This window comes from Mangifera indica, chromosome 19 (assembly GCF_011075055.1).
Source record: "Mangifera indica cultivar Alphonso chromosome 19, CATAS_Mindica_2.1, whole genome shotgun sequence".
NCBI lineage: Eukaryota > Viridiplantae > Streptophyta > Magnoliopsida > Sapindales > Anacardiaceae > Mangifera > Mangifera indica.
Window position 1 is genome coordinate 4919424 of NC_058155.1, and position 72089 is coordinate 4991512.

General features: G+C 31.9%; 3 protein-coding genes and 1 pseudogene across 3 annotated transcripts in view; 2 read left to right on the plus strand and 2 right to left on the minus strand.

Moving 5' to 3' along the window:
• The first annotated feature begins 12658 nt into the window (after positions 1-12658).
• LOC123202630 lies at positions 12659-23676 on the plus strand. The gene is made up of 10 exons (XM_044618598.1): positions 12659-15576; positions 15664-16167; positions 16347-16865; positions 17273-18031; positions 18179-18835; positions 19050-19568; positions 19971-20729; positions 20877-21530; positions 21755-22273; positions 22402-23676. Exons 1-10 carry the CDS (start codon positions 12841-12843, stop codon positions 23173-23175), a joined length of 8400 nt encoding a protein of 2799 aa, XP_044474533.1. The 5' UTR covers positions 12659-12840; the 3' UTR covers positions 23176-23676.
• A 1928-nt stretch (positions 23677-25604) lies between these two features.
• LOC123203486 lies at positions 25605-28209 on the minus strand (annotated as a pseudogene).
• An 18705-nt stretch (positions 28210-46914) lies between these two features.
• On the plus strand, positions 46915-52126 carry LOC123202571 (glucan endo-1,3-beta-glucosidase, basic isoform-like). The gene is made up of 3 exons (XM_044618507.1): positions 46915-46966; positions 51058-51078; positions 51177-52126. The coding sequence occupies exons 1-3, from the start codon at positions 46960-46962 to the stop codon at positions 52124-52126; spliced, it is 978 nt and encodes a 325-aa protein (XP_044474442.1). The 5' UTR covers positions 46915-46959.
• Positions 52127-69776: 17650 nt separating this feature from the next.
• The window catches only part of LOC123203035 (protein DETOXIFICATION 54-like), a 3150-nt gene continuing 837 nt past the window's right edge, over positions 69777-72089 (minus strand). Inside the window, exons 2-3 of the mRNA XM_044619191.1 lie at positions 71477-72089; positions 69777-70605 (exon numbers count right to left, since the gene is read on the minus strand). The exon at positions 71477-72089 is cut by the window's right edge and continues 260 nt beyond it. Coding sequence (XP_044475126.1) covers positions 70060-70605; positions 71477-72089 — 1159 coding nt within the window. The 3' untranslated portion in view covers positions 69777-70059. The remainder of the gene's footprint in view (positions 70606-71476) is intronic.

Here is a 72089-nt window from a genome sequence, read left to right on the forward strand (position 1 = left end):
AGTGTCAACAATAGACGATAATCTATCAATAATATGGTTTTCATGCAATTTGATCATATCATTATTTGATGTCTTTTCATGGCTAAGGCTAGGGGTGGATACAAATTGAGTTAAACTTGAGTGAGCTAAACTTGAACACCCTTTAGCTCAAGTTTAACTCGAATAAAAAATAGTTTGGTTTGAGTTTGTCAAAATGAAATTAAAGGTGGTTCGAGTTTAGCTTAAGTAAAAATTATTCAACTCAAGTTTGGTTCGAACTTAGCTCGAGTTAATAGTTTGAATTTGTGGCTCAAATTTGTGACTTATTAACAAAACAATGTCATTTTATCTATAATAGAAAAAATAATGTTGTTTTAACAGTTGCTTAATATAATTTGAATCGAGCCACCAACCAAGTTCAAATTGAATTGAGCTATCCATTTAGCTCAAGAGCAAAATCGAGATAAACTCTCTCTAACTCAAGCTTGGCTTGATTTAAAAAACAAGTCAAACCTCATAGCTTGAACTTAATTTGATTTCAAGTTAAACAAATTAGAGTTGAGTTGAATTGAGCCGAGCCGGGTTTTGAGCCGAGCCGGGTTTTGAGCCGAGCTGGGTTTTGAGCCCAAGGTAGCTTGATTCGGGTCTAACTCTAAGCACAAAATAACATCTACCTTAGATTATCCTCGATTTGCATTAGCTAACTTTTCTAATAATGACCTAATGGTGTTGGATTGAGTGACAACTCAATCCCACCATGTCATTGATTTAAGTGGTCATAGGCATCTGTTAATAGGTCTAACAAAGATATCTACTCTCTTACACTAAAGTGATGAATCTGTTATTAATCTACCATAATTTTCACACATCTTTCAATATGGTCAGTTATCACTATTCTAATAATCATTTCTTAAGGACTAAGTTGAGCTGGTGTCAAACCATATTAATCTATGTACAGGATAATCTAATGACCTCAAGTCAAAGAATCACATATATCGTCGTTTGTCAAAAGATGTGTTCTATAAATATTGGAGTTACCATTTATATAAAATCATCTTAGTTGGGGTCCATGTTGTTGTCCATATAGTCAAACACACCCATAATAGTTTCCATCACCAATTGCCTTCGTTAGAGCCATATCATTTGTTTTCCTCACATTTATCCCTTGTAGGGGTAAAATAGTCATTTTCATGCCTCTAATTGAACTTAGAAAATCTAATCTATCTTTACTTAATTCCTATGTCCTTATCTCCAAATTCTCCAATTATACATAAGGGTGTATCCTCTACACACATGGTGTATAAGTTTCCATAAGTGAACATACATATATATGCATCTATCACACATAGGGTGTAATCTAGGGTAGCATACACGATTGTTGTCCCATACCACACAAGCATGTATCTCTTCCTAAATTGACACTTTCGTGGCAAAATCCTAATGGGGAGAATTTTCCTCAATTATACACAATCATGTATGCAGACATATACTGGTTTGTAGGACTCCTTTTCCAAATTTTGTTTTTGACTTTTGCATCAATATTTGGTTTTTCTACTATAAACTACCCTTATCTGACCATGCCTACTAAGTCTTAGATCTCTATCACATGCCATAACATGACAACAATAGAAACAATTACTAGGTTATTTAAGAAGATTATGCAAAATCTCTTAATCTCCAATAATACAACTTTCCAACCAGCCTATGAAAATAATTCATCATCATTCAAATCATATTACCAAATCTCACTTTACAGATTCCAAAAACGTGCATCTAACAATCACTTCAATCAATACCAATCATATTCTCAATGCAAACGTCAAACTTCAATGGTTCTCCATACATAAATGTTCATATGAGCATAATACATCAACAAATCAATATAATTAATTCTACTATCGATCCATACGTTACTACCATTCATAAAATCATTGTGTAGGTTGAGATCTCATAACAATTAGACATATAAGCTGGGGGATTTTTATGCTACTTACCTTCCATTCAACATAGCGATTGATCTTCTTGCAGCAAGATAACTTCAACGACAATCCCTTGTACTCCTAAACTTCAAGGCAATTAATTCTCTCTCAATTTTCTCCAATGAACTCTAAGAAGTATGAACAATCATTAGCCAAACATGTTTGCAATTATTTTTATTTTCCAAAAATAATGTTATGTAGAGGTGTGTATTATTCATACATGGGCTTGCATGTTGTTACATAATAATGGTAGTTTTTGAAATCCTCGTGAAACACATCTTTGTCAAAAATTCAAATGTGTTGATCATGCACGGGCATGTACACCACCATACATGGGTATGCATCTTGACCACAATTAGCTAATTTTCATGCATCAAACTAGAAAAGACTATTTTCCCCTTGCCTTTACATATACAAGCGTGTGGCTTTCCCATACGATCGTGCATCTCAAATTCCACATATACATTACTAATTAAGCATAAATACACGAGCAAAGCCAAAAGACAAAAATGACCTTGGACGTATGTGCAGGTGTTACAACACTATTGTGCGAGTCTTGGTTCAACATGACCAATAGGTACGATGGGCAGCATTGAAGTCGACTCGACACAATACACTTTCGTGCCTAGTAGAGGGGCTTTCTACGGAGCTAGTAGTCCAGCATAGAATGTTAAGAAATGAGTAAGGGCATTTTGTGTTATTATGTATTTTGAGTTATTTGTTCATTTGTTTGTGGAGACTATGTAATTACATATACAATATTTGTATTTGGGTTTAGTTTCATACACTATGGTTGTATGGATGATATTATTATTTTATAGGATGATGTTATTGACTTCTACTAATTTAAAACATTTTTGCACACTTTAGACTTTTGAGTTTAAATATCATGCTTATAATTCTATTGTGTTTGAATAGAAGTTTACAATAGCACATCTCTTTGGGTTTATATTCATCCTAGGAATATGCATTTGGAAAGGGGTGTTACATATTGAATTAAATTATTTCAACGTTACAAGAACATATGAAGTGTCATGCATTTTGGACCTGTAAAATTCCTAAAATTTCTAGTATTGAAGTAAGTATACAAAACATATGTCTTGAGAAGGACTTAATTTTGGACAAGGGTCTTGAAAAGGATAGTTGTAAATTTATGAGTCATTGCCTTTTTTAAGATAATGCTTATGCTATGTTTTGATGAAGATGGGGAGTATGTATCCTACCTTTGTTAATCTATTTGATTGCTTTTTCTCTTCATGATCATTCTCATTTATAGGATGATGGAAGAAGATTACAATTTTATTGGTTATATTTTAAATTCAAATTTAATAATTATCTTCCTAATATGTTATATTAGCAAATAAGATAAAGATCGTACCCTGTTATAATGGGAAATTATTGTTTTCCATCATGGACAAATGTTAAGGATAGAATGCAAAAGAAAAGGTTACTTACTTTAAGTTGGTATGTCTTTCTACATATTGAAATGCATAGTGCCAAGTGTCATAGGGATGTTCTCTCAACGCTCCAATGGTAGTAAAACAACACACGCCTTCAGTGGCAAACCTAGAATTTTTAATGAGGTAGGCCTTCGTGACTTTATTATAGTTCGTTAATAAACTAGAGAAAACTTTTAAAAAATAACATAATCTTGAACAAGGAAAATAATACAATATCAAGAAACTGAAAGAAAAAAAAAATATGATAACATAATTAATTTTTACATGGTAAAACATCTTCAATGTGAAAGGTGGAAAAAAAAAAACGATAAATCAATATAATTACAATTGTGTGCAGTAACCACAATCCACACAATATTTCATGCAAATTCAGAGATCAATCACAATTCTAATACAAGTGAAATATGTAAAGATTTATAAAGAGGTTATTAAAAGCACCATTAAAGCACTCCAACTTCAGGTTGTCTATTTCAAATCCAATTGTTAAAAGGCCAAACGACTATTTCCCACCCAAGGTTTAGCGTTTTCTCAAATGTCCCCCTTTTAACTATGGAAACACCAAACACCCACCCATGACCAGTTAGATTTAATCAAACCCTAACGGTGGTAGGGGTAAAATCGTCATTTTTGCTATAATATTAAAAATAAACTAAAATAGAATCTATTTTGCCCCCCTAAACTTTAAAAACTAAAATTTTTCCCCAGCCTAAGTTTTAAAAAATTTTCCCACTGGGAAGACGATCGTCTTCCCAGACGAAGACGACGGCTTCGTCTTCGTCTGGGGAGACGAAGAACTTCATCTTCCCCGATGAAGTTCTTCGTCTCTTTTCCCGTTTTCGACGCCGATCGAGCCTCCAAATGGGAGGAAAGCATTCGCCGGAAGGAGAAGCTGCTTCGGGAGGGAGAGACCATCGGCAACGGAGCCGGAACGGTCGCCGGAGATTTCAAAACCAAACCCTAGGATGAAACTGTGATTTTTTAAAACTTAGGCTGGGGGAAAATTTTAGTTTTTAAAGTTTAGGGGGGCAAAAAGAGATAAAATTTTTAGGCGTTAGGGTTTGGTTAAATCTAACCAGTCATAGGTGGGTGTTTGGTATTTCCATAGTTAAAGGGGGGACATTTGAGAAAACGCTAAACCTTGGGTGGGAAATAGTCGTTTGGCCTTGTTAAAATCAAAACTCAATTGTCTGGATCAATTGTCCAATTTAAAGATCAACATGACTTTTTTGTACTGATTAAAAAATTAATAAAACTATGTGTACAAATAATGTGTAAAATTTTATGCAAAAACAAAACATATTACTATATGACTGAATTTTGTTTTTTCTCTAATTTAAAACTATCCAAACACATGTTGATGTGTCATTGTTTGTACACAAAATTATGCATATTATCTGTGTACATAACATTACTCCTAAAAAATTAGTTAGAATTTTATACTTGAAAAATCTGTATATTTGAATATTGATTATTTAAAGGTAAAGCAAGCCAGAATAGTACACCTCTTCAATTTAACATGATTTTCCACTTTGATATATTCCAAAAACACTAATTGATATTTTTATTGTGAATTGTATTAAAACTTAGGTGTTTTGATGTGTCCAAAATGTTAATTCTTATTTTTAAATATAATTCGGGTATTTTTGTGAAAACCACATATGTGTTTTTTATGTGAAAATATGTATCTAAAATCTTAATTTTTATTTTGGATATAATTTAGGAAATTTAAAAAAAAATAGTCAAAGAGATAAAAGTGCAAACAACTTATACAAATTAGATAATCAAAATATACATATATTTATAACATTTAATAAAAAATAAGAAAATAAATAAATAAAGACATTAAATAATGTATTAATTACTTACTATTTTATAAATCAAATGCATAAATTTTATGATAAAAAAAAATGTTTATAAAGCAAAACAATAACAAAACAAAGGGTTTGATATTTTTCACTTTGAAAATAAGCCTTAACAAAAAAGATTGAAAATTTGGAAACCACAAGCTAAGGAGTTTAGAAAAATTAGAGTGCATATGTTTGATTTGCATTACATATTAAATGAAATTACCAAAAAGAAAAAAATATGTTTTTTAAAATCATGGTGGCTTGATCTGCCCATTTTCAAACTTTGTAATTTTGAGGGTAGGTCTGTGCCCACCCTCACACTATGACAGATCGCCCCTGCCTGCCTTTGGATTTTAGCGGTGTGACACCAAACTTGTGAGTAATCGCTTCTTTAGAAGTTGCTCGATAAGTTAGAGTTTTATAGTAAAACAATTTAAATGAAAATTTTATAGAAATCTAAGGCACATGTTGAGGGAAAAAAAAAAAAAAAATCAAGTTTAGTTAAGAATTACTAAAGCTTTTCTTTTAATTACAAAAATAAAGCTTATTTTCTTGTGTACATTTTACGGTTTGTGATTAATTATAAATTAACTTAATATATTTATAATATTTACGATTCAATACAATTTGTGGTGATTAAATATAAATAAAATAAAATCATTATTATTTCTAATACAGGATTAACTTAACACAATTTGGCTTGTAAAAGAGGACGGCAGACATCCATATAGATAATTAATTCTGCCATGCTATTCCATTACCAGTGGTTAGGGGGTAAATGTCCTATTTACTCTTAATTTAAATTTTGACTTCCCAATTTATTCCTAAATTTATTAATTTAATTTTTATTATCATTAATATATCAATAGTTAAATTATATAATAGTATTAATTCATTTATTTATTAGTGTTGAATTTTTATTATTTTATTTTCATAAAAAAAAATTTAAAATTAGAATTAGCCATACTTACCTGGCAATGACCGTCCATTATATTTTCCATGTCCTGACCTGAACAACGGGTAGACAACAAGTTGAGAATATAAAGCTTTAATAGGGGTCTTTCTATAAGAAAATACAATTTGGTTGGTTGAAAAGATATTTCCACTTGCCAAGTTTATTGTTAATGGAAAACTATACTTCGACAGCTTCACAGAATGAGTGTTTTTAAAATATTAATTTTAAAAATATACTATTACATAATTGGATATAATTTTTTAATTTAAAATTATCTAATAATTTGATAATTTATTATCATTAATATTTAAATTAGTACGTAATATAATTGCATAAAGTATTAATCTTACAAAATATATATTACACAGGTAATATCACTTATATTCCAAGATACAAACAAATCATATTTCCTTCATGAATTTAGGAATTATCAGCTTAGACCTTAATTTTAAATTTAAAAAAAGAACTAAAAAAGAAAAAAAATTAAATGACTGATGCAATGTTGACTAGGTATGATCTTGGCTAAATTGTACTTCCAATAGTGTATAAATTGGCTTGAATTGCATTGTTCTAAAATATGATTTTAATCAAATTTTATCTGTCATATGGTAACAATATATATATATATATTAAAATGTCATATTAATAATGAACAGAGTAAAACATATAAGAATGAAACTGCATTGCCATATGATATGTATTAATAAAACCAGTTGATAAACGATTAATTAACCACACTATTTTAGCATAACAGCTTAGAAGAAGGCGCACTTTGGGTCAATGCCCAAGTCTTTTTATACAAATAATGAGGATTGATTTAATGCCATTTGATTTATAAAAGTGGATGACAGATGGAACTGATAATGATCACTATATTAAAACATTTTATATTCTAAAAGAACAAGAGTAGGTTAATCATGAATATAAGAAACCATCCGACAAGAAGGACAAACATTCACCTAACTCAGCTGGCAGTCTCCCCACTTATCATTATAAAAAGGAAAATTAGATGAAAGGGAGACAAAAACCTAAAAAGAATCAAGATATGATACTGAATTCGTATTTAATATATAAATCTATATATTACATTTCAATAGCATAAATGAAGATAGTACAATTTAACACCAACTTATCGAAATCTATGGCAACCTGTCAAGGATGAAAAAAATGTATAAGTTTAGAATTATTATAGCTTTTTTCTTAATCACTTATTTTAAGTTGTAATTTAAAATGAAATTAATAAATTAATTTCAAAATGATTGTATTAAAATTAATGATTTATTTTATTTTCTTTCGCAAAAGTATCAAATTGATCACAAAAGTAAAGTTCTAATTTTTATTTTCTTTCGCAAATTTTTGTGTTTGAGGGATATAATCTTAATTAGGACAGCGTATTTATAATATTTATATATTATATATTATTATTAGCTACCTAATACAGTATTATTTTAAAAAAAATTTGGCTTGTAAAAGTGGGAGACTGATATCCCTCTATATAATTGACAATGACCCACTTGCCATTAGAGTAAAATTTTAATCAAAATCTGAGAGGCATGCAAATGCTATCCGACACCCTCCGGCCACCCGGAATTCTTTATCTAAAAGCATCTCTTCGGATATCCAAATCGTCAACACCAGCCACTAGAAATTACTTCAGCTTATTCCTATCCAACATTAATCTAGCAAAGGATATGTGTAGATTTTCCAATTTGACACGGCGAGAGGACATCTATTTAGCAAAGAATTTTTCACAATTTTTTTTACAAGTATTTTACTGTTTTTTTTCGTTTTCAATGGCAAAGTTGAAGTTATTTTTACATTCTTAATTAGAATCTATTGTAAATATTTTCTTTTGGCTCAATAAGGACTTAAATAAATTTTTATAATCTTGCTTAAATTAAAAATCTCTTGATTATCTTAATTTAAATGTAATTTCGTTTTTACAATTGTATGGATTTAAACGACTATTCAGGTGAGAAGTGGGAAAAAAAGAAAAAACTAGAGATAAAATGCATCCATGTTCATAGTATTCATTCTCAGACATTATACATCTCAACACTAAGAACAATAGCATTTCAACCATTTGTCCGAACCACATTAAAAATTATGTGTCTAATTCTTCTTACATTTTATTTGTTCTTTGCATTCATATTAAATAATTAGAGTCTACTCAAAATTTAAATAGATGCTGCTTTAACCTAATTGTGCAAGGCTTGAAAATGTTATATCGGTTGATACCAAAAAATTACATCGACAATTTTATGTTAGAAGGAGGCTCATCATTCCATTCTCAGACATAATTAAAAATTTGATCAATGGCTTGAGGAAGGTGGCATAGAAAATCAATCATCTAGATTTTCATATAATAGCCCATAACCACCAAGTTTTATGTAATATGATAGCTAGCATCCTACAACTAGGTCATGATACGGTTCCTAAACTAAAACTAATTGAAAGTGACTTACCTAGCATTGTCGAAAAGACACACTATGCTACTCAGTAGCATGTGCCTCACCAAAAAGAATCTAACTCTAAGAAGGAATAGCTGCAGAAACATCTACACCTTCTCAATAGTCTACTCACTCTCATCAACGATAAAAACAATGGAACAATGACCGAAGGATCCCAAATCCTCATTAGCACACCTTACACTATGAACTTGTTAGCTCCCAACAAAACCTTCCAATAAGGAAAAGTTCAAAATACTCTAAAGCATCAAGCTCCACATTTTTCCTTATTGAGGTGACATTCAAGGCGAACAACCATATTTCATATGACTCATAGACACAATAGTGGTTCGACCTTCACTATAGATGTGATAAGTAGCCTAAGCTACCCAATCTCAAGGCCACTAGTGCATAATCACCTGAATGCTCATCAGACTTCTTAAGAGATGTAGTTAATTGTACCCCAATAGTTAACACTTCTCGACTAGTGAAACTAACTTCTTGCCAAGTGAAACGTGCTTATTAGTCAATATCACAAATAGGCTTGTTCTTTGCTTGCAATAGGCAACTTAATCCATGCTATCAAGTGCAAGGTACAAAACAACAATCAATGGATAGCCTAAATAGTGGTCACTAAAGTGGGTATATCAATTCCCTTAGATTCAGTTCAAATATCGACAACCTAAGATTGAGAAAGAGATAACCTAGGTTTGTAAAAGAAAGAGATAGATTTTGAATAAGAAATGTAGGATAGATCATTCCTCCTTACTATGTATTTTACACTCGTTCTCTTTATTTGCATTTTTCAAGTGATAGGATTAGAGGTGATAGAGGTGAGGCAGTGGATTAGTGATAAAGTGACATGCGAGCGATGAACTCATAGAAATAGAATAAATAACCTCAGATTATGATATGATGTTTTGGGACTTAATTTTATTTTCTAGTATATGATTGTGGATTTGAGATATTTTATTGGCATGTTTGGTGTTGTTGGAGATATTAGTTTTTATTATAATCAATAAAAACTTTTGAGGTTTTATTCAAATATGAAATGTGAATTATACATGTTAGATTACGGATTTTATTTATGATTATATTGCATGCATATTAGATATTACTAGCATTTTATCTTGAAGGATAGGATATTTTGAATGGAGTGCTACAGGGAACCAAAACCAGATAGCATGAAACACCACCTTCACTTTGAGACTTTTAACATGCTTTGTCTTAGACCAAAGAGATACATACAAATAAGGCTTCTTAGTTTGAAGATTATCTGGCTCCTTTTAATTCTTTTGCAATCGTTATTAATAGAAGGCCAGGTTTGTTGATAATGATGCCTTTTCGATCTTGAGACATCTTATCAATATCTTTGACCTCTCATCTATCTTTATTAGTTCCCTCCTTATGGTAGATGATTGGTCCCTCAGTTGGCTCAAGTCATAAAGATAGTCATTGCCTTGCATAAGAGCAAGCCATGCCTAATTATACAAGAAGGGCGACATGCTCAGGACCTATAAAATATATAAGATTATGACAACATCCAAGAAAAACCTTGTACACCAATAAGCAGCATAAGCAATAACTTAATATTATCCTTGAATGTTTCTTTAGTTTGAAAGGTGTCGTCTATAAGGTTTTGTGGCTTTGAGTAGCAGAATTGACATTTGAAAATTTTTAAAATTAATAAAGACCACAAACCCCACTTAAATCTCCCTTGTAGGATGTCGAATACACAATATGTATAAACACACATAGATTGTTTATAGAGATTATATCTGTATTGGTGGCACATTCATCTTTCACAGTCACTAGAAGGCATTGAAGTTGCTCTCAAACTAAGTGTAGGCTTACACCTTGATATCTTCATGAAGCACGAACGAAATAGAGGCTGGAACAATGCACAACAATCTATAAGGATGTGATGCACGAGAACGGTGTTTGGTTTTATGAGTGTGACACTATATATATGAATAGTGAAATTGCAAAAGTGAAAAATCATACCTACATATATAGAAACCATGTACGACCGTACATCATGGATGCACAGGCATGCATCTTTGAATCATTATCCCGCACAATTCGTGATTTATTTGCATTATTGAGCATGAATAAGGATAATGAATCTTCCTTATCTATCTACCATGTACAAGCATACATTGGGCATGTACGGTTGTGCATGGTCAAGGAAAAGTCAAAATCAAGTTTTTCATTAACCATTTGGATAAACTTAATCCAACATAATTTCACATACACCCAAACACTCTGAGACTATTATACTTTGTTTTCTAGGTGCTATAAAACATACTTAGAGTCTAAAAACCTTTTTGAGACTTGAAATTGTCCATTTGAGTTTTGAATTGAATGTAGTTTGAATAATCTAATGCCTTTAGAGTTCAATCAACTTCTTCTGTATGTAACATATAAACTCTTCGTTTGATTGTCAGAACATATTACATATAGATTCATGGTAATAACAATTTGATATGATTAATGTTTTTTTAATTAGATTAAAAAATATTTTATATGAATTATTGGACTTTGAAGATCAATATAACTATTTCTTCTCATTTAACATTGAAATTCTCATCTCAAATTTACCACATAAACTTATGCAAAAAATTTTGTCCCCAATTCACAACAGAATTATGGGCAAAAAAAATTGTCCCAATTTACTTCACAATCAAGGACAAAAAATTTTGTTTCCAATTTATTATACAATTAAAGACAAAAAACATTGTCCTTAATTCATCACACAATTAAAGGCAAAAATTTGTCCCCAATTCATTATATAACCAAGGTTGAAAATTTTTGTTTCTAATCCATTACACAATCAAGGACGGAGAAGATTGTCTTTAATTTATTGTACAATCAAAGACGAAAATATTTACCTCTAATTCACTATACAATTAAAGACGAAAAAGTTTGTTCACAATTCACCAAACAAACAAATAGGAAAAATTTTGTCCTTGGTTCTTTTGCATAAACAAGGACGGAAATTTTGTTCTTAAATGTGTTTTTTTTAATTAAAATAGTGTTATTTGGGATAAAATATAATTTGTTTATAAACAAAAAATTTCGTTCCAAAATGTATATCTTTTTATGATGAAACATTATTTCGTTTATAATGACTAGTTATTAAGAATGATTTCCTTTTTTATGGGCATTACCCTTTGATAACACATTTTTTGTGATGATTTGATCTTTTATCTCGATTAACTTTTAAGATGAATATTTGAATTTCTAAGATAAAAATTTTCATTACTTTTTATGAAATTTATTGTAATAATATACTTGTAGGTGTAACATGGATATTAACAACCACTTAAATATATGGTTTCAATAGAATTGAATTGTTGACATAGACCTAAGTCAATGCACATCAAAGATACCCTTGTGGTAGAGACTAATTATTTGTTCATTTGCAATCAAACACTTTCAATAATTGCTGGTTCAATCTTACTCACGCAGAAGAAAAGTCATTACAGTTTTCTGGTTCTTCAATACAAGTCTCGGAAAGATAGTGATTCAGGTGCACTTGTTCTAAAAGCTTCCATAATCATTTCCTGTTTTCTTTTTCAGTCTCTCAATGTTCTACTGTTTCAATATTTTTAATTTTCTGGTGTTTTATTAGCTTTGCTAGACTATTATTCCTTATATTTCTAGCACTCATCTGTTTGCTTGAAGCTAGATCTTTTATCATTTAGTTTTCTTTTTTTTTTTCTTAAAGCATCAGCATTCAGTTTTTTCTCTTGTATATTTGCTTAGCTAGAGTTACTTCCTTAAAAAAAGAAAAAAAAAGAGTTTTTTCCCCTTGTTTTAATTGTCAAAAAACTAGTGTCCTGCAGTTCTTTGTTGTCTGTATTTTCCCTTTTTCTTTTCTGTTTCTCTAAGGCTTTTCTCTTATATATTCAGTTTTAAACAGAATAAAAAAAATCCAAAAACAAAAAAAAGCCCTTTTCTATCTTATTTTTTAAACCCAAAAAAAAAAAAAAACTTTCTTAATCATGTTTTAATCTTATTGTTTCTCACATTCCTAGTTTTAATTATCCAAGAATTACTCTCCTGTAGTTCTCTGGTCATTAGATTTTGTTCATTGAGAATTTGTCAGTGGCTTTACTTCTTTAAACCTAAAAGAAGGCAAAGATTACAGTAAATTGCTAGAAATACGTAATGGCTGAACTGGCTGCTGCTACTGCTGCTGCTTCCAAAGCTGCAGAGAAAGTTACAGAGACAGTTTGTGAATTCGGTTGTCAGCAAGTTAACTATGTGTTTAAGTACCAGAGCTACATGAAGAAGCTGAAGGAGCGAGTTAAGGAGCTCAGAAGTAGAAGAGAAGATGTGGAAGAAGATGTAAAAGTGGCTGAAAGACAAGGTGAAGAGATTTATAATGAAGTTACTGAGTGGCTGAAGGGTGTGGAAGAGTTCGTGGAACGGGTAGCAAAGCTCGTTGATGATGAAGATAAAACAAAGATGCGCTGTTTCAAAGGCTTGTGTCCTCATTTGATTAAACGTTTCAGGCTCAGCAAAGAAGCAGAGAAGGTGGCGGAGGACGGTGCAGATCTATTGGAACAAGGAAAATTCAGTAGAGTTTCCCACCCCCACTTTCTACAGAGGACGGAATCCATATTTTTGGATGAGGGATATGAACACTTCCTGTCTAGAGAGTCAAATTTCCAGGATATCATGGACACATTGAAGGATTCTAGTGTTAATATGATTGGAGTATACGGTATGGGTGGTGTGGGCAAAACCACACTGGTCAAAAAAGTTGCTTGGAAAGCCAAGGAAGATAAGTTATTTGATGAGGTGGTGATTGCTGAGGTAACAGAAACTCCCGATCTTAAACAAATTCAAGCCGACATTGCTGGTCAATTGGGCATGGTATTTAAGGACCAGGAGAGTCTTTATGGAAGAGCTGAACAATTACGTTACAGGTTGAAGAAATACAAGAAAATTCTTGTAATAGTAGATAATATCTGGGAGAAGCTTAACCTGAAGGTTGTTGGAATTCCAATTTGCCGTGATGAGAAACTGCAATGCACAATATTGTTAACAGCTAGAACACTAGTTGTATTAAATCAAATGAAGACCCAGAAGAATATATCGGTTGAGCCATTAGCTAGTGATGATGCAAGGAATTTGTTTGGGAGCATTGTTGGTAATTTATCAGAAAAAGGCCATATAGCAGCTGAACTAGTCGAAAAATGTGCAGGTTTACCACTTGCAGTTACAACAATTGCAAATGCTTTGAAAGGTAAAAGTGATTCTGTCTGGAAGGATGCCTTACTTCAGTTAAAAAGTTATAATCCTATATGCGTTCCAGAGATGGATAACACTTTATACTCAACTATTGAATTGAGTTACAGATTGTTGAACAGTGAAGAAGCGAAGTTACTACTTCTACTTTGTGCTCTATTTAATGATAGACATGTCTCTTTCTTCTTGTTCAGCGCAATGGGGTTGGGCTTGTTTGAAAATGTTCATACAATTAATGATGCAAGAAATAGATTAAAGTCGCTGATTGATTATCTCCAAGCTTCGTGTTTGTTGTTGAAAAGTAATAATAACGAGAGGGTCAAAATGCATGATGTCGTTCATACTGTTGTTCTATCAATTGCAAAAGAGAAATGTATATTTGATATTCCAGATGTCGAGGGCATTAAGGAAGTGCTAATGAAGAGAATGTACAGACATTCAATTGCAATGTCTTTGTTCTATAGACATACTGATGGTGATGGACTTCCCGAAAGGGTAGAGTTTCCACAACTTAACTTGTTTACTTTGTGTATTGAAGAAGAACTTTCTTTACAAATCCCAGAACACTTTTTCGAAGGAATGAAGGAACTCAAAGTACTAGAATTGGGAGGAGTTCAATTATTACCACCACCACCATCATTTGGTTGCTTAGCAAACCTTAAAAGATTGTATCTCCGTGATTGCTACTTGGGAGATATAACAATGATAGGAGAGCTAAGGAAATTAGAGACTCTTACATTCATAAGTTGTGATTTTGAAAAATTGCCTGAAAGTTTCAAACAGCTGACAGAACTTAAGCTATTACAGTTGAGCCATTGTCCAAAGCTTAAAGTAATCCCACCAAATGTCATAGCCAGCTTGTCTCGATTAGAAGAGCTATATATATATAACAGCTTTGATCGATGGGAAGTTGAAGGACAAAATAACGCTAGTCTCGCAGAGTTGAAGGAATTGTCTCAATTGAACACTTTATGCATACATATCCTGACGGTGCAGATCATACAGCAAGATTTTATTCCAGTGAACTTAGAAAAGTATAAAGTACATATTGGAGATGTATGGGACTGGTCTTATGAATATGAAACCTCGAGAACGTTGAGACTAAAGTTCAACGGAAGCCTTCATGTGAGGTATGGAATTGAAATTTTAATGGAGAAAGCAAAATATCTCTATCTAGATCAGCTGGATGGCGTTAAGGATATGCTTTGGGAACTTGACAGAGAAGGTTTCCCAGGATTAAAGCATCTCTCTGTACAAAATAGTTCTGAAATTTTGTCTATTGTCAACTCAATGGAGTGCATTCATTCTAATGATGCCTTTCCAATCTTAGAATCAATGTTTCTTATTAATCTAAGTAATATGGAGCAGATATGTTGCGGTCTAGATAGTGCAAAGTCTTTCAGCCAATTAAGAATCATAGAAGTAGCTAAATGTGACAAGTTGAGGTATCTCTTCTCATCCTCCATGGCCAAAAACTTATTGCTGCTTGAAAAAATTGATGTAACTAATTGCGAGATGCTAAAGGAGATTTTTGGTGAAGAAAGCAAAGACCATGTTGATGAAAACAAAAAGGATTGTAAGATTGAGTTTAAACAGTTGCACTCCCTAGTGCTACAAGGCCTACCCCAGTTCATAAGTTTTGGCTTGGAGGTATGTATCTCTTTGTCTTTTTCTTCATTTATTTACTTTTAATATGTAAGTTGATTATGGAGGAATGTTTTTTTTTTGTGTCTATAGGTTGTTTTAACAAGATTGGAGAACTTGAAGCTGTCCTCAATCAATACTGAGAATATATGGGTTAATCTATTCCAGCCCATGTCTTCATATATTCGATGCTTAAAAAGCTTAACCGTGGAAGAGTGTAACAGTTTGAAGTTTCTGTTTTCATCTTCTGTGGTCAAAAGTTTAGTGCAACTCCAAAAGCTTGTGATATGCAACTGTAAGTCAATGGAAGCAGTAATATTTGACTCAGAAGGACTAGAAGGAGCAGATAAGATAATTGAAATGACTTTTCCTAAACTATTCTGCTTGAAGCTACAAGGGCTTCCAAAACTCACAAGATTTGGTATTGGAAATTCACTTCAATTCCCTACCTTGAATGAACTTCACATTGAGAGTTGCTCTAGTTTAAGGACATTCTTCCCCAATTCATCTAGTGTAGACGCACTAAGAATAGAATCAGGAGAAGAGAGCTTGGAGAACATTCTTACTACTAATATAGAGCCCCTGTTTGACAACAAGGTGAACTTATTTCTTATTGAAATTTTCGTGGCCTGTCAGCCTCAAACTTTTAACATTCTTTATAGCTATTAGTAATACTATTAGATGCATTTAATTACCAATAATGGTCTTAAAACTATTATTGTAATTATCATTATCAGTATAATTATTATTAGATTCATTGTTTTATTTTTTTGTAGGTTGATTTGCCTGGCTTGGAGAAGTTGACGCTCTTACACTTGGATAACTTGCAGTTGATGTGGCACATTCAACTTTGTGAAGACTCCTTTTGCAAATTAAAAGAAGTGAGAGTTCAGTTTTGTAAAAAATTGATGACTATTGTTCCATCTGATAGTACTCAAGGACTTCTTACCTTTCAAAATCTAGAAACATTAACTGTTGAGAACTGTTGGAATTTAAAAAGTCTGTTTCCAATTTCCATAGCTACAAGTCTTTTGCAACTCAAAAAACTCAGGCTAGTCTGTTGCGGTTTGGGGGAAATTGTTGCCAAGGGGGAAGTAGCTGGGGCACCGATATTTTTGTTTCCTCAATTAAGCTATCTCAAACTAAATAATTTACCACAGCTCAAACATTTCTACTTGGGGTCCTATACAACAGAGTGGTCAATGCTTAAACAATTGGAGGTGTTCGATTGTAATAAAATAAAATTATATGCTTTCAACGGAGAGAGCCAACCTGCCCTATTTTCGTTTGAAAAGGTATGACTTCTCCTATTGCTACTAAAAACTGTGGCATAGCCATTCAGTTTAATTTGTTTCAATTTTTTCTTTTCTCTTTAAATCAGTTGAGTGGAAATTTGTCATGTTTCAATGAAAAATCATTTGTCTTAGTTAATTAATAATGGAGTGGCAATTTGTAATGTTTACAATCAAATTGCAAAATTATATTTATTTAAAGCATATATATAATTAATTGGAAATAGATAAGTGGTTAAAAGTTTCACCTTTCTTCTTTAAAAGTAGATAGGATATTATGCCCAGTATTTTTTAAATTTCATAGCATCTCAAATTGTTAATTTCAATCGCTTATGATTTCATATAAAGTAATTAATGAAACAGACTGTTGCTTTTTGGTCACTTGTACTTACTTGTTTATCGAATTTCAGGTCATACCCAATTTGGAAATATTGGGTTTAAATGCCGATAACGTAACATCCTCATGTCTCGACCCTATTCCAGCTAGGAGTTTTGGGAAACTTAAATTTCTTGGACTGGATAGCTTTGATGATTACTCAGTAGGGTTTCAGTTTGGTCTTCTTCAAAAAACGCACAATTTGGAAGCACTCTGTCTGTATGATTGTACATTCCAAGAACTACTTCCATATAAAGGATATTCAAGGAAACAAAATTCCAATATGGAAACATTTCTTCAAAATCTTCAAACTCTGGAAGTTTGGAGATGTCATCGTTTGACATATTTGATGTCATCCTCAGTCATCTGCTTAAAAAACATTAAGAGTTTGAAAGTCTACCGTTGTAATGGATTGAAAAATATATTGTCATGCTCTGCAGCAACAGCTCTTGTCCATCTCACAACAATCTCAGTAAAAGAATGTGAGTCAGTGAGAATGGTTGTAGCGACTGAGGTAAGTACAACAGAAGAAGAGATTGTTTTTAGCCAGCTAAAAAAGTTGAAGCTTCAGTGTTTGAAAAACCTCACATGCTTCTGCTCTGCCAATTATGCATTCCAATTCCCATGCTTAGAACATGTAATTGTGAGTCAATGCCCTAGTATGAAGACTTTTTCTCAAGGAGGTTTAAGCACACAAAAATTAGACAAGGTGCAACTAACTAAAAAGATCAAGACAGAGTCTTTTTGGAAGGATGATCTTAATTCCACAATCCAACACATGTTTACAAATATGGTATTTATTCACAAATTCTTTTTACTGATATTTAAAATTTCAGGGACTTCGATATTAATTCATATCTTTAAGCTTAATTTTTTGTTTTAATTTTTCACTTTGGTCTCTTTTGACACGTGCTAACTTAATATTTTTTGTGTTTGATAGGTCGGTTTCAGCAACATAGAGGATCTGAAACTCTCTGAATTCCCAGAATTAAAAGAAAAGATTTGGCAATCTGAAGTTCCGGATGACTTATTTTATAATTTAAAGTCACTAGTTTTGGATGCATTTTTGGAATCATCAAGTGCAATTCCATCTCATGTATTAAGCGGCTTAAAAAATCTGGAAACACTGGAAGTAAGAAATTGTGATTCGCTGAAACAAATGTTTGATACAGAAAGAACACTAAATGTTGATGGACATACTTCAAAGAGAAGCCATCAAGATGTTTTAAACTTGAAGAATTTGAAGTCTCTTAAAGTGCACAAATGTAATGGATTGAGGTATATATTTACACCGTCTGTCATCCTTAGCCTTGCTCAACTTCAAGATATAGAAGTAAACAACTGTGCTTTGATAGAAGAAATCATCAGGAAAGAAGGAGAAAATGATGCAGAGATTGATAAAATTTATATCCCCCAACTCAACTCCATTAGTCTTGAGGCATTGCCAAACTTGGCAAGATTCTGTTCAGGAATTAGAAGTTTGGCTTGTCCATCCTTGAAAAGTATTAGAGTAGCCAGATGTCCAAAGATTGAAACATTCGTTTTTGCTGATATGAAGCACCAATCAGAGCGTATTGCACCTTTCTTCTGTGAAAAGGTTTGTTTATTTGAAACTCTGTTTCTCACATTACATTTTTTTTTCCAATTTATTAACCTTTGTATTTACTATATTTTTACTGTTATCTACGCTAATTAGAAATTCACTTGTTATGTATGCATAGTTGAAAGTGACATGCTTTTTTGTTTATTTTAATTTATTTTTCTTAAGTGGTTTTTCATAAGGCAAAATAATGTTTAATTTTAATTTTCAGGTTGCTTTTCCAAACTTGGAGGAGATGCAACTCGTGCGCTTGGGTAACTTGAATTTGATATGGCACAACCAACTCGATGGAGATTCTTTTTGCAAATTAAAAGAAGTGAGAGTTGAATTCTGTGAAAATTTGGTGACCATGGTTCCATCTGATAGTACTCAAGGTGTTCTTGCCTTTCACAATCTAGAAACATTAATTGTTGAGAACTGTTGGAATATAAAATGTCTGTTTCCAGTTTCCATAGCTACCAGTCTTTTGCAACTCAAAAAACTCATGCTATTCTCTTGCGGTTTGGAGGAAATTGTTGCCAAGGGAGAAGTAGGTGGGGCACCTATATTTTTGTTTCCTCAATTAACGTGGCTCAGACTAAATAATTTACCAAAGCTCAAACATTTCTACTTGGGGTCCTATACAGCGGAGTGGTCAATGCTTAAGCAATTGGAGGTGTACGATTGTAATAAAATAAAAATATATGCTTTAGATGGGGAGAGCCAACCTACCCTATTTTCGTTTGAAAAGGTATGACTTCTCCTACTGCTACTAAAAACTGCAGCATAGTCATTCAGTTTAATTTGTTTCAGTTTTTTCTTTTCTCTCTAAATCAGTCAAGTGGAAATTCGTCATGTTTCAATGAAAAATAATTTGTCTTAATTAATAATGGAGTGGCAATTTGTCATGTTTACAATCAAATTACAAAATTATATTTATTTAAAGCATACATATAATTAATTGGAAAAAGATATGTGGTTAAAAGTTTCACCTTTCTTCTTTAAAAGTAGATAGGATATTATGCATAGTATTTTTTCATTTCATAGCATCTCAAATTGTTATTTTTACTCGCTTATGATTTCATATAAAGTAACTAACAAAACAGACTATTGTTTGTTGGTCACTTGTATTTACTTGTTCATCGAATTTCAGGTCATACCCAATTTGGAAACATTGGGTTTAAATGCTGATAACGTAACATCCTCATGTCTCGACCCTATTCCAGCTAAGAGTTTTGGGAAACTTAAATTTCTTGGACTGGATAGCTTTGATGATTACTCAGTAGGATTTCAGTTTGGTCTCCTTCAAAAATTGCACAATTTGGAAACACTTGGTCTATATGATTGTACATTTCAAGAACTACTCCCATATGAAGGATATGCAAGGAAACAAAATTTCAGAATGGAAACATTTCTCCAAAATCTTCAAACTCTGAAAGTATGGAGATGTCATTGTTTGACATATTTGATGTCATCCTCAGTCATCTGCTTCAAAAACATTAAGAATTTGAACGTCTACAGTTGTAATAGATTGAAATATATCTTGTCATGTTCCGCAGCAACAGCTCTTGTCCATCTCACAACAATCTCAGTAAGTGAATGTGAGTCATTGAGAATGGTTGTAGCGACTGAGATAAATACAACAGAAGAAGAGGTTGTTTTTAGCCAACTGAGAAAGCTAAAGTTTCATTGTTTAAAAAGTCTCACATGCTTCTGCTCTGCGAATTATGCATTCCGATTCCCATGCTTAGAACAAGTAATTGTGAGTCAATGCCCTAATATGAAGACTTTTTCTCAGGGAAGTTTAAGCACACAAAAATTAGACAAGGTGCAACTAACTAAAAAGATCAAGGCAGAGTCTTTTTGGAAGGATGACCTTAATTCCACAATCCAACACATGTTTACAAATATGGTATTTATTCACAAATTCTTTTTACTAATATTTAAAATTTCAGGGACCTTGATATTAATTCATATCTTTAAGCACAAAATACTTTTTTTTTTATTTTACCCTATGCTCTTTTTGACACGTGCTAACCCAATATTTTGTGTTTGGTAGGTTGGTTTCCGCAACATAGAGGATCTGAAACTCTCTGAATTCTCGGAATTAAAAGAAAAAATTTGGAAATCTGAAGTTTTGGATGACTTATTTTATAATTTAAAGTCACTAGTTTTGGACGCATTTTTGGAATCATCAAGTGCAATTCCATCGCATGTGTTAAGCGGCTTTGAAAATCTGGAAACACTGGAAGTAAGAAATTGTGATTCGCTGAAACAATTGTTTGATACAGAAAGAACACTAAATGTTGATGGACATACTTCAAAGAGAAGCCATCAAGATTTTTTAAACTTGAAGAATTTGAAGTCTCTTAAAGTGCACAAATGCAATGGATTGAGATATATATTTACACCAGCCATCATCCTAGGCCTTGCTCAACTCCAAGATATAGAAGTAAAAAACTGTGCTTTGATAGATGAAATCATCAGGAAAGGAGAAAATGATGCAGAGATTGATAAAATTTATATCCCCCAACTCAACTCCATTAGTCTTGAGTCATTGCCAAACTTGGCAAGATTCTGTTCAGGAATTAGAAGTTTGGCTTGTCCGTCCTTGAAAAGTATTAGAGTAGCCAGATGTCCAAAGATTGAGACATTTGTTTTCGCTGATATGAAGCACCAATCAGAGCATATTGCACCTCTCTTCTGTGAAAAGGTTTGTTTATTTGAAACTCTATTTCTCACAATACAATTTTTTTTTCCAATTTATTAACCTTTGTATTTACTATATTTTTACTTTTATCTACTCTAATTAGAAATTCACTTGTTATGTATGCATAGTTGAATGTGATATACTTTTTTTTTTTTTTAATTTATTTTAATTTATTTTTCTTAAGTGGTTTTTATTAAGGCAAAATAATGTTTAATTTTAATTTGCAGGTTGCTTTTCCAAACTTGGAGGAGATGCAACTCGTGCACTTGGGTAACTTGCAGTTGATATGGCACAACCAACTCTATGGAGATTCTTTTTGCAAATTAAAAGAAGTGAGAGTTGAATTCTGTGAAAATTTGGTGACTATTGTTCCATCTGATAGTACTCAAGAACTTCTTACCTTTCAGAATCTAGAAACATTAACTGTTGAGAACTGTTGGAATATAAAAAATCTGTTTCCAGTTTCCATAGCTACTAGTCTTTTGCAAATCAAAAAACTCACGCTATTCTCTTGCGGTTTGGGGGAAATTGTCGCCGGGCAGGAAGTAGATGAGGCTCCAAGATCTTTGTTTCCTCAATTAACTATGCTCAAACTAGATAATTTACCAGAGCTCAAACATTTCTACTTGGGGTTGCATACAGCAGAGTGGCCAATGCTAAAGGAGTTGTATGTGTATGATTGTAACAAGATCAAAGTATATACTTTATATGGAGAGAGCCCACCGGCCCTCTTTTCGTTTGAAAAGGTATGAATTCTCCTATTACCGCTAAAAACTGTAGCATAGACATAAAGCTTAGTACGTCATATAAAGTATTTAATGAAACTGATTGTTGCTTGTTGGTCACATCTATTTATTTGTTCATTGTTTTTCAGGTCATACCCAATTTGGAATCATTGGGTTTAAATGCAGATAATGTAAAATCCATATGCATGAATCGTAATCTAGCAGGTAGCTTTGGAAACCTTAAATTTCTTCGTGTGGTTGGCATTGATGAGGATTCATTAGCATTTCAGTTTGGTCTCCTTCAAAAATTGTACAATCTGGAAGCACTGGATTTGTATAATTGTACTTTCCAAGAACTACTCCCATATGAAAGATATGCAAGGAAACAAGATTCCCAAGTGGAAACATTTTTCCAAAATCTTCAAACTTTGAGAGTATGGAGTTGTCATTGTTTGACATATTTGATGCCATCCTCATACATTTGCTTCAAAAATATAAAGCATTTGGAAGTCTACAGTTGTAATGGATTGGCAAAAATATTAGCATGCTCAGTGGTGAGAACTCTTGTTCAAATCACAACAATCAAAATCAGAGAATGCGAGTTAGTGACAGAGGTTATAGCAACTGAGATAGAGTCAATGGAAGATGAGATTGTTTTCAGCCAATTAAAAACATTGGAGCTTCATTGTTTGAAAAGTCTTGTATGTTTTTGCTCTGCCAATTACACTTTCCAATTCCCATGCTTAGAACAAGTGATTGTGAGTCAATGCCCCAATTTCAAGATTTTTTCTCATGGAGGTTTAAGCACACCAAAACTAAAGAAGGTACAATTAACAGAAAATATTGATGTTGAATATTTATGGAAGGGTGACCTTAATTCCACTATCCAGCACGTGTGGGATTTGTGTGTCTTAAACTTTTAGTTGAAGGGCATAATTGTGATTCATTAAAGTTGGGGTTAATATGTCATTTCTTGGTATGGTCAAACTAGTCATCTATTGGTTTGGATATTTTACTAACCTTGAGTTTAAAAAACCAAGGTTATTTCAATCGGCGAAATTTGATATGTTCAATGTGTGTCTCAAACAGTTTTGTAATATTGCGAATAAGTCATGGGCATTTTGTTAATTCATGAGTTATGATATTTTTCACCAAGGATATAAAAGCAGTGTTTTACCTTGGTTATTTTGCTTTTTCTACATTTGATTAGTTCTTCTCTTTTAAGTCCAATCGTCTTTCTCTCATTGTTGTTATGGTTTTGTCTAGTTTCTCGATTTGTTGATTTTGGTCAGTTGGGTGAGAAATTTGTGGGTTCTCTTTGTTGGATCTTTCTTTGTTAGGTTAATAGTTTATTAATCTTGTTGGTTTGGATGAACTATTGTATAAATTTTGTACTTGGACAATATATTAATGGATTGACTAGAAAAATACCTTTGTCTTAGATGTAGGATTTCATTTACAAAATCCGAACCAGGTAAATATTGTTGTATTTTTATTTTTGTTATTATTTTGTTAATACTATTTCATTCGGCAAATTTTGGGCTAAAATTTCAATAAGATAGAATTCTATCACTTATTCACTTATTTTTCTCTTCTAGGGTTTGTTGTATTGTGAGAAAAAGTTTTTTCTTGCACTATAAATTGTAATATTTTGATTTTCTAGTAAATTTAACTAGAAGATCTCCTCTGTCTTGAATATAGGACTTTGTTTAAGAAATCTAAACCAAGTAAATATCCTTTGTGCAATATTTCTTTATGCTTTTAATAATTTCTTGCATGTTATAGTTACTGGAATCCGAATATATCCATCTTCAAGGAAACCAAAAGATAGTATTACAACCAGTTTGGATATTTCTTCTTTCTGATATTATGTTATTTCTTGTTTTCTTTGCTGCCTTGGTTTCTAATATATTGTAACGATTAAAACAATGGGTCAAACAAGAATTAATATTGAAACATTTGTTGGGAAAGGTGATTTTTATATGTGAAAGAAAATTCATGTTGTCTTGGTTCACCAAAAGTGTGCCAGGGCTCTCTATGGTAAAGAGGCTCTTCCAAATGATATGTCTTGTTTTGAGAAGATTGGGAGATTTGAAGCTGCCTACTTAGTGTTTCCTCTCTCATATATTCTTTTATGTTATTTTGTAAGTAAAAGATGAGTGATCCAGTGTAACAACTCTGGTCCAATAACCTGACCCACTGTTAAAATATTGTCCACTTTGGACACACAGTCTATCATGGGTTTGCTTCTGGGCTTTGCAACCCAAAACGTATCTTAACAGTTGAGGAGCTCACAGGCTATTTAACCAACCAAATTCTCCCACCACTAACCAATGTGGGATACATAGACAGACCCAGCATCTCTCCCGTGTTTTATCGATGTGGGATTCGTCTAAGGGTATCACATACACCCCCCCTTACGGGACTCAACATCCTCACTGAGGTTTGCCCCACCATTGTTCAAGAGAACACACGGAGCTGCTCTGATACCATTTGTAACAAGCCTGGTCCAATAACCCAACCCACTGTTAAGATATTGTCCACTTTGGCACACAGTTCATCATGGGTTTGCTTCTGGGCTTTGTAACCCAAAACGCGTCTTAACAGGTAAGGAGCTCATAAGCTATTTTACCAACCAAATTCTCCATCACTAACCAATGTGGGATACATAGACAGACCCAGCATCTTTCTCGTGCTTTGTCGATGTGGGATTCGCCTAAGGGTATCACATGCGGGTTTGTCAACTAGGACTATGCATGAAAGGGGACTATTGATTGTCATGTTTTAATTTATGTTATGTAAATCAATTTCAGACCATGTTATGTATTTTCATATTTTGCACATTTTTATGATGGTATGGATTTCATTATATTATACTTATATATAACATTTAAATAAAAGAATTCAAACAAACATTACATTTAATTATCAAAATAATTAAAAATTAAACACGATACATATTTTGACATGAATATACCTATATAGATACAGGAAAAAACATGAGTAATAATAAATAAATAAATAAAATCAGATATTCATATTCTTGGAGAATTTTACATTTGCCTGAATATGTAGACACATGCAAATAAAATCAAATATTCATAAAATTAAGATAGTTTTGGTAATATTTTAATACAAATGAAGGTGACAATGAAAAATTACCAAAATATTTTATCCCCTGGTAAATCAAATAAAATAATATTAGTACTAAAAAATAAATTAATCTTTAAATACTTAATCAAACTGTCCCTTAAGAAGTTGGTAAAAAGGGGTTTAACAAAGTAGCCACGAAATTCAGTGAAAAGATATTGAAAGAAGTGGCATAATATTCAAGAATCTTCTATAGTTCTAACTAACCGTGGTATGGACATTGAATGCGACCCTCATTTACTGAACCAAAGTGAAGAGGGCATGCTTTATGTGCACAAGTATCCTGGACACATCCAGGTTTCCCATCTTTGCCACGAAAGATAACCCATGGTTCCTCAAAGCATTCAGTTGGAATCTGAAACAGAAATGGTATGATACATGTAAGGATATCTGCAGGTAAAAGTTTTGGACAATACATCACAACCACCATGATCCCACTCTAAAGCATACATTGTTGGGAAGAAAAGCAATTAAACTAGAAATACCAAAATCAAACTCTCTCGACTGAACTATATGACAGTAAACAATCAATCAAAATATGATTTTATCACACTAAACAATAAAAAACAAATATAGTAGAAAAAACACCACAATTTAACGTGAAAACCTATCTAATATAAAAAGTAAAACCATATGGTCTTGTCTAAATAAACCAATCCACTATATTAAAAAAAAAAAGTACAGTGTTTTCAGCCTACGTGCAAACATAACTCGTCAAAGCAACAAAGCAAAGAAATAACAAGAATATAGAAAAAAAATGAATATCACAACAAACTCAAAAACCTATATCTCATGTTACATATACAAAAAAAAAATCTCCACCATCCAAAATATGACACCAGATGTATATAAAATGCTATAAAAATTTGAGAATAATCTAATAGTAGAAAAAAAGAGAAAGAGACGTTAATAGAACTGCATAACACAACCAGTAATGTTTCAGCACAGATAGCTGCTTACCTAAAAATCAAATAGCGATCTCACCGTTCATAATGAAGAATGACGAGACTTCTACCAGCATTCCAAATATTAGAGCGATCCAACGGTGAAGTTGAGAGAACAAGAAAATCTCCCATAGACAACACACTAAAAACCCAAAACAACGTTTTTGTCTCTTCTTTTCTCTTCTTTTTATTATGACTTTAGTGTGTTATTTAAAAGTATATGTTAAACTCTTATTTTTATCTAATTTATGAATATGGGCTTTTTCATTAAATAAATTTGAGTTTCTCCACATAAGAAGAGACCCAAAAGCCCAACATATATAAAATTTGCTAAAGCACATCAATATATTTGATAGCGAAGTATCATCCTTGAGATTGGAGGTGAAAGCAACTGGATACGAGAAGTTTTTCAATCAGGGATGATAAGATTGAACTGAACTGAAGACCTTCAAGCTTTTCCGGGGCAACTTTGCTTTAATAGTATCCAGTGATTGCGTAGAAGTACAAGGAGGAGAGCAACTTTGATCAGAGTGTGAGGTGTTTCCATCTTATAATAGCCTATCATTAATCAATGCTTCCATGTGAGCTAGCTTATCCAAAGCAGTGGCAACCCTTGCTTCAGATATTTTAACCTGTTTTTGTTCACAGAAAATTGGCTACAAGATGGCAGTTACAAATTCCATATATATTGGGTGTTTTTAGCCTTTAATTGTTGCATGTAGGTCTTAATTAGAAAGGGAAAGAATTTCAATCTACCCATGTCACAGAATTTAGATTAACTGAAAATGTAAAAGTATATTTAAGTCACATGATATATCAGCAATTACTGACTTTCCAGACCTGACTATGAGCCAGAGATAGTTCTTCTTGCAACTCTGCAGGCGCTTTCCTCATTGTGCCAATGGACTTGTAATCACGTGCCAGAGGATTTAGAACTTCAACAACCTACATCATTGTCAATAAAAGTGCGTATCATCTTAAGGGAAGCAATCAGAACTCCCAAATGTTCATTATAGTGCCAAGACGAAATCAACCCAGCCATCACTGTTATTCTCGTTCTGAGAATATGCTGCTTTTGTTTGTCTAGATTATTCAGATGTAATGCTCATATCCATAATGTATGAAGATAGAGATAATATAATACCCGCACAATGTTAAGAATCAAACAGGAATGGAAAAACTCTAATTTAATCAAGAAAGGCCAGGAATAGCGGAGACCTTCCCATGGAGAAGCATAATTGTGAGCACATCTTGTGGAGCCTTCCGATCACAGTAGTAAATATCGTACTAGCTATTCCAAGGGTTGGCCAAAAATTTTCCTTTACATTGAGGGACGTTAGACATCCGATCCTCAACATTGAATAGTCTCCATCCATTCTTCTTAGATACTATTATATGCACAATTTTTATGTACAATTTTATGTACAAACAATTATGTGTCATTACGTGATTGCATAATTGAAAATTAAAGATAAAACAACAATCAATCACAAGATGACACATCATTATTTGTGTACATAGTTTTGTTATTCTTATCTACTAAGCCACTGTCCTCCCCGATTACAACTAATACCCTTATTGGGTTAGGGTTGACCCATGATGGGTCGACTCAACCCAGTTACATTAAACTGCCAAAGGGTAGTTGGGGGGTAGTTGGATAGCAATTGGACTATTATATGTATGTCCAAAAATTGTCTTCCCAGATGGATGAACACATATGAAAAAATTACAGAAGAATTTTTGTTTCTTCTTCTCCTCCCCAATAAACACAGAAATGGTCTTCTGGCATTGACATTCCATACAAAGTGCATGAGACCAAATTGTGTTGTGGAAATCATGAAAATGAAATGCTTCAGATTGCATTTCGAATACAAAATCGACTTTGGGTATGCAAATTTATTATTTTCAAATACACAAAATTAGGCATATTATTTTCAACATAGTATCAAAGCCAGGTTGTGATTATGCCATAATTCTGAGAAATCATATTTTGTTTTCTGCATTTTTTTTGCTTGAATATTGTTTAAATTTGAATTTTGTATTTGAATTAATTCGACCAAAATTGCATGAAATTGAACTATCAAAACGAGTTAGTATAATTACTAGAATCTTTTTACACATTTTGATCTAAAAATCACATCAAAAATTGCCTTGAATTGATGGATTAAGAGGCCAAAACCGAAGACCAAAATCGTGTGTTACTCATCATCTTTTCGCTAGATTCTAGTGATGTTGGCACCGAAAATTAATACAACAAGAATTGCTAGTATGGGTTCTTCTAAAGACCCAAGCTTTTGCGGTCAATAATCATCTTGAATCATAGAACTAACAGAGGATGTTTTAGGATTCATCGCAATGCGCAGGTTGTAATCGTGTTAGGAAAACCCAATTGGTTGACCTATTTAGTCATTAGATTACCCAAATCTATTGGTCAACAGATCAACTCATTAGTCAATCAAGTGACCCAAACTAGTCAACACCCATCTGGTTAGTTAACTAGTCAACACTTGTCAACAATCATCAGGCATGGTCAATGGTCAACCAAGTCAACAACAGGTCACCAACCATTTGGTAGTGTGTGTGACCTTGGTATGGCACATGCAACACTATTTTGTGCATGGAACTATATTTTGATGCATTAATTACTACTTACAGCTTGTTAAAGCTCCCTTCTGATGCGTGACAACTATTTGATGCTCAAATCAACGCATGGAACTAATACTATAGGTCATGTGGCAGGTAAATGCATGTAATACTTTATTTCGGCTCATGCAAACACGTATCCGGGTTTTAAAACACAAGTTTTTAAATCATGTAAACTTGTATAAGATGTGACTATTTGATAATCTAATAGTGCATATTAGGACTATACATATATATAAAATAAAGATTTAGACTTAACAAAAAGTTGCATTCTCTTAATTAGAAAAGAAATAATAGATAGTCTAATTATTTTCATGCATGACCATTAGACTCCTGTAACAAATGATCTTGTTTGAAACAAGAATGTAAAAATTTTTGGGATTATGTGGATGCATTACAACTTGCTGAAGAACACCGCATTGTAATGAATGTAAGAAACATCCACCATTTTATCATTACTCTCAAATTAACAAAATGTGAGACATTTATGGCTTATTACAAATAGCACAGACACTTTATCATGGATAAAGTGATTCCAAGAATCATAAGAGATGATGACATGGTCCTAGTCATAATGTAACACCCTTCTTCAGATACATGCCCCTACAAGAAATATGACCTTGAGAGGCATGTATGACCTGATTTCTAAACTTTTAAAACATAAATTCTATGCATGATTATAAATATCTAAATGTGCAAAAAGGTGATAAAATAAATACTAAAATACCTCATTAATTGATTTTCAAAATAAAACTATCTGAAGCTTAATATCAATAATCATTGTGCATAATTTAACTATAAAACTATAACTGATTATCAAAATACATATATATAAAAGAAATCTATTATGCCTCTCACCTTCGTGTAGCTATTCATTAGACCGCTAAATCCTCCGTCTGCCTCATTACTCACATCTACCTATAAGATATACAAAAGCAACACGTTAGTGAAAAACACCTAGAAAGTTGGTGTCCTCTCAACACCCTAAATAATATAAGTAATAATAATAAATCTGGCATTCCATTTATGAATCTGAATGTGGTTACAACTCAACACTTTTGTGCCCTAACATAGGCCATCTACAAAGGTTACTAAGGCCAAAGCGAAAATGTTCATATCGTGTACCCTAGTGAAAGCATAAGACACCTTGCATGTCACTATTTGTTATGCCTTGCACACCTAGAATATGACCTATTAGGCTAGCTAACTGGAACACCCTAGTCACACAGGAAAAAAAAATCTAGTAGCAGTCCATTCCTTTATTACATAAGCTAATCGAAACTACTATCTAAAACATCTTAAGATAGCCTCTACCGTGGGTACATATGTGATGTATTTCACTAACCATGTGAGAAAATATCTAAAAGCCACTATCCTTACCATGCACACATGAATAAACTGAGTGGTTATGCGTGTTAGCGCTAAGTTCATGATGCATCTCATGCATCTCATGGGTATCCAACCTTCTTAAGATGTGAACCACTTTCCTTAGTTTTTCTAATTTTTTACTTGAATACAACTCAATTGAGATCTTATGCCATCTTTCACATAGTCAAACACTCTTGCTTATTCTATCTAGCTTATTTTTTTAACTAAAATCTCTTATTCTTACTCTTCTTGCTTCTTCCCTTTCACTGTGTTTGAACTAGGGGTAAACTGGCCTTTTAACTAGCTACACGAATGTATGTCTAGAGTGCACCCTCATGTGCCTCCTTTTAAACAAAGCATCCACTTTTGGAAAGTTACACGCAGACATATATCTCATACCACACGATTGTGTATGGCTTTTCTCAAAACTAGCATGCAGTAATTTCAGAACTTCCTATTTTAAACTAAGAAAACACGGGCATGTATGAGGCCCTGCACGACCATGTGTTATGATTTTAGAGATTGCAACACTTTTAGTTTCTATGAATTCTAGCAACCAAACATATTTATAAGCACATAAAAATATTTCTAAGCACCTTAGATTAATTTTCCGCATTCAAAGGTATATAAACACAATCAAGTCTTAGCCAATATCATCAACATACAAACCATGGACATCATCGTCATTAAACACAGTTTCAGCCTATGTACTGTGGTTTTTATATTCATATAACAATTTAAGCCATTTTTATACACACATCATTATCAATCCATCATTAAAATTCCCTAACTAAATATCTAGAAGCAACAAGTCTTATTCAAAGTGCACAAAGTCATCTTAAATCGAATACTACTTGGCCAAAATGACACCATTTACTTGTCTTCCAATATACAAGTAGTCTTTGCATGGCTAAGAGAAATTTCAATGATAGTAAGACTCTCCTCTCACTGCTCCTTTATTTGGGTGTGGCTGGGGGTGAGAAAAAACAAGTGAAGAGAATTAGGTTAAATGCCTTTTTATTTTGCCTCTTCGACTTGACACACAAGCGTATGTCTATAGTACACAAACGTGTGTCGTGTCATGCAACTAAGGCAACACCTGATCTTGCCACAATTTTTTCTTTTTTGATAATTTCAAATTTGCTGGCGATACACTATACACAGGCATGTATCACCCTAAAGAATATTAATTAACTCACTTAAAATAAGAGAAAAGACTAAAATGCCCTTAGGCTTACTTGTGGGTGTTACACATAACAGTAATGCATTTATTGGATCACATATTATAAATGTTGAGTGTGAGAATTTTGAGATTGGTAGAATTTAATGAAATTCTCATCCAATATTAATAATGGTGCAATTGGATTGAATCTTAAAATGTCAAACATTTAAGTCATGAAAGATGATAGAAAACATAATAAACTTTCGATTTTGTACCTTATGTAAGATATTTTAATTTTTAATGTGTAATTGTGACAATTGATGTATATTTTTCTAGGAAAGGAGTTGAACATGAGACAAAGAGGATGGTTAAAGTCGGTCAAGGATTGTTATTGTTCAATTTATTACCACTAATAAGATTAAGTTGATTTGTATGTGTGAAATTTTGAGGACAAAATTTTTTAAGTGAGGGAGAAATGTAACATACTGTTTTTATGTAAAAAAAAAAAAAGTGTATATATATATATACACACACACACACACACACACATACATATATATATATATATATATATATATATATATATATATATATTATTTGGTAAATAAAATATAATGAGATATTGATGGATATTTAAAGGAAATGATAAGAATATATAAATATAGATGTAAAAACTTATTAAAGGGTGTGCAATTAAAGGAATTCTTATCGTGGAAATTACAATTTAAATTTCAAACTCAAGGGGAGTAATCAAGGGATGTGATTAGATAAATTGGAGGATAAGGACATTAAAGGATTTTAATTAGGTATGAAAAGAAGAGATATGATTGGATAAGTAGATATTAAAAGTTTTTAATTGAGGGGATCTTATTCCTTTGAATAACTTTATATAAACTGCTCTTTTCCTTATTCCAAGAGTTTACATCCTATAAACCAAAAAAAAAAAAAAATCTTATTTCTTCCACACTTTGGCAATTGAAGAAGGGGAGGTGTAGGGTTATTTCAATTAAGAGGCTAGAAATTTGGGTAAGTTTAACCTTTCCCTTTCATTACATTAAATTTTAGAATTATGATTTCTTTTATTAGATTATTATTGATTTAGGTTTTCAATTTTGTTAGCATAGTATTGGTGATAGAATTGTGTCTGTGCATATTAAAAACTTAAAATTCCAGATAATTTGTAATTCTATCTTTATTAAATGTTTTGATGAAGAAATTTATTTCATTTGCAATTGAAAACTTTTTTGGAATTTCTATAACATGTATTTTCAATTATGCCAAAATTTCATAATTTTTTGAAAATAATATAAATTACTAAAAATCTTAGAACAATGACTGTTCCACGAAAAATTCTGCATTTTGATCAATTTGATTATCTGAATTTCTTGAATGTTTTGATCAAGTATCTTATATCAATTGTATCTTAAAATTTTTCTGAAAATTTTATTATATGTCTATTAATTTATATCAAAATTTCAAAAAATTCTCAATACCTATAGAATTTGTTAAAAATCAATTAACAGGGGTTATCCAGTAAAGATTTGGTTTTCTGGACAATGTTAATACCCTCTCCTTATTGAACATTTTGAAAATGAAATTGAACTTTGTTTCATATGAAAATTTTCTTATTTGTTTACTTTAATTTTTCCAAATTTTGTGAATTTATGATGAATGATTAATTTAATAAAAATCATGTAATCATAAATGTCATATGAAGAGTCTGTATATGCACAATAAGTTTAGATGGAGTTTATTATAATTTAACACTAGAATTATGATTTATAAGGTTTGCGGGCTATTAGTGGATACTTCTAAGATTAAGATTTGATAGTGTGAAGTTTGATTTAAGATTGCTAGGCAATGTGGGGACACTTGTATCTCTTAGGCGATTAAAGAAGTATTTGACTTTTGTTTTATACTGACAATGTTTATATGATGATTTATGTTATAAAATTTTTTTTAATTAGGACTGATAAATTATGTTATGATTTTATTTTATGACTATACGTTAGAAGTATCTAATCTTTTTAGCTATAATATTTGTGAAAAGTGTTTTTTGATATTTTCTATAGAACAAAACTAATATTATATTAAATGGCTGTTAAGATGGAAGTATTAGATGAATTTCTTAAATAAAGGTTTTTGAATATTTTTCAAAGATAAAAAGGTTTACTAAAAAGAAAAGTTTTATAAAATTGTTTTTGTTGAATTTCCGTAGTAAGATAAGAAATTGGCAGATTTATAAATCAATAAATGTGACAAGATTATAAAATATTTAAAGACATATGTTGAATGTTGAAAGGTTTGCAGACCAATTATGAATATGAATTATGAAGGGTCTACAGACCTATATAAATATGAATATGATGGAGGGTTTATAAACCTATACAAATATGAATACGATGAAGGGTTTATGGACTTATTATAAATATGAATACAATGAAAGATCTGCAAACCTTTATGAATATGAATATAAATGATGAAAAGTCTATGGACATACGATGCAAATAAGAATATGATGAGTCATCGGGGGTACAGGTGACACTACGTGGTAAAGGCTAAGTATGAATTTTATGTTTTCTTTTTATGAGCTTACAAATTTTATGAATTCTTCTAAGATTATTTTATGAAAAATAACAAATTTTGTTTGTGCTTATGATTGATGAATATGAAGTGTTTATACTTGTTTTTGCTTATGATAATGAATATGAAAATATTTACACTATTTTTCTTATAACATATTAATATGGAAATGTTTTATTTTCATTATGATTGTGGAATACGAAAAGTTTTATTCTTGTTTTTCTTTGTGACTAAGTATTTTGAAAGTAAATAAGTCTTTATGATACAACATTTATACAAAGTTACCTATTATGTTTGTTTTGAGTTGATGGCTCACTCCTCATCTTCATCATTTTGCAAAATAAAATTTCTAGAGTAGCTAACAGGTATGAAACAAAATGAAATCAAGGAAAGAGAGGTTGAGGAAATTATTGATGTGTAGAGTTTATGATTCACTAATTATGTGATTAGGAAATATTTTATGTAAGACTTTGAATATGTTAAAGTTAATGGATTATTATTTATGATGAATTTAGAAAATCTTATGTTGCAAAAATAATTATATATTAGAATAAAGCCATGGAAAATAAGTAGCATTTCAATTCGAAGAAGTTCCAAATTTGGGGTGTCACATGTATGAGATTAGTCTTATGAATATGAAACCTGGAGAACATTAAGACTAAAGTTCAATGGAAGCCGTCATATGAGGTATGGGATCGTAATTTTGATGAAGAAAGCAAAATATCTCTATCTAGATCAGCTGGATCGTGTTAGGATATTCTTTGGGAACTTGACAGAGAAGGTTACCCAAAATTCAAGCATCTCTTTGTACAAAATAGTACAGAAATTGTGTATATTGTCAACTCGATGGAGTGCATTCATTCTAATGATGCCTTTCCAGTCTTAGAATCAATGTTTCTCATTAATTTATGTCTTATAGAGAAGATATGTTGCGGCCTAAATCAAAGTCTTTTAGCCAATTGAGAATAATAAACGTAGCTAATTGTGACAAGTTGAGGTATCTCTTCTCATCCTCTATGGCCAAAAACATATTGCTGCTTGAAGAAATCAATACTGAGAATATATCGGTTAATCTATTCCAGCCCATGTCTTCCCATATTCAATGCTTAAATATCTTAACCGTGGAAAAGTGTAACAGTTTGAAGTTTCTGTTTTCATCTTTTGTGGTCAAAAGTTTAGTGCAACTCTAAAAGCTTGTTATATGCAACTATAAGTCAATGGAAGCAATAATATTTGAGTCAGAGGATTAGAAGTAGCAGATAAGATAACTGAAATGACTTTTCTTAAACTATTCTACTTAAAGCTACAAGGGCTTCCAAAACTCACAAGATTTGGTATTGGAAATTCACTTTAATTCCCGACCTTGAATGAACTTCACATTGAGAGTAGCTCTAGTTTAAAGACGTTCTTCCCCAATTCTTCTAGTGTTGAAGTTGTTGTGCAGCAGAAATATAAAAATACAATTTCTATGTTATTGAATATAATAAATAATTAAGGCAGAAAATAAAAGAAAGATAACAGAAAAATTTATGAGGTTCGGTAAATGTACCTACGTCTTCGGCGCCGCTGACTACTTTCACTATCTTTAAAGAATAGTTACAAAGGAATAATAAACTATTAGAAATTTCTAATAATCGGATTCTCTCAATATAATTGTGTTTAACTATAATTGTTTTTTAGATGATTTTGAATTAAAACCAAGACCTTTATTTATAGTCTTTGGTAAAATACAAAGAGAATAAATTAATAGATATGGGACCTAAGAGCTAATTTTCCAACAATCTCCACCTTGGCGATTTAGCACGTCTCACCAAATTTCCCTTATGTTTTCCTTCTTCAGCGACGACTTCAAATGCGCCTTGTGGCATAATTTAAGCTTGCAGGATGTTGATCAAGTTCAAACAATGATTGAACTCGATCGTTGTTACCACCTCGGTCATCATATCTGTAGGGTTTTCAGCAATCCCAATTTTCAGGAGTTGTATATTCCCTTTTTCAACTATCTTCCTTACAAAATGATATCTAGCATCAATATGCTTAGTCTATGCATGGAATACTGGATTCTTTGCCAAATGAATTGCACTTTGACCATTAGAATACATATTGACATGCTTCTGAACAATTCCTAAATCTTCCAGCAATCCCTGTAACTAAATAGCTTTCTTTATAGCCTCTATAACTATCATATACTCTGCCTCTGTAGTAGACAAAGCAACTGTAGATTGAAAGTTAGACTTCCAACTGATCGGTGCTTTTGCAAGAGTAAAAACATAATCAGTAGTTGATCGACATTTATCCAAATCACCAGCATAATTAGAGTCAACATATCCAGTCACATCTTGACCAAGTACATCATCATGCTCAAATACTAAACCAATATCTACAGTCTTTAGTAAGTATCGTAAAATCTATTTCACAACTTGCCAATGTCCTTTACCAGGATCATGCATATACCTGCTCACAACTTCAACTTTATGTGAAATGTCAAGTCTTGTACACACCATTGCATACATCAAGCTACCAACTGCATTAGAATACAGAACTTGTGACATATATCTTCACTCTTCATCTGTACATAGAGATAAGGATGCACTAATCTTAAAATGAGGAGCAAGTGGAGTATTTTCAGGTTTTGACTTCTCAAAAATACCAAAACAGTGTAGTACCTTTTTCAAATATTCTTTTTGAGTCAAACTAACCTTACTTCTTCTTCTATCTCTACTAATCTCCATACCTAGAATCTTCTTGGCTTCTCCCAGATCTTTCATTTCAAATTCTTGATTGAGTTGTCTCTTCAATTTCTCAATTTCTTCTTGATTCTCTGAAGCTATCAGCATATCATCAACATACAATAATAGATAAACAAAAAACCCATCTTGTAGCCTGTGAAAATATACACAATTATCGTACTTGTTTCTTATGTACCTGTGCTCCATCATAAATCAATCAAATTGCTTGTACCACTGTCTTGGTGACTGTTTCAGTCCATAAAGCGATCTCCTTAGTTTGCAAATCCAATTCTCTTTGCCAGCAACCTTAAATCCTTCAGGTTGAGTCATATAAATTTCCTTTTCCAAATTACCATGTAGAAATGAAGTTTTCACATCAAGTTGAACTAGTTCAAGATTCAATTGTGCTACCAAGACCAACAAAATTCTAATAGAGGAATGCTTAACAATTGGAGAAAATACCTCATTGAAATCAATCCCTTCCTTTTGAGCATAACCTTTTGCTACCAACCTTATCTTGTAGTGAACATCTTATTTGCTAGGAAATCCATCTTTTCTTGCATACACCCACTTACACCCAATTGCCTTCTTGTTCTTTGGTAATTGAACTAACTACCAAGTTTCATTTTTCTAAAGAGATTGTAATTCCTCATCTATAGCATTCTTCCACTTTTAGCTTCTATAGGTGGAAGGAATTTCATCATCTATAATTGGAAGTTCACAGGCCACCATATCAGCAAATCGAGCAAGTTTACGTATTTCTCGTTTTGGCCTATGTGATGTAATTGATTCTTATTGTTATTGAGGTTCTTGGGTTGAAACCTCTCTATCTTCACTTTCCTCTTCTGCCACTAGAGTATCACTATCATTTTCAACAACTTTGGTTGGGTTTATAATTGTGATTGTCTCAAACTCCACCTGTTGCAGAGTACACTCCACCTGCTATTGAGTATTATCGATCCTTTTTGTTACCTTCTTTAACAAGACAGATTCATCAAAGATAACATCCCTACTGTGAATAATTTTCTTCAACTTAAGACACCAAAAATGATATCCTTTCACTCTAGAACTAACCTATATAAAAATTGCTTTCTTTGCTCTTGGATCTAATTTAGATTCATTTGTATGATAATAGGCAGTAGAACCAAACACACATAAGAAATCATAGTCATTAGCAGGTTTTCTAGACCATACCTTAAGGGGTGTTTTCCTTTCAATTGTAGTGGATGGTAAACGATTAATAAGATGACATGCATATGTAATAGCCTCAACCTAAAATGTTTTGCCCAACCCAACATTGGACAACATACATCTAACCTTCTCCAGCAAGGTTTGATTCATGCGTTCTGCCACCCCATTCTGTTATGGTGTTCCTTTAATTGAGAAATGACATATAATGCCTTCAACCTGACAAGCTTCAAAAAACGGATCACTAGTATACTCACCACCATTATCAGTCCTTAGTCGTTTGATTTTTCTACTAGTTTGAGTTTCAACCATTTTTTTCCATTTCAAGAAAACACCTAATACATCATTTTTCTTCTTTAAAGTATACACCTATGTCCTTCTAGAAAATTCATCAACAAACGTAATAAAGTAGTGCCTACCTCTCAAGGAAGTTATCTTAGTAGGTCCTCACATATTATAGTGAATATAATCCAAAATACCTTCAATATTATGAATTGCAGTACTAAATCTTATTTTTTTCTATTTTCCCAAGACACAATGCTCACAAAAATCTAACTTTCTGGTTTTTGCTCATTTCAATAAGTCTTGTTTCACAAAACTAAATAAGGTTTTTTCCCCTGCATGTCCTAAACGTATATGTCAAAGTTTGGTTGTCTCATCATCTATATCTTTTTTAGATACTACAACTATTGATTCAAAAATTGTACCACTATTATAATAATACAAGTTATTTCTTCTTATACCTTTCATCACTACAAAAGCACCAGAGATAACTTTTAAGACTCCATCTTGCATTGACACCTTAAAGCCTTTGGATTCCAAAACTCCCAAAGAGATGAGATTTTTCTTCAACTGTGGTACATGTCAAACATCTGTCAAAACTCTAGTTGATCTATCATTATTCTTTAAAAGGATTGAACCTATCCCCTCAGTTTTGCAAGGACTATCATTACCCATAAAAACAACTCCACCATTTAGTTTTTCATAATTGAAGAACCATTCCTTGTGTGGACACATATGATAAGTGCAACCCAAATCTAGAAGCCATTCATTATACTGAGATGTTATTGGTAGACTTACTAGAGTAAAGTCTAACTCATCTTCTTCAATTTCAGCTATATATGCATCTGAAACTACTTTGGTCTTACCTTTATCTTTCCTTTGTAACTTTAGACAATCTTTCTTCCAATGTCTTTTTTCTCGGCGGAAAGCACATTTATTTTTACTAGGTCTTTTCTTTGACTGAGATCTACCCTTTCTTTCTTACTTACGACTTTGATTTTGTCCTCTTATAGTAAGGGTTTCAATAGTTGTCTCTCTATTCTCTTATTGATCTTTCTTTCGAATTTCATTATTATTCAAAGTAGCACATACCTCATCGTAAGTCACTTTCTCCTTTCCATGAAGTAATGTAATGCTTAAATGACCTAATTCTTTAGGAAGAGATCTTAGTAGAAGTATTGTTTTATCTTCATCTTTGAAGGTTTCATCCAGGTTTAGTAAATCAGCTATCAATTGGTTAAAAGTATCAATATGATCACTTATATTTGTATCAGGTTTCAATTGAAGACGAAATAGTCTCTTCTTCAAATAAAGTCTATTCTCATTACTCTTTTTTATATACTTGTTTTCTAATGTCTTCCATATCTTACTTGCAGATATCTCTTTCATGAATGGATATTTTTGCTCTCTATAAAGACACATACGGATTGTACCACAAGCTTGACGATTGATCCTCACCCATTCTTTGTCATTGATCTTTTCTGGTTGTTCCTCCTTCAGAGCTATATCAAGATTTTCTTGACATAGAGCATCCATCACTTCACATTGCCATAAGCCAAAATTGTTTCGGCCTTCAAATTTTTCCACATCAATTTTTGTGATTGTCACAATTGTCTTTGTTGATGTCGATGCCATTTTTCGCTGACTAAGATTTACTTGGTACATAGTTTTCCAAATAACCAAGTTTTACAAATTTATATTTAATAGCTAAAACAAAATTACTATAACCTAAGATAGTAGTAAGTGCCAAAAAATGATAATATATGCATCAGAAAAATACCCAATAAAGATTGGTAGGGACAAAGCCTCCTTAAAAATCAGCCATCTTAAAAACCAACCTCTTTAAACAGCATTTTCCTAGACATGCATATAACCATATAAATAGCTACTCACTATCCTAAACCTAGTCTCTGATACCACTTGTTGTGTAGCGAAAATATAAAACACAATTTCTATGCTATTGAATATAATAAATAATTAAGGCAGAAAATAAAATTGTAGAAAATAAAAGAAAGAGAACACAAGAATTTACAAGGTTTGGTAAATGTATCTATGTCCTCGGCGCCGCTGATTACTTTCATTATCTTCAAAAAATAGTTGTAAAGGAAAAATAAATTATTAGAGATCCTTAATAATAGGATTCTCTCAATACAATTGTGTTTAACTACAATTGTTTTTGGGATGATTTTGAATTAAAACCAAGGCCTCTATTTATAGTCTTTGGTAAAATACAAATAGAATAAATTAATAGATGTAGGACCTAAAGAGCCAATTTTCCAACAGAAGTGAGCTTGGAGAACATTCTTACTACTAATATAAAGCCCCTATTTGACAAAAAATGTGAACTTATTAAATTTTCACAACTTGTCAGCCTTAAACTTCTAACATTCTTTATAGCTATTAGTGCTACCATTATATGCATTTAATTTCCAAAAATGGTCTTAAAACTATTATTGTAATTATCATTATCAGTATAATTATTATTAGATTCATTGTTTTTTTTTTTTGTAGGCTGATTTGTCTGGTCTAAAGAAGCTGACACTCTTAAACTTAGATAACTTGTAACTGATCTGGCACAATTAACTCCATGAAGACTCTTTTGGCAAATTAAAAGAATTGAGAGTCAAGGTTTTTGAAAAATTGATGGTTATTGTTCCACTTAATTTTATTCAAGGACTTTATAGCTTTCATAATCTAGAAACATTAACTGTTATGAATTGTTGGAGTGTGAAAAGTGTGTTTCCAGTTTTCATAGCTACTGGTCTTTTGCAACTTAAAGAGCTCTAGATAAGGTCTTGCGGGTTGGAGTAAGTTGCTGCTGATGAGGAAGTAGATAAGACCCTTAGATTTTTGTTTCCTCAATTAACCTTTCTTAAACTTCAGAATTTACCAGAGCTCAAACGTTTCTACTTGGGGCCGTATACAACAGAGTGGCCAATGCTAAAAAGATTGTTTGTGTATGATTGTAAGAATATAAAAGCATATGCTTTAGATGGAGAGATCCAACCTGCCCTATTTTCGTTTGAAAAGGTATGACTTCTCTTATTTTCATTTTATAGCTTTTCAAGTTGTTTCAGTCACTTACAATTTCATATAAAGTAACTAACGAAATAGACTGCTGCTTGTTGGTCACACGTATTTACTTGTCCATCAATTGTCAGGTCATACCCAATCTGGAATCATTGGGTTTATATGTTGATGACATAACATCATTATGTCTCAACCGTATTCCAGCTAGGAGCTTTGGGAAACTTTGATGAAATACTCCATTTGTATAATTGTATAACAAGATTACCATATGGAAACATTTGTCCAAAATCTTCAAACTCCGTATTTATGGAAATGACATCATTTGGTATACTTGATGACACCCTCAACCATTTGCTTCAAAAACATAAAGAATTTGGTCGTCCAAGAATGTAATGGATTGAAAAATATTTTAGCTACCTCAGTAGTGAGAACGCTTGTCCATCTCACAACAATCGTAATAAAAGAATGAGAGTTAGTAACAGAGGTTATAGGAAATGAGACAAAGACAAGAAAAAAGGCTATTGCTTTCAGCCAATTGAAAATGTTAGTGCTTCATTGTTTAAAAAATCTCATATGTTTCTGCTCGACCAATTATGTTTCAAATTCCGATGCTTGGAATAAGTAATTGTGAGTCAGTGCTCTAATTTGAAGACTTTTTCCTGGTGGAGATTTATGGACACCAAAACTAAATTAGGTGCAACTGACAATGGACATCGATGGAGAATATTTTTTGAAGGATAACCTTAATTTCATAATCCAACAATTGTTTTCAAAAACGGTGTGCAATCACAAAACTTGACTATTATCTTTATGTTTATTATTGTTATTATTCTTAGTACTATTATTATTATTATAATTTACTAATCAAGATTATGTGGGAAAGCTTTTACGACTCATGACTTAATAGGGTAAAATTAGACATGTCAAATAGGTCAGGCTACAAGTACACAAAAATGGCCTGATCTTGAAGGGCACGACCAACACGGTTACTATGTAGGCTGCAACCTATTGCCTGTACAGTTACTAGTCTAGCTAGTAGCCGTTGGGTTTGAAATTATTTTAATTATTTTTATTTCTTTCCTATATAAACTCATCCTTTCCCACTCTCTAAACCACACACATCCAACCTAATTTTTCAATCTCTCATTCTCTCTCTACATTTTCTTCTTTCAATCTCTTTCACATTCACCATTTTCTTTAGTCAATTTTAATATTTCAATTTCAATCTCAATTTCTCTTTACATCCTATTTATTCAATTTTTATATTAATTTTTTTGTTTTTGGTTTTCTAATAAAAAAATTAAAAAGATAATTATTTAAATTTACTAATATATGTTTCCTTCCAAATTAATATAATTGAGGACCATAGATTGCAAATTGATCCTCCAAATCACATTTTGTTTATATTTTCAAATGATGTAAAATCATTTTCTATTACTAATTATCGTATCTAATTAAAAGACACTCTTTATTTTATCGATGTCGACACGATAAACATGTTTTCTCTAATTACGTCTTCGTGAGTTACCCTATGCTTGAGTTGAGACAACCATATTTCATACGTTCTACTAACAAAAAGAACCAAGTAACTCACACACCTAGTCTTCAGACAGTGTCACTCGTAATTTTTGTTATACCTATTACTGTCACCATTCTCTTAAGGTGTATTAACAACATAATTTCTTTTTTATTTTTACAATTTTTCAATTATTTTTTTCTTTAAAATATTTTTATAATGAACAAAACATAATCTGCACTAAACATAAATGGTGTGCAAGCGATGGAAAAACTTAACTTTTGTAGACTCATTTAATTAGAAATGGATGTAGTGTAAACACTATAACAGAGACTGTGTAAGGTCTCAATTACAATGTTTACATTGCACCCATTTCTGATCAATGGATTCTACAAAAATGAAGTCATCCAATCGTCTGAATATTTTTTCGTTTAAAACATATTAAGTATTTTTATTATCAAAATATTTTTTAAAAAATAATAATTAACAAAATTATAAAAGCAAATTAGAAATTAAGTTGTTAATAGATATTAACAGAATTGTGATAACAACGGGCATAGAAAAACACGAGAAACACTATCAAAAAAACCACTCACGTAAGTTATTCGATTTTTCTTGATGGTTGAGCATATGAAAAATTGTTGTCCTGACTCAAGTATTAGGTAAGTAAAAAAGATGTAGATAGAAAAAGTAAGTTCATTATAGCGCCACCAATAAAATAAAGAGTTTCTTTTAATTAAATACAACAATTAGTAATAGAAAATGATTTTACATCATTTGAAAATATAAACAAAATGTGACTTGACAGATCGACTTGCAATTTACGATCCTCAATTGTATTAATTTAGAAGAAAATTTATATTAGTAAATTTAAATAATTAATTTTTTAATAAATTAATTATTATAAAAACGGGCCAACTTTCGTTTAGGGCCTGTCACAGCACAACCCTATACATAGGGCCATGTCATGGGCCCATTAAAATTAGAGGGGTGGCTCACCTAAAGACTTGCTATTATGTGGACCTTGGGCCCAACACAATCCACAAGACTGGTAGGCCGTATCGAAGCCAACCCAGCATGACTTAGTGGCACCTCTAGGTAGAATACAATAAGGCATAAGAAAACCAATTGCTAAGCAAATTTGGAAGCGGTAGAATTGTTCTATATTTGTCACTAGGAGATTTATAACTAAGTAAATTTGTATCTAGTGTTACGATCAGTTATGTCCAAGGGCTATAGCAATATTTAATAGGATCTTTTCTTATATATCATTTTGCTTCTATTTAGTTATTTGTTTATTTTGAGATTTTGTTGTTATTATATTTACATTTGTTGACATTATTAGTTTCTTCTTTGTCGAGAGAAATCAGTTCCCTCCTTGTAAAACTTACATTAAGGACAAAAACAGTAACGGTGTTAAAGTTGTCGTTTGTTCAAGTTGACCATAAAATATGGACATAATTATAATTCGTTTTCTTTTTATGATCCTAAAATGTACGGGTTAAGTTATTCATTGAGCCTCTCAAAAGCTAGAACTCTGGAGCCACTTACAAGTATGAATGTTTCAGATTGCAGAATGATGAATCAAATTATAAATCAGTTGGATGGTGAAGTGGTGAAGGATTCAATTGCTTTCAACAAATTGAATAATTTGGAAATTCGTTGTCTACCCTTGAACTTCCAGTCTTGAACAAAGTAGCCATCAAACAATGCTTGAAGGTGGAAACTTTTTCTTATGTTATTTTAAGCATGCCAAAGCTACAAAGGTGACAACTGATAGAAGGAAAGGATGAAGTTGAAGAATGTAGGGAAGGGAACCTAAACCTTAATTCTGCTATAAAGTTGTTCAGGAAAGGGGTAGGTTTTGATTCCCAACATATACAAATATATATATTTTTGCTGATTATCCCCTTCGAATATAGTTACTCGTTATTTGATCAATACAAAGACATTGTTATGAACAGAAAATTCATTTTTCTTTTTTCAGTTTATGATATAGTATGCATCTTTATAATTATAAAATTTGTAGACTTCTACAGAAGATTGAGGTCATTGTTCATTTTTCTTAGTAGAATTTGTTCATATGAAAGTTAGAATAAGTCTGGGATACAAATGCGGCTCCATTTTTGTCTAGATAAGATGGACTTTAGTTCTGATTTTTTCATTGATATGTAGTCTTGACATTTGATCAAATAGCGGGAAATGCCCAGTTGCACATTCATCCTGTTGCATTACTATTTGGATTGATTTATGCATTTTTGTTTCTCAAGTAGCTGAACAATTTTTCCATACTCTATTTGTGAATTTCTGTTTTAATGCATTATTTGCAGTTTCAGCATTGAATCTTTGGTCTATTTTCACAATTTTTGATAAAAGATTCTTTTTGAAAAAATGTTAAACATTAGCTTACACTACAAGGCACGTTTGAACCGGGATTTACGAAGCAAGATTTTTCTTGGAAGAATTTTTTTGCAATAATTTTTCAGTTGAAATGTGATTGACTAATGCCAAATGGAAAACATATCTAGTTCATCATTTAATGATCTGTCAGGTTTATCTTCTTGTCACTGCTAAAGAATTGAAAATTGTTTGTAAGTTGCTTGCTTTCTCAGAATCTATGCTTCGTATATCTGAATTGCAATTTTCACTAGAAATCTGGACAAATTTAGAGGGAATATTTTGTTTCTAAATTGAAATTGTGGACCGTGCATATGAAGAGTTTCTTTTAAAGAAGGATTCCTTGAATATTACTGATTACAAGTTTGAGAAGAAAGACTCAGCTGATAGTCCATCATCTAATGGCCAAGAAATACATGGTGAATAGTTGTTTGTTAGTCTACATGTTGGGAATTTAAAGCATTTGTAGTGAATCTCTCCTCTATAATCCATTCTGTCTTTTAGCTAGAAGCTAAGTTTTTAGTACTGCAAAAGTGTGAGCTTATGTTAAAGGCCTGTTGGTGTACATTTTGGGTGTTTGATTATTTGTTGATACTTTTTCAGCTTCAAATTTATTAAAAACTGATTGTGACTTTTGTGTAATATGAGTTTCAATCTTCACACTTATAAACCCAATATATATTTCCGATATGGTATCAGAGCACGAGCCAAACGGCAGGTTTAACAGCTTAAGTGTTCCTGGATACAAATGACAATGCATCCAGCCAAAAATCGGCTGAGCCGAAAGACAGGTCTAACAATCTAGGTGTTTGCACTTAAGCGGGAGTGTTGGAGACTCAAATAAAGAAGAGGCTCACATCTAATAAACTTAAGTAAAATGAGTGGTATATAAGTGTTGTGGATTGGACCTTAACACAAGTCAAATGGTTTTGTGTAACATAAATTTCAATCTTCACACTTATAAACCCAATATATATTTCCGACAATTTTTTAAGGTCCAAAACTTGCTGAAACAAAGATTGATCCTATAGCTTCTTCAGTTCCATTGCCTGCTTACTAGATCAAAAAGCAACCAAGATCCAAAGTCAGAGATACGTAACTTGTCAGGTTCCTCAAATACTTTCCTTTCATCTTGCCAAAACACTTCTTCACAACCTATCACAGTTACTGAAACTCTGAATAATCCTTAGTGGAATGTCACTTTAAAAGTTTCTGTTTAATTTTTTCATATTTCCATAATTTATGTTTTAAAAGTCCGATTGTTTCTTGGGTAACCTTCAGTTTCTATTCTAAAATATCTGTTTTTTTTTTTTTTTTTAATTTCAAATTGTAGATGTTATTTTGTGTTGGTTGAACAGTTGGCCTTTCTCTTATCAGAAATGGAACAGGATTTTGATGTGAACGGCAATGATACACTCTGTTTGGGGGAGCCTTTGTTGGAAGATTTGGACCAACACTGGCTAATGCCACAGAGACCATGCTTGACTTCAAAAGTTATTTAAGGTAGGAGAATTCAACTTAACTTTCGCATTGTAGTTGAAGATTTAATTGGATTCCTGCAGTTGCAATTTACCAAGGTTTCTAATAATAATGCTTTTAGAATTATTTTGGGAGGTGTTGGTGATCAAATGTTGTCGTTTTGGCAGCTATAGAGTTGTGAAATTCTTTTGAAGCCTTTTCAAAGCTTATGACTTTCAAGCCTATTTCCTATTGGCATGGTTTGTGGAGACTAGAGGAAGCTGGGATTTCATAGGTATATTTTTTCTTCGGAAGTATTATTCTGCCCCCAATTTTCATGTTCTAAATTAAAATTTTTAACAGTGTTCTTTTTTAATACTGGCATAAATTCTTTATATGTTGAGCAGATATCACAGTCAATTGTGTTGGCTAGACAATTGCTCTTCTTCTAATAAAGACATGAAGCATTTGGAAGGCAATGATCGATACACTCCCTCATCGAAGAATTGTTTTATGAGGCCACAACGAGATTCCCATTGCTTCACCTCCACAAAGAGGAATATATGGCAGAGTTTCCAGATCCTTCATGTCTAAAACCTTCTTGTTAATACACAAGAGGTGTATTTGGGACGGTAGAAAGTATAATTTTAATTCGCTAGACTGCCAATTCTTCCAAGAACAAGATAATTCCGACTTAACATCACTTTCTATTTATGTTTAAGCACACAACTCGTTGATCGTTTGAAAGGGCTTTGGAAGATAAGAAAATGCATTTTTCTAATAATCAGTCTGTGTGTGTATATATATATGTTGTATGACTACATGTGCGGGATAAAGTATGAATAGTTCTATTAAAAAATTGATAAAACTTTACATTATATTAAATAATTATATTACTGTTATAAGAAGTGAGATAATTTTTTATACAGGGATTTGACTATTTTGAAAACACAAATATTTATAATATTCCAATTAATATATAATTGAAGTTATATATAGATGTTGTGTAGATTTTCTACTTTTAGAAGAATACCGAATTAGCAAGATTCAAGTATAAGAATAGACAAAGTTAGAATATACAAGGATGAAACAAACGATTTTTATGTTGTTTGGTCCAAAAACTTTAAAAGCTTGCATTTATAGTGGTGTTTTTGAGTTAATCGAAATGTATTACAAAATAATTTGCTAATGACAATAATCGACCTATCTTTACTAATCAAAATATTAGTTAAATAGGTCTCTTACTATTCATGTTATAGTGAAAGATTACATTTAAGTAAATATAGTAATTAAACGTAATAATGCAACAATAACTTTCAAAACAGTGGGTAGAGTAATTTTCAAAAGACACTTAAAGATTGGTTGTATTAGCTTCAGGCTCCTTTTGATAATTCCAATGTAGTTAATTTTCAAAATATCACTACTTTAATTCCTTTGCTTTCAAATAACACTGTTGATATGAGTGTGATTGAAAAATGTAAGAATTTGGTTTTTATTTTAATAAAACTGACGTTTATTTTTAGCATAATAGGTTGGGTCTGTTTTTAGAACTTTGAATTTCAGTGTTGATTTTACTGATTTTTCTGTGAAGATTATCACTTCAGAAAATATAAATAATGTCATTTCTCTGTTTTTAATACTAGAATATCCAAAGCTTTAGAGTTAGTACATAATGACGTGTGTAATATCCCTTTCCAGAAGTACTGTTTTCCGAAAAAAGGATGTTACTAAGTACTAAATTAAACTATTAAAGCATGCATTTACTTAAAATTTAAAATTATACATCAAAATTACAAAAATAACCTTACAATAAAAATAATCGAAAGTGTACAAAAGATGTCATAAAATAAGTAAGTGATCATCATCCAACAATACAGTGTAGAACATATACATAGTCCATATGATTAATCAACAAATTGAAACCAAAGACACGAACCGAGAAATAACGTAAATGCCCTCATGTAGATTCTACGCTTGCTAGCCACCCTTGTCACATATAAGGGATGAGTGAAAAGTCACTAAGTAAATAGGAAAATCTCTTAACTTTTATTAAATCCACAAAATATCCCTTGGCTCGTCGTAGAATATCTTGATCATCATGAGTTAATCTCTAAATTCCCACTGTCATAATGTGGATACTATTATTCGCATCTAATAACTTGGAAAATTTTAAACTTTGTAACATATTTATCAAGACTAGGGCGATCGAACTAGATCGATACAGAGATTTGAAACCTTAGTCCTGTGAGCATCGCTTTGTATTTCACCCACCTACACCACTATGGACTACTGAACTAAAACTGGGCTCTACTATTAACAAATTACCCTATTATGGCTACAATGTCATACTACGAATATGTGCTACTACAGACTTGTCTTACTGTGGCCAATGTAGCTAAGGAGTATAAACACTTATCCATGTAGCTAGCAAGGTTACATCTCAAGTCACATAATCAACTCATGCTCATTTGAGCTTCCACCTATAACACCTCTTTCAAAAATACTGTCCTTTAAAGAAAGATATCACTAACGTTGACTGTTTAAGCATGCATTCACTTAATAAAATTAAACATTCATCCATTGATAACAAATTTATTGAAATACCCCTTAATAAATTGAACAACCAGAAGCATACAAAAGATGTCAAAAGAAATAAACACATCATCCCAACATAATTACCTAAGTCAAGTGTGTGACTTATACATCAAAACATAAATCCATAACATAAACAAGATGAAATAAATTGTAAAAAAGATAACATATATGCCCTCATGTTGAATCTATGCTAACTGACTGTTGCTCACCTCGTAGCTATCACGATCACCTGTACCTGCACATATAAAAAGTAAGGGAATGGGTGAAAAGTCACTCAATAAGTAGAAAACTCATTTACTCTTTTTACATAATCCTCAAATTAACCTTGGCTTGACCCGTCATAACTTAGTCATCTAGAGTCTATTTTTAAACTCTCATCAGGACAAAATGAGTCTTGTAATTCATATCTATAACTCAAGAACTTCCTGGCTATATAACATATCTCTTGAGGTCAATTGTGTCTCACTTGGTCACTAAAAAATCACTTTAAATCTTGAACTAGTGTAACCATATCATCTTTTAAAGAAAGCACTATCATTAGTAACTGTAATTGTATATTAGGCTAATCATATTGGACCAATACAGGGATTTACGTGCTCTAGGCATGTGACAATCGTCCTTGCTTCATGGATGGTCATTCATGACATCTGGAATGCATAAACTAGACCTGTTTCACACCCTCAATTATCTCTATGTAATTCTTAACAATTCAGCACATTACATCAAGTATTTCTAGCATTTTAGCATGTGTATAAATCCATATTACTGCATCAAACTCAACAAAAGTCTTTCAACCCTAATATGCGAAATTTCTACCCATAATTTAACACCACATAACATCCATCTTGTAATCACATAAACTTAATCAGAATTACCGTAAAACATAATCTACATAGGACAAATATCTTCAGTATATTTAATAAATCACAACAAAATCTTCCTTCTACTAATTATCATAAATAGATCCTTCCAACATACAAATTGACATGCTATTCTCCCATCAAGAATAAAACATCACCACATTTACACAATCTCAATTTGGCAGAGGAGAATCCTCAGTTTTCAACAGGATATTTCCAAGCACTTACGTTTTTAAATAATATTTCCAACCTAATAGGGGATGTATGTTGAAATTGAAATTGAAATTGATAGTTTTAATACTTAGTCACTTTTTAAATAAATTCTAAACTATATAGAAATTAATAAATAAAACTATATATATACACTTTTAATTATATAAATAAGTATACACATCATATATCATTATATGATTAATTGATTTTGAATTAAAGATAAAATAATATTCACTCTTATGAGTACACATCATATATATATCCAATTGTAGAAATATTGTTGAAGAAAAAGTAAATGCTTAGAATATTTAAGAATATTTCATGCACTTACTTTCTTAATTAATATTTCTAAACCAGTACCTAATTCCCTTATTCATCAATTTTTTTATTTATTATGGGAAAACATTAATTTTAATTTCTATATATTCTAAACACTTTATTGGTAAGAACAGTATTAAGTTAAAATTATATAGAAATATGAATGCATTATAATTTTTACTGGATTTCTTTCCTCTTGTAATTCTTGACCTTCTTAACTTAGTTAATCACTTGATTCTGATATTAATTTTGATTTTTATCTATAAAAAGTTGCAAAATCTTAGGGCCTTTCTTCAATTCTTTTTGTCCTTTCATTTATCATGATCAATTTCAATACGGTTTACCCACTTCTTCTACTTGGCTTGCTAGTAGCTAGCCTTGACACAACAGGTAGAATTTTTATAGGTAGAATATATATTTTGTTCAGATTAATTCACTTAAAATGTGGCTAATTAATTTGCTGATTTTATATTTTGACATGCATGCAGTTGCTCAAATAGGTGTTTGTTATGGACTGCTTGGCGATAATTTACCACCAAAAGCAGAAGTGATTGCTCTTTACCAGCAGAAGGGCATCACTAGAATGAGACTGTATAATCCTGACGCAGATGCTCTTGAAGCTCTCAGAGGTTCCAACATTGGGCTCATGCTTGGTGTTCCAAATGGTGATCTTGAAAGACTTGCTTCCAATCAAGCTGAAGCAACCGCTTGGGTTCAGAATAACATCATAAAATACAGAGATGTATCATTCCGATACATTGCTGCTGGAAACGAAATACAACCTGCCGATCCTCCATTTAAGTTTATAGTTCCAGCCATTCAAAACATCCACAACGCCATTGTTGCAGCTGGCCTCGCAAACCAAATTAAAGTATCCACTGCCATTGATCTTAGACCCCTTGCGGCATCTTACCCTCCATCAGCTGCTTCCTTCAGACAAGAATTTCAACCAACTCTTGATCCTCTCTTTACCTTCCTCAAACAAAACCAATCCCCACTACTTGTCAACGTATATACATTTTACGCTTATGCTGGAATGCCCAAAAATCCCACCAATCTTGATTACGCTCTTTTGAGGTCAAATGAAGTAATAGTTTCAGATCCTCCATTCAGTTATACCAACTTGTTTGATGCAACCCTGGATGCTGTTTATGCTGCACTCGAAAAGGCTGGCGCTCCTTCTATCGAAGTTGTTGTATCCGAGACTGGTTGGCCGTCAGCCGCTGGTGGTCCAGACACGACTTTAGAAAATGAACAGACTTATAATCAGAATTTGATTAACCATGTCAAGGCAGGGACTCCCAAGAGGCCTGAAAAGCCAATAGAAGCTTATTTGTTCGCCATGTTTGATGAAAATCAAAAGGAACCGGAAATGGAGAAACACTGGGGATTGTTTTCTCCAAATAAGGAGCCAAAGTTCCAAATTACATTTAATTAACTAGATACATAGAAAACCAAATTAGTTGTTTTTGGTGAACCAATTATCTGTAGTATGATGTAGAACCCACATATTAATAATAATAGTGCCATCAATATTATCAGTTAAAATGTCCAAAGTACTACTAATTATATTCATTAACCTACAAGCATACCATCAGTATTCTCAATTAACTCAACTTGTTAGAAAATACCACATGCATTTATGTTGTATGTCAAATGTATAAGAAAACAAGAGAGAACGATTGTTTCTCAACCGAGATTTGCCTTGATGACACTTTAACCTCAAGTGTGTCAATTTTTCCACCTATCGTCAGTATCTATTGGTAAAATTTATTGATTTACATGCTATAGCAGTTGGAAAGATGAAAATACGCCTTATTACCTTTTGGTGAATAACGTTTGCCTCCCAAACTTTTATTAAATTTTCGCCACCCTTTGTTTATATTTGATTAGAACCTACATATTAATAAATATTATCAGCTGAAATTCATTCCTATTTTATTCTTCATGTTTTGACATCATTGCATGATGGTTTCATTGTCAATACTTACAAAAATCTCTCTGTTAAAGAGTTACACCGCCTCTCTCCAAGAATCCAGAATCTACAAACCGCCTCTCCAGAATTTTCCCTGCAACTCCTTGCTGCCTCCAAGAAGAAGAAGCATCCAGATTTTGCTCCAAGTTGCAGCCGCCTCTCAAGTCAAGAAGCTAGTACACCGCTGTTCTAGAAATCTCCTTGCATGCAACTTGCAGCAAACCGCCACTTCAAGAAGCATGAAGAAAATGTTAACCAACTGACTTAAGCAATTATAAATAGGACCTAAGTCCTAGCATTTGTGTAGAGCAGAAAAAAGAGAAGCAGCCAGTGTTCGTGTGCAGTAAAATAAGTGTGTGTGTTGTGAGAGTAATTAAAAAGCTTGTGAGTGTGTTAAGTGGGAGTGAGTGTAGAGAAATATCGAAGGTGTCATTTGGTACAGTTTTGTATTTGTTGAATTAATAAAATCATTATTTTGTAAGCATTACTCTTGTTCAAAAAACGGTATCAGAGCAAGCAGTCAAAAATTGTGATCGTGGAGATTTTGAAAGTCGTCAGGATTGTGATCATAAAAGCTTTGAAGGCAGTTAGCGACCATATATAGCACATGGATCGGGTAATTCGGGTAATTAATAATTAAGTCACATCGAAATTCTGTTGGAGTATAGTCAGGGACTGTAGAGTTGATTAGTCGGGGACCAAGCTTGTTATTTCGCTAGGTATTATTACCAAGTCGCTGTGGCAAACTCTTATAGTTTAGTTGACGAGATCGAGAAGCTCAATAATTTTAATTCAAATAATTGGAATACCCAAATTCGGTTTTATTTGTTAAAACAAGATCTATGAGATATAGATCGCGATGGACACACCACCCCACCCACAGATGCTTTACAATTAAAAGAACAGAAGATTAAAGTTGGTAAAGCTCTGTTCGTTCTTGTTGTAACGATAGAAGATGAGTGGCTAAAACACATCAAAAGTGCGAAAACATTGAAGGAGACATGGGATGTGTTAGCAGCTGTATTCGCAAGAACAAATTATGCAAAGTTGCAGTGTTTGAAAAACAAGCTCTTGTCGATCTCACAACAAGATATGACATTAAGCCAATACTTCTCCCAAGTTCAATTTCTTTGGGATGAAATTTTCAAATTAGAGCCTCATAATGTAATCACTGAGATAAGGAAGAGAATAATTATCGCTCATGGGTTGAGGCCAAAACATAATGGAATAGTTATGGCCACCCATGGATAGGCGAAGGAATCAACGTTGTCAAAGTTGGAGAATTTATTGACTAATAGAAACTTGAAATAAATAAATGTTTAAAGTCTCAATGAAAGATAAGGAGAATGCTCTCTTCAGTAATAAAAGAAGGTAGAGAGATAGAAAAATAAAAAGTCAATGAGATCGGCAAAATCAACTAGATGGAAGAACCTCTCAACTAAGAGGAGTTCATCAGAATTGTGGTAGAAATCTTGACTAGATAAGAATAGTCGAAGGCGTAACGGTGTATGCTATGACTGTGGCAAGAAAGGACATTGTCAATAAATACGAATAGAAGGAAATACAATAGTGCCATCCATGGAAGATAATGATAGTGAATAAGAATGGGATTTACAAATGTCCTATGCAATTGAAGATTCAAAAGAGCTTACAACCTCTTGTATTGCTAAGTCAAATGATGACACAAAAACCTTTATCTCGATTAAGAGATGAAATCAATTATAATGATGATTGGATAGTAGACTCAAACAGCTCTAATCATATGACTAGGGACAAAGACAAGTTATCAAACATGATTGAATATAAAGGAAGACGAATGGTTGTTACTATGAACAACTCAAGACTGCTTATTACACACGTACACCAAATAGTGATAATGCCTCAGTTCAGCTCATAGCAAGTTGAGCTACAAAATGTTTTTCACATTCAAAGAATGAAGAAGAACTTGTTGTTGGTATCATAACTCACAGCTTCAGGTAACTATATCATGTTCAGCCTAAGTGATATTAAGGTGTATTGTAGTTTGAAGCCCACAGGTAAACCGATCATAGAGGGACATTGACTAGAGTATGTCTACATAATGTTAACACAAATAGCATACGTAGACAAGACAAGGAAAAGTGAGACACCAGATTAATGACATGCAAGGCTTGGACATGTGAGTTACCGTAAGTTAAAAGTGATGATGAATAAAGGTATTCTCAGGGGTCTCACACAATTAGACGTAAAAGAATACGTAGTATGTGTTGGGTGTCAATACAGGAAGGCACATTAGCTTACATATGAGGAGCCAACATACAAGGGCAAGACACCTCTTGAGCTTATCCACTCAGATGTATTTGTACCAGTTAAGCAAGCGTCAATTAGTGGATTTAAGTATATGATAACTTTCATCGATGACTTCTCCAAGTACAGTCTGGGTTTACTTTATTGGAGAAAAAGTAGAGTCCCTTCCCAAGTTCCAAGGAATTCAAGGAGAAGGTTGAAAAAGTAGGGAAAAAGATACAATGTCTACATACAAATAACGAGGGAGGGTGTAACTTATTTCTCTTCTTCTTTCCCTCTATAGAGGACCAAAAATCTAAGGTTTCCCTTTCCATTATAACTAGAAGAGCACTTTAAATCTCACTTTCCTTAGGTTGACATAACATGTAAGATTCTACACAATTGAAGACATTTAAAGTAGAGTAACTCACCGTGTCACAAGCCAATGATGATATTTCTCTAATTGATAGGAAGAATTTTAGAAGACCCATGAAGACTAAAAAAAATAAGAAGGAAAGAAAAGTTTTTGCAACAAGAGTAGTTTAGGAAACAAATGAGTGAAGGAAGGCACATCTCGAAGTGCAATCAATATATGGCCAATCACATTCCATGGGAAAATGGAATGATAAGGTGGATGATGCATGGCTCAAAACATATGGAGTCATTATAATACCAACTCTTGCATCTCAATCAAGAAGATGCGGTGAATCTCCACATGGAAACATCTTCGCTGAGGAAAAAAAGAAACATTTTATGTTCTTTAAATCCCTCTCATTCTCTAAAAACTACGGGCAATTATAATATGATATTTCTTCTACTTGGGGAATTTTTATCCGAGGCTCATTTCTTCAAGAGTCAAGGTCATCAACACTAGTGATCAAATGTTAACTGATCACTGGGCATCACTTTTGTTGTTTTTAACTTAAGGCAACGAAAAGATTTTTGCTTATCATATAATTTGTTCAAAAGTTTCTTCAAATATTTTTCATCTGTACACTAGAAATAGAAACAAAAAGATATCTTCAACTTTTTAGTCAAGATACTTCTAATATTATGAATTATCTTTTTGTAATTAAATTTGAATATGAATAAGCTATTAGAATCTTGTTTTAATGAGGAATGCTTTAATTCCATAGTTTAAATGCAAATTCTCTTAGTCCTTTAAATATAGAAGAGCATTTAAAATATGGGAGGGATATATACAGACATAAAGAGGCAAACTGACAAGAGATGCAGATACAAACATCAAGAGCATTTATTTCTCAAGATATACATACTTTAAGATGCATATAAGCTAATAGTTATACTATAGATGTGTGTATTTTGACTAACCATGTTGAATATTTAGGAGTCGTTTGGTTCTAGTTAAGATAAATTATCTTGGTAATCTATCTTTTATTCTCTTGTTTGATTTGTCAGTAATAAAAGATTACAGTAATTTTCTATTACTAATACTGACGTGGCAGATAATATAAGTGGTAATCTGATTACCATATTCACTTTAGGTATTTAAAGATTACCAAGGTAATTTTGATTTTATTATAATTATATTATTATTTATTAGTTTTTTAAGACAAAAATAAATTTATTTTTGCTTAATATGACAAATAATATAAAAAATATTTAAAAATAATTATATTCAAAGGCATTTAAGTAAAATAATTTACTAGTAATCTTTTATTACCTTTAACCAAACATAATAATTATTTATACCTATCAAATTTTATCAAACATAATAATCATTTATACCCAATAATCTTCTAAGTACTTTATCTTCAAGGTAATCTTTATATTTTGATAATAAAACATTATCCAAACTAAACACCTCCTTGGTGTCTTGTTTTACTCTACTATTTGATTCATTCTTTTGTATTTATATTGTACAGTAGTATATACACCAAAATCTTATCATTTTCTAATTGTTACTAGCTTAGTCTATCTTGTGCAAATATTATAAATTAGGTATATCTAATAGTGACAGAAATTCTCACTAAAGTTTGTGCATTCTTATATATCAGAGGAATTTTTTAACTTTGCTCTAAGCTCAAGAGGTTGAGGCAATACCCCATTTGTAAATAACATATGTACCTTTGTTTGTTACTCTAAAACAAATGTATGTTCAACGCAAGCAAATAGTTTTTTGGGATATTAGTTAAATTACTATAAAATAGAGAGGGTGAAAGAAGATTAATCACAACTTCAACCTTAAAGTAAATTAATTAGCTAGCAGCCATAAATATAAACGTCCAGCTTTTACTCTATTTTATGTTCAACTTTCTCTCTGTTATAATTTCGCATTTGATTTTGTGCCATTTTGAATTATTGAAAAAATTTAGTATTAATTAGTTAATTCCATAAAATTATGAAGTCCAAAAATTGATTGGAGTAGTTGAGAATTTGGTTTCAAAACTTATATATTTAAGAGGAGTAATATTATTTATACTCATTTTGAGTATACAAATAGGTACATATTTATATATATCATTATATAATTGAATATTATTTTACTTTTAATTTAAAATATTTAATTATATAATAACACATATAAGTATATATCTATTTATGTATTCAAAATTAATCTACATAGTTTTATTAATTTAGGAGTCCTATTTAAGTTTCAATTTGGAGTACATCGATTAATTTAGAGTTTTTTAATATATAGTTTATTTAGTGAACGTTGACAAAAAAAAGGAAATGATTTTTAAAATAAATAACCCCTAGATTGGGTCTAATTTGCCTTCTTTTTTTTTTAAATATACTATTATCTTGGATTATTCTGGGTTCCTAAAATGACAAAATTGAGAGTTGTTATAAACTTCATATGTAGAAGAGGAAATAGTTACTTGGCATAAGACCATTTAGATTGCATACGTGAAACCCAGATAGCGTATGTGAAAAACAGAGAAAAACACTATAAAAAGGTATTTATATTAGAATCTGTGTATATTGATTATAGTTTAGGATTGCCGATTTAGTCAATTTTGTTTGACCCCTAAAGTTTGGATTGCCGATGTATATAACAGACTGGCCTTTTTAATATAGGTTTTGCAACATCATCCCTCTTTTATCCATTACTGAAATATTTACATACACGTTACACTTTCAGTATGAATTAAGAGGTTACAACTAACTAGAACACATTGGATCGGATATTGGACGAGTTTACAACTAACCGTAGTAATAGAAAATTGCTCAACATAGAGATTAACTTGCCTACATATATAAATAGGAAGAGAGTTGTGGCCTGACTTTTCAATATCCCAGTTATGCATGACATGATAAATCGTATTAAAAGTAAATGCGTCTTCTTGATTTTTTTCTTTCATTGAAAGAGGTTAGCTGTTGTAAGGCCATCACTTGTTGAATGTTATCAGGAAATTAGTTACCATTTTCAACCAATCAATAAATATTGGAGCTAAAGACCGTTGTTCATCAAGTCCTCGCGAGATATAACTAGCAGTTAATTCAGCGGGCCAGATATGTTCAGAAAGCATGATTTCTTATGTAGACTTTTATTGTGATTGGTGGATCGGGGAGATTTTATTTTATGTCCTAATAAAATCCTAAAGGATTGGTGGATCGGGGCTAATATGTCCAAATAGACTACCGAAGAGGGAGAAGTCACTAGGGACGGAGAACATTGTCATTGCTATTATCTCAGATCACCAATAGCTATTGTAAAAATCTTAAAGAAAGAATACAAGTTTTTTAAATTTTAAATGAAAAAAAGTAAGATAAATTGTTAATTTTTAAATTTGAGAGAATATGATGAATTTATAATTTTTTAATATTTTTATAAAATAATAATTTTATCTTAACAATATTATCAAATTTAATAAATATATAAATATTTAGATTTTCAATAATTAATTGATAAAAATTAAATGTATACCAAGCCTGGGGTAGGAAATAGTCATTTGGCCTAATAGAAAATTGCTCAAGTAAGAGATTAACTTATAGAAAGAGGAAGAGAGTTGTCGCATGACTTTTCAATATCCCAGTTATGCATGACATGACAAATCGCATTAACAGTAAATGCGTCTCCTTGATTTTTTTTTAATTCATTGGTAGAGGATGGCTGTTTTAAGGCCATCACTTATTGAATGTTATCAAGCAATCACTTACCATTTTCAACAAATCAATAAATATTGGAGCCATTTAACTTCAAGTCTAGCAGTTAATTCAGTGGGCCAGATATGTTCAGAAAGCGTGATTTCTCATGTAGACTTCTATTGTGATTGGTGGATGGAACTGTAAAAGGGATGACTGATCGGGGGTCAGGGAGATTTTATTTGTATCTACATATGTGTCTGTGACCGTTAAGGTTTTTAAGAAGAATAGTAGATCAGTGGTTATTATTTGTGTCAGTCTGTAAAATTCAGGTTCTTTCTGAAGGAAGTTTCAACGGGGTTAATTTTGATGCACATTAATTCTGAAGAATGAGTTCCGTTTGTTTTTGTGGAATTTTTTATTTTCTTGCCCTTGTTTCCACGAAAAAAAATTGCTCTTGAACCGACCGCTTTGATACATCACAAATAAAAAGAGAAATGTATTTTAAAATAATAATATTATTATATTTATTTTAAATATATAAATAGAGGTATATTTTTATTTAAAATTATTAATATTTAAATAATATATATTAAATATGTATTTATTTGTATCTTATTGATTTTAATATTTTTATTTGGTAACTGTTGACAGGGTAAATTTGAGTATAACTAAGAATAAAACTGAATAATTATATCATATATATATATATATATATATATATATATATATATATATATATATATATATATATATATATATAATTATGTATTAATTTGAATTAAAAAATCCAACCCTCCCCAAAATAAATTCATCGTTTCTTCCACTGTTGCTTATAAATAAAATCCATTAAAACTAAAAATATTATCAACACAAGTATAATAAGCTAATCAAATCGCATAACATTCACAATTCACAAGTGTCAATCAGATAATATTTAACAGTGATTGGTCGTTATATTTAACTTCTAAAAAATAAATAAATCATTTTAATACAGTTTTTTTATTCTAGTAATTTTTGTTTTGTTTTGTTTATTTCCTCTTCAAATAATTTTTATTTAATTTATTTTTAATTTCATATGTATATGGGTTATTCAATAATACTATGAATACAATTTTGTATATAAATAATGACATATCAATACGTAATTGAGTATTAGTTTAATTATCTAATTATCTAATAAAATATCACTATTTGCAAACAAAATTATACACAAAGATTATGTATGAAGCACTGCTCTTTGAAATTATATAGTTAAGGCTAAACCCTGCTCGGCTCTTCTTGGTTTTCAGCTCAAATAAAGTTGAGCCGATTAATTTTCTTGACAATTTTTCAACAAGTGAAGGCTCAACAACAGCTAACCTCTATCGATGAAAAAAATTCAAGAAAGTGAAATTAGTTAATTTGATTTCTCAAGTCAGACCACTACTCTCTTCCTATATATATGTAGGCATGTTCATCTCTTAGGTATTAATAAACAATCCAAAAAAATACATAAATGGCTACCACTACAATTACTTCTCGTTCACTTTTTTGTTTCTTCCTTGTGATCATTATGTTCCTTCTATTTAACCCTTCAATCTCTAAACCAACGATTGAACCTCCTCCAAGCAACCCTAAACCTCCTGGTCCATCAAAGATAAATCTTCCATAAGCAATCCAAATGATGCCACAAATAGAAGGCTCATGGTACTATGATTCTTGTCACTTGCTAAAAGAGTACATCGTAAGAAGATCAGTTACAAGTAATTAGTTTTTGGTTGTTTTGTTGCCTATTTCTTATTTTCTTATTTACCAGGTGGTTAATTAGTTGTGCACCTTTTTTTATCATTCCAATTAGTTTTAAACTCTTCCTTATCTGAATGTATTTCAGTTATTCTTAACTTCTTAATTCATGCTGAAAATGTATGAAAACATATCAGTAATGAATAAAAGGGAGATGAGGTTATAAAACTTTATCAAAGGCTAGTCTGTCAATAATAAATGGCATCAACCATTTACAGTATAAACTACTCGCTATTATAACAAGTAGTGTTATCTCTATCCTTTTTACATTACTTCTTTGTATTCACTATAGCTTGAAGGGGCAGAGGGTAGGGTAACAGAGAGGCTGTGAGGACATCCTTGAGCAACCTAAAAAAATATTGTTTTGTGGTAAACAAATCTATCTGACTTAACTCATAAAGATTTTTTCAACTGACTGACACTAACAACTAATAAGGAGCGATTTTGAATCTAAAAGGTGCCATCTATGTTCATATACCACGATCAATCTCCACAATGACTTAACAATACTAATAAGTTTTCTATTACACACGAAACCATCTTCCTAAAATTCACCAATAATCAATAAAATCCATGTATTCTTTCTTACGTTTTGATAATAACTGATACATATTAGTTATGGTCACGATTTGTTGATGTAATTTACGTATTTACATCAATAATACACGTAGCTTTATATTTAGTAACTTATGCAGTGAAAAAATACAAAGGTGCATCGAATATATAGAGGGTAGTCAATTTTTGCATGATTCAACAATGACTAGCAGTTAATTCAGCGGGCCAGATATGTTCAGAAAGCATGATTTCTCATGTAGACTTCTATTGTGATTGGTGGATGGAACTGTAAAAGGGTCGACTGATCGGCGGTCGTTTGTTTAGCAAGAAAAGCAAGAAGATTTTATTTTATGTTGTGTCAGTGACATTAATTCTGAAGACTGAGTTTCGTTTGTTTTTGTGGAATTTTTTATTTTCTTGCCCTTGTTTCCAGGAAAGAAAATTGTCTATCAAGTCTTCGGGAGATTATGACAAGGTATAACTAGCAGTTAATTCAGCGGGCCAGAAAGCATGATTTCTTATATAGAATAAAACTATATAATTATGTCATATATTTATATAATATTATGTAGCAATTTGAATTGAAAAATCCAACCCTCCCCAAAATAAATTCACGGTTTCTTCCATTGTTGCTTATAAATAAAATTCATTAAAACTAAAAATATTATCAACGCAAGTATATTAAGCTAATCAAATCGCGTAACATTCACAATTCACAAGAATCAATCAGATAATTTTTAAGAGTGATTTGTCGTTGTATTTAACTTCTAAAAAATAAATAAATCATTTTAATACAGTATTTTTATTCTGGTAATTTTTTTTAGTTTTATTTATTTTTTCTTCAAATAATTTTTTATTTAATTTATTTTTCATTTTTAATTCAATAATACTATATACACAATTTTATGTATAAATAATAATATATCAGTACGTGATTGAGTTTTAGTTTAACTATCTAATTATATGATAACATTTCATTATTTTTAAATAAAATTATATACAAAGATTATGCACATAACACTACTCTTTGTAATTATATAGTTAAGGCTCTTCTTGGTATTGGCTCAAATATAGTTGAGCAAATTAATTTTCTAGATACTTTGTCAACAAGCGAAGGCTCAATAACAGCTAACCTCTATCAATGAAAAAAATTCAAGAAAGTGAAATTAGTAAAAATTTGATTTCTCAAGTCAAGCCACCACTTTCTTTCTATATATGTGTAGGCACGTTCATCCCTTTGTTATTAAAAAACAAGCAAGAAGAATACATAAATGGCTAGCACTATTATTACTTCTCGTTCTCTTATTTGTTCCCTCCTAATTATTATGTTCCTTCTTCCATTGAGCCTTCTGGCAACTTCTGATCCAATTCAAGCTCCTCCAAGCGACCCTAGGCCTCCTGGTCCATCAATGACAAATCTTCCATAGACAATCAAAATGATGTCATAACAATCGTTTGAATTGATCTCACAACTACAAATAAAAGTCTCTCGTATGGTACTATGATTCTTGTCACTTATTAAAAAAGTACACCGTAAGAAGAACACGTTACAAGTAATTAGTTTTTGGTTGTTTTGATGCCCATTTCCTATTTTCTTATTTACCAGGTGGTTAATTAGTTGTGCATTTTTTTTTTTAATCATTCCAGTTAGTTTTAAACTCTTTTGTGATCTGAATGTATTTCAGTTATTTGTAATTTCTTAATTTAGGCTGAAAATGTATGCAAACATATCAGTATTGAATAAAAAGAGGGATAAAGTTTTAAAGCTTTATCAAAGCCTAGTCTGTCATTAATAAATGGCATCAACTATTTATAGTATAAACTACTCGCTATTATAACAAGTAGTGTTATCTCTATCATTTTTGCATCACTTTTTTGTATTCACTATAGCCTGAAAAGGCAGAGGGCAGGGTAGCGGAGAGGCTGTGAGGACATCTCTGAGCAACCTAAAAAAATTATTGTCTTGTGGTAAATAAATCTATTTAAGAACACATAAAAAATTTTTTCGACTTCCTGCTGATAACAGCTAGTAACAAAGACTGAATAGAGGAACCCAAAAATACTTGCACTTAAGTAGTGAAAATACTCAAGTTATCAAAAAACATGTAAGAAGGGTAGTTTATATACTATACTTTATGCCCTTGATTTATGCCACTTGTCAAAACAAAAGATAATACACTCATCTATTTATACCCCTAGTTAGTAAATACAAAAACAAGAAAAAAATGATACAGGAATTATACGGGTATAATATCACAAATAGTGAAAAATATGTTTATAAAAAAATGGTCATAAAGCTTAGATATGGAAAAGATATAGAACATGTGTATACGAGTTTACTATAACACATTGTCAATAAAACAATTTAAAAATATGATAATATCAATCATAATTTTAACAATTTTTAAAGATCTCCTGATCAAAATAATTTAAAAATTCAAATAAAAGTATTCAATTAACTATTAAACTCAATATAACATATTATATAATCAAGATTTAATCATTACCATAAATTATCATTTCAAGAAATTTTTTTAACAAATGTAAATTATCAATTGACTACCAAACAAAGTTTAAATTATCATTTTATGAATTTTTTTATCAAATCATCATCAAAATATTATGATTTGTTATATTTAAGTTAAAAAAATTAAACGTTTACGAGAAATCCATATAATACCTTCATAGTATTATTGAATACATAAAATACATATTAGAGATTTGGATAACAAAAAATGAGTTTTTTCTTTTATATAGTTATAATATTATGGTAAGTAATTGAAAATGTAAGAAACATTTTTGTATTTTAAAAATTCATAAAAAACCAAAAATGTATAAAACAGCAAAAATACGCGTATAATATACTTTGGGTTAAAAAATTTAGAATGACATATTTAAAATAAGAATTAAACAGGAATGCGAATTAAATACGAATAATTAGTATTCATACTAACTAGGCTTATGCAACAAAATAGGAAGTACAATGTATGCAATGTGCACACAAAATGTCATAAGTTTATTATTTACATTCTAGTTTATCGATTAAGAGTTTACAATCTCCCCATTTGAAAAATCAATGAACGGAGTCATAATAAGTAGCAAATAAGCATCTTAGACTTCAAATATTTTACCTTATAAAAACTTGCTCAGTATTTCAAAAGCATTACCTATAAAAAATTAGTTAGACATAATCATCTTACGACAATATATGTGCACATCCAAGCTAACTAAGTATTTAAGCAAAATGTTCATCATAGATGAAACTAAGTACTTGACCAAACAGCTTAAAAATAACCATCCTGATGCAAATCAAACATCTTTAAAATAAACATATGTATAAGCATTCTAGAATTCTAAAGTCACGAATGACAAGTATGAACAATGTCTTGAACAGCTAGATTTTTGCCTACATGCAGTCATACACGACCTTTAAACAAGCGTGCATTGACCTAGCTTGAAGAATGCTTGGCTTTGACTTTGATCTTGCACAACCGTAATGTACAAGAAACTTTGCCATTGAGTCCTTATATTTGATCATTCATGAGCATGCAGAATTTTTGCGCACAGGTGTGCATGTACTTTGACTTTTGGCATGTTGACTCCAACTTGACTTGAATAGGGAGAATGTATGATGACCTCATCCTCATGAATGGCCAAAAAATAAGCATGCACAAGTGCACAACTTGGATACATGGGCATACGTGACCTATTTGAAGGAGGCCAAAATTACATCGCCATGTGCAGGGACGTGCACGGTCTCATTCATCCTTGTGCATGAGCTAAATTTGCACTATGTACGGGGCATGCATCATGTATGCACGACTGTACACAAAGTTTGTTCCTATATTTTTTTCAAAGTTTGTCTACTTGGTAGTGTTTAAGGCATTCCTTAGACAATATTAGGCATTTTAACTTTGTTTTTATCATTATCAAAATACCTAGGTGTCCAACAAACAAGTTGTGAAATTGGCCTAATGTATAGTTGTACTAGGGGATGTATGTTTGTTCATCATCGTACCACGTAGACAATATAGATGTTGTGTCATGTTAGAGCACAAATATCAAATGCATGACTATGCATCTAGAGATGCACAACCGTGATGCCCATTAGGGTCATAATTTTATTTAAAGAATCAATTCCATGATTTTAGCAACCAATACATATCCTTTCAAATTAAGAGAATTCCTTATTCCAATTTTAGTGGAAGAGACTTATAGTCTTTGGAAGCCATTGTCCCAACAATCAAAGTCGGTTTCTTGCAATCAAAAAGAGAAATTTGTATAAAACCTTCAAGCTTCAAAAAAGAAGCAAGTAGAATGCGGTTTCCATGTTATTTTAATTTATAATGTTAGTTTTAAAACATGTGATCATGTTTTGAGTGTAGGAATATGATGTATAAGAATATTGTGTTCGTAATCTAAATTGGTAGGCCAAAATATTAGATTAAGTAGTATGATTTTGTATGTTAATCTAATAAAACAATTTTATATGGATTATAAAATTGATGTAGTATATATCTATATATCCATCCATGAAAGGTGTGTATCTATGACATAAGTTATGCATCCACAAAGAGGTATTATACCTATATAGAGAACACGTCATTCACTATATGCACCCATAAAAAGGTTTGCACCCATAAGGATGTGTTAAAAAGAGTCCATAGATTAACATCCATAAAGAGATGCTAGGACAAGTCCATACATACAATAAACTACGATAACTTGAGAGATTGAGTCATATAGCTAAGGTGTCAAATCCTTAACTCAATCTAGTTTGATAGGCATAGAGTTAAAAAAATTGCATAGTTTGAATTCAAGAGATGCTTTCACCATAGGAAATTATGATTAAGTATATAAGTGATGCATTCCGTGTCATCAAATTAGGGTAGTGACAAACGCAAATGACAAGACAAAGAAAGTTAAAGAATGCGAGATAAAGTGAGAAAGGAAATGAATGAGATATGATACATTGTACGATAGACACTCTTACTTATGGAGTGTTTTATCACTCACCCCTTTTCCTTTGATTTTGTACGTAAGATATGATTGGCGTTTGTGTAACAGCAATTCAACTCAAGAGATTCCATGAAGGGGACTCATAGATAAATTATATGTTTAAGATAATTTCAAGTTATTATGGTGTATTTATGTCGAATACTATTTTTTGTATACACTTGCTTGTTATACTTTTATTATGTCTAACACTTTGGGTATGGATCTACTTGTTTAATAAGTAGAGGAATTTGGTGATTTTAACATATTTTTAAGTAATTTTCCATTTATTGTTATGTTTAAATAAGTAGCACTTTCTTTCAAAGGGCAATACTTCTGAAAAGGTGTTACACAAACATTGATCATTTAATCACGGTTCTACCATCTAAAAGATGTTCATCTAATTACATAAAGTAAAATGACAATGAAGAAATATCATTTTATTAATGTAAATGTGATACAATTTATAAATTAATACTATTACATGAAGCAGATAATTGATTTTAAAACACCTATTCTAACACTTAATTTTTTGGGGAGAGCAACTTTATCCTTTCCTCTATCTATCTATCTCTCTATACATATTCATTTGATCATTCATAACCTATCACATTTAAATGAGTTTTGCATACCTAACAAACAAGTGGGTAACCTATGGATACCCATTAGTGAATAATTTGCATACCTAGTAAATGAGCGGGTTGCCCGTGGATACCCACCCAGAAAAAGGGGCATGATTTTCAATTTTTTGGATTCATATCCACATATATCAAGAATTTATGAGAAGATCGGATATGCCTGTAGGTTCCTACAATATACATACATTTTTTCACACACACTTTAATTAAAGAATTCTCTCGTTTTTTTTTCCATTTTTCTCTTTTTTTTTTTTTTTTTTGTTTCTTTTCTCACTTCCCTTTGCTTGTCTCACTTTCTTCCGTTTCCTTTTACCTAATCTCATTTCCCTTTTCCACATCTTAGAAATCAAAATATGTGGGCTTGCCTGGATGGAGGTAAATCTTGCATCGGGTGTGTTTGGGTAAAGGAAATGAAATGATGGAAGAGCAACAGTCAGCTGCGCAGTCCATGAAGAGAAAGTTCACACATGAACAGTGACTTGTACAGTTTCAAAAGACTAGTCAACTGTGGAGGCATTTTAGGGAGTTTGCTCATTTTGTAGTATAAATGTTTAATGAGTAGATTGTGTGGTAAATTTAGGCCCTAAAAGTGGTAAAATTTCAATTTTCCATCTTTTTTTAACTTTGATTTGAGTTTTGTGTATATACACACACATGTACGTATATATGTATATGAATATATGAGTTTGTATGTAGAATTAAGTTTTGTATTTAATTATTAGTTTTCTATTTGTGTTTTAAATTTTGTTTAATCAATTTTTTTTTTAGAGGTCTTTAGATCTAAAAATTGAATTTAGCGGAGTTTTGAAAATCAAACCATATAACCAATTCAACTGATTAAATCGAAAACCGGCTCAGAGTCTGGTTCAGTTCACATTAAAAACTAGTTTAAATTTTGACTTGATCAAAATTGATGAATCGGTTAAAATTAATAAAACCGGGTTTGACCAAAGTTTGATTATTTTTTAAAAAATTTGATCATTTTTTAATAATTTGATTATTTTATATTATACTAGATGAATTTATAAAAGTCCGTAAAGAAAAAGTGAAAATAAAATGAAAAAAAAAAAAAAACGGTATCTCATACCCATTAAAATAACTGTTTCATGAAATGTGAAAGAACTTTGATTTTAACTTTTCATAATACAATGGTCAAATTTTTAAGTTTTGAAACTTCGTGTGTTAATAACATTAGATAATCTATAAAAGAGCATTTTATATCTATTAAAATGTTTTCATAGACAATAACTTGTAAAATTATATTTTTTTTCTATATAATGAAATAAGGACTTTTTTTCATCTAATTGTTTCAGTGAAATTAGATAAATAATTGTCACTCTTTGAAAATTATATGTTCTAATCACCACGGGTTCTAGGTATCTTTATTTTTTTTTTATTTTACAAATTTTTAAGCAACTAAAATTCTTTTATTCTCATTCATCTACCCAAGTGCAAAATATATCAATTATTATGATATTATTTTTTAAAAAATAACTATAATTTGATAATAGATTGAATTAACTGATTGAATCGATCGAATCATAAATTAGTAAAACAACTAATTTAATCACCAGTCTGATTTTAAAAACATTAGAATTTATTATATATTTCATGAGTAACTTGTGGTCCACCATGTTTGATTTTGCAAGAATGATCTTTTATAATCTCCAATCATATAAATTTACCTATTTTACTAGTAATTTTATCAATTCCATCCGTCCATTTGTCCAAGTCTACATTGTTGAGATTGATGGACAAACTTAAACTTTGTCAAAGTAAAATCGAAGTAAATCATGGATATTAAATTGAATGGCATAAATAATTATCTTGTAAAATTCTTTGACACGACTTTTATTTTGTTATTAAAAAAAAATTAATTTGTCTTTTATCAAATTTTGTTTATCCAATGTTTTTAGTCAGGCCAAAAATAATGGGAGGATCGACCAATAAAATTGTTTTAAAAGAGAAAGAAATTCTGTATGCTATATACATATGTTTGATCAATCACAACCAGCTGGAATGACCCTCAGACGCCCCAAAATTTTTTTTTTTTTTAAAATAACGGGGAATTCTATTCGAATTGAACTATGTTTCGAAAATAATTCAACCACACTGAATAAATAAAATTTCAAGATTAACTATTGGTCTTATAATCAATTTAAAGGTTTGATTTTAATATGACACCAAGCAATTCCAAACACAAATCTTTTCATTTAGAGATTCTCCCATAAATCAAAGTTGATCTAGCGCACAAACGTCCCGTGCAGGGAAGTTCCTCTTTATAAAGAAAACATCACTTTCCACTAAAAAATGTGCCTACTCTCCAGTGGAACCCAACTGAAGGATTTAGCAACATGAAGACTTTGCAACCAAATAATCCGACTGAGACGTCACATTCCAGGTTCTGCAAAAAGCCCAGTGATCATCCCCATCCACTACTTTGTCATTTTGTAGGTGCTTACGGGAGCCCACTTCCCTTTTTAACCTTGTGACTTATACTATTTAATACCCCAACAAACTGTTTATGCTTGAGGCAGACACCTTTATAAAAGCAAGATTTGGTAGGCTTTGTAAATGCTTGTGAAGATGAGGACTTATCTCCTCTTGGGCCCAAGACCCAACTTTTGGCTCCTTTATGGCTTGCTAATTCATCTACAATTTCCACTTCTCTCTTAATTGTGTTTTTGATAAATAAAGAGAGAAAATAATTATAAAATAAATCGATTATTTATAAATTAACCCGTACCAATAAGCAATGACATTATTATGGTGACACTGTTTTAATAGTGGTGAATATTATAATCTCTGTGACAAATAGGGCCACGGAAAACAAGAATATTTTACTTTTTATATATAAAAAAGGCAACACAAAACTCAAGTAGGACTCAGATACCCTCCAAAAAAGCAGCTAAACAACAAAACCAAACCCCATAAACCTAATTTCTAACATTTTACATCTTCCACAATCACCATTTGCCCCACATTTCTATTCTCAACAAAGCCTTATGTTTGGCAAGTAACATTATTGGACTCATACCAATCCTTAGAATAACATTGATTCCAACTGTTAACTATCAAATTGACTTGTATTTAGTAGCTTTGATCCATCTAAAAAACATTATCCAAGAAGCTTTTACTCTCTTCATCACTCTTTTGTATACCTTCATTGCAAGAACTAAGCTCTATGGTTGTTAGTTTCTTCGCCTTCATGGCCTCGGCTTCCCAGTCTGTCCTGACCAAAACAACATAGAGAATAGAGACAGCACAGGCCACCTGGGCTGACAAGAGCCCGAACCAGAGCCCACTAAACCCGATGTTGAGCCCGAAGGCCAGGCCCACTGCCACAGGAGTACCCACAAAGTAAAAGGAGCCCAGATTGACACGAGCCCCGATAACAGGCCTCGCCGTGCCACGTAGGATGCCACAGCCAGTTGTTTGTGGGCAGTTGCCCAGCTCACACAGTCCAATTATTGGTAAAACTGATGCCACCAATGCTTTCACAAGGTCATCCTTTGTGAACAAACCAGCCCATCTGTCTCTCAAAATCACTGTCCATGTTACATTTATAATGCCTATGAAGAAAGCACACCCCAAGGCCACCATTGCTGCAAGTTTGGCTTTGTAAGGCTTTCCAGCTCCAAGCTCATTTCCCACCTGCAGAAGTTTTGGAATATTTTGAGATTGGTGTTTGAAGACAAAAGTAAACAAGTGCTTGTCTACTAATTTTTTGTCCAATAACATTTCATCTGTGACATACACATACTTGGGTTCCCTACAAGTGATGCAATTAGTTGTAATAGATGATACATGTGGTCTATTTTTAGGACTGGGATGAAGCATGAGATTTGTTTGATTTGAAACTCACCAAAGAAGGTTTACCTTTATGTCAAAGAGATAAAGAGAACTCATTACTCCCCAAAATACAAGATTTCCACAACATTTCACTCATGTCCTTATTGAGAGAGATTTGCCTAGTTTGGAAAATCATACTTATCCCCTCTCCTCTTTATTCCTACCAGAGGTTTCTAACAAAATTCTAAATCTAGCCCCTATGATATCAAAGAGATTTTGGACAAGTCAACATTCCACATTAAACCTTTTACCCTTCCCTTTCATGAAGATCTTATCACATATAATTTCAATGACATAATATTTCAACAAACACATGTGCAGATATTGTAATAAGACCTCCTAATAGATAAGATTCTTCCCCACACCACCATTAGTAGCAAGAAACAGGTATGGCGAGTGAGAGTAGAAGAGACTCAAGTAAGAGAAATCCGTATATACAGCAATCCCACCATCTCACTTTGTTGGGTGAAACTTACTTAACTTATAGATAATGTTAATGTTAGTGTAGTCGTGGCATTGCATTATTACTTGATGATATTACCAGATCTATGTTGCTAAGGGTTAGCTTAGGTTGCTTTCGAGGAAAAGCAAGTCTTCTCCGGGTTTACCGTATACAGGTTTTATATATAAGAAAACATGAGTTGCAAATCGAAAATGTGAAAGATGAACATACCCGGGCAGAGACACAGCCAGCAAGGGCCATAGGGACAGTGTACATCATGCTAGTGGTCTGAATCAAAATCCCAGTGGCGGCCACAGCCAATGTGGGATTCTTCAGGTACCCAGCCATTACAGTCACAATCTCATACCACCACCACTCCAAGCAAATCCCAAGGCAGCTGGGCACAGCCAATTTCAAAAGCGGGCCAAACCCACCACACAAAACCCCAATCCCACCCGTCCATCTCATATCCAGCCGTCCACTCACCCACACATACCCCACCATCAGCACCACCATGTTCAAGTTACACACCACCGATGCCATTGCCACTCCTGGCACCCCCATTCCCATTTTTATCACCAACACATAGTTCAATGGAACATGAAACATCACAGCCACCAATGAGCACCACATCATCGGCTTAGTCACCTGCTGAGACCTCAAAAACACCCTCAACGGCTGCAACAAAGTGTTGATCAGGAGATCAGGTAAGGAATACAGTGTATAAGTTGCTGCCATTGCTGTGATTTCCTCATCCTGACCCACGAAAACCATTATGTTCTCGAGGTTTATCCACAGGAGGCTGATGGGGATGATGGCTAAGAAAAGTATGACGATCATTCGC

What these genes read in the sequence shown, in the direction of transcription:
- LOC123202571 (XM_044618507.1), top strand. An exon ending in AGCTAGCCTTGACACAACAG is followed by an intron (nt 51,079 to 51,176) that starts GTAGAATTTTTA and finishes ACATGCATGCAG; the next exon opens with TTGCTCAAATAGGTGTTTGT.
- LOC123202630 (XM_044618598.1), top strand. Translation starts at nt 12,841, where the DNA reads ATGGCTGAACTGGCTGCTGCTACTGCTGCTGCTTCCAAAGCTGCAGAG. An exon ending in AGCCCCTGTTTGACAACAAG is followed by an intron (nt 16,168 to 16,346) that starts GTGAACTTATTT and finishes ATTTTTTTGTAG; the next exon opens with GTTGATTTGCCTGGCTTGGA. An exon ending in CCCTATTTTCGTTTGAAAAG is followed by an intron (nt 16,866 to 17,272) that starts GTATGACTTCTC and finishes ATCGAATTTCAG; the next exon opens with GTCATACCCAATTTGGAAAT.